The sequence below is a fragment of the Sceloporus occidentalis genome, unplaced genomic scaffold (genome assembly GCF_023333645.1).
Source record: "Sceloporus occidentalis isolate IW3139 unplaced genomic scaffold, rSceOcc1.0.p SCAF_30, whole genome shotgun sequence".
Classification (NCBI taxonomy): Eukaryota; Metazoa; Chordata; class Lepidosauria; order Squamata; family Phrynosomatidae; genus Sceloporus; species Sceloporus occidentalis.
In genome coordinates, this window is record NW_028317010.1 from 8,400,865 (window position 1) to 8,472,953 (window position 72,089).

General features: G+C 38.9%; 2 protein-coding genes across 2 annotated transcripts; one reads left to right on the top strand and one right to left on the bottom strand.

Moving 5' to 3' along the window:
* Positions 1 to 1,307: 1,307 nt before the first annotated feature.
* LOC149299013 (CDGSH iron-sulfur domain-containing protein 1-like) lies at positions 1,308 to 4,436 on the bottom strand. Its single transcript, XM_089486825.1, has 3 exons — positions 4,409 to 4,436; positions 2,712 to 2,914; positions 1,308 to 1,397 (listed from the first exon to the last, which is right to left on the bottom strand). The coding sequence occupies exons 1-3, from the start codon at positions 4,434 to 4,436 to the stop codon at positions 1,308 to 1,310; spliced, it is 321 nt and encodes a 106-aa protein (XP_089342951.1).
* Positions 4,437 to 14,241: 9,805 nt separating this feature from the next.
* On the top strand, positions 14,242 to 33,892 carry LOC149299014 (inositol polyphosphate multikinase-like). The gene is made up of 6 exons (XM_089486826.1): positions 14,242 to 14,425; positions 17,188 to 17,273; positions 18,213 to 18,309; positions 19,332 to 19,504; positions 27,985 to 28,066; positions 33,267 to 33,892. The coding sequence occupies exons 1-6, from the start codon at positions 14,242 to 14,244 to the stop codon at positions 33,890 to 33,892; spliced, it is 1,248 nt and encodes a 415-aa protein (XP_089342952.1).
* The last annotated feature ends 38,197 nt before the right edge of the window (positions 33,893 to 72,089 follow it).

The window sequence follows — 72,089 nt, forward strand, 5'->3', positions numbered from 1 at the left end:
CGGGAATGGATTTACAACAACCTAGGACCGTGGTAACACTCCTGTACAAGACAAGAGTCCAACTATTTCTTTTATATTTTAAAATCCAACAGTCTAATCAGCACAGAGTATTTTTCTTCTCTTTTATATACATGGTTGACGATTAACCCATAAGATCTGTGAAGGAACAGTACCCTCATCAAACATTTTAAAGGGAAAGTACCCTATTCATACAAATTTATTTTCACTTGGCGCTCAACACTTTTGTGGGCTACCGGCCTCTTAATTACAACTGGTAAAAAATGTATCGTGTTAAGTGGCACAACAAAATCTACTTATTTGTATACATATAGTTTGCATGTATTCACCCGTTTCTCTCAAATACTTAACACAAACTGGCTTTTTGACTAATGCTTTCACATATTCAGAATACCTTTATTCACGTTTTTCATGGGAAATGATTAATGTTTGTATAAATTGAAGTGAACGCCACATAGGATTTTTTATTTATTGCCTATGCATCTGGTTTACATTCCAATGTCCCCATAGGTAGTTCACAATCACACACATGTATGTACCTATGAAAAACACAATACAATATACACAGTGGTATGTAATTCATACAGTGCAAATGAGGCATCAAACACTCCATCAGAGAACGGTTTAGAACCTTCGGTCACAAAATGATTTCAACACTTACACATTTATGGGCAGTGGGCTTTCATATCAGTAGAATTCACTATAATGTTTATTAAAGTGGATCTGTCAGCTCAAGAGTACTTTGTTTCATACAGGGCTCAGAAAACATTACGTGTTATAACCTTTTTAATTATAAAAAAAAGTGATCTGGTGTGAAGCACCATCACCACCAATGGAATGGCTCAATCAACAGGACCAATCTAATGGTGGCTATGGTGATGAATCCACTTTCGGAGCTTCACACCGAGGCCAGTTTTTTTTTTTTTTAAAAGACCGGCCCCATTGAATCACCTGTGAGTCATTTTGTACAATCTAGTAAGCTGTTCAAGACATCCAACTCTTTAACAAGGCACAGAAAGCACAAATGTTGCCTCAAAATGAACACATTCTGTTTTATACATGTGTTTATACCGTGTTAACCCAGTATATTGGTAGATTAAAAAAAGGTTTACAAGCCAGGGAGAATATTCTGAATTAAAGATAAACAATGAACAATACAGTAGTATAACAATGTTAAAACACGTATTGTAAGGAGGTGACTTTTCCACTTTAAAGCTGAACTCATTCTATATATGATCGTAAACTAACACTATCATTTAGATGACATGTGTTGGTCTTTGGATCTAAATTTAGGATTCCTTTTTCTTTATGATCAAAGGACCCACGTTGTCACCGGTTTCCTCATTGTGTTTAGTGTGGGACCCATCACATAATGGAAACTGTTGGTTGGAGAAAAATAAAAAGTAGTGTTAGTTTTTTGCAGTTACATTTAAAAAACAAAAATCCACACACCCATGCATGTTCACCAGGTGCCAATATGGACTATATCAGGAAGATCTATGACCCTACAGCACAAAAACAATGAATGGGTTAGAGTCCCTGGCACATTACTGGTAACCATGGAGGGAATTGTTTGGGACTACAGACGCCTTAGGTCAGACCTATTGCAGCTCCCAGCCAAAATACACTACTGGAATAGGTGCGAGTCCCAACGCACATTTCACTACCTGTATGCAGGGCTCAGTCGTAGCCATGCATACAAAGTTTGGGCGTCCATGCCAGCAAACTTTCACTGAAAGAAAGGTTGAAATGCAGCACTCAGTAGTGAGATGGTGCACAAGCCAGGGTACCACCAAGTCCTTCAATAAATCCAAAATAAAGAAGCAAAGGCTCAGCACTCAAATGATAAGGTGAGTTTATTTCACGCAGGCTTTCAGTGTGAAGTATTGCACATTAGCGTTCTCTACGGCTTTATGATGTTTAAATTGAGTTGGGGGACAACCCATCAGCCTCAACATGAATATTGTTTCACCCCATTATATATTAGAAGGAGTAGTTACTAATGTAAGAGATTTAGGGCATTTCCTAAATTTTGTTTTCAATTTACTTCTCCTTTTGTTTGCCAACAGGAGCGTAGATTTTATTATAATTATTGTACTCCAAGGCCAATTTGCAGAGAAATTTTAGGTCTCCTCAACCATGCCCCCTGCGCTGGCAACCCAACCACCCTATGCATTTGCAGTTGGGATGACCTGGTCTAAAAGGTCTAAATACCCTCAAAAGATGAACCTTCCAAAGATAGGATGACAGCAGAGATGTTAACAACACAGACAGTGTTAAGATGGAAGTGGAAGAGAGACCGAAGGGCGTACAAGTTGAAGAACCGAATATCTTTGCCTTCAGTTATGACAATATAAAATATTGCACATTTTTAAAAACATATCACAGCTGTGATTACCCTTGTCTTCTGCACATTCATTTACATTCATTTCATCCTTCCCCAACAGGTACTGAGATTTAGAAATAGCAGTTGAAGTTGTTTTCTTAGAAAATGTGGTAGTTGAAACATATTAGGAGAAACCTAGAGGTTCATTAATCTGGGCTCGTTCTTCATCTGATTACCAAGTTTCTCCACTTACACACTGAAGATCATAGATTTTCAATCAATTTGAAAAGGGAAATTACAAGAGGGAATTAACTGCATCATAATGAAACTACATAAACAGTTATTTTAATGCGCTACAAATACTTGCCTTCTTCGATCTCCAGCAACGGCAATAAACAGCTTTGTCTCCCAAGTCTTCCATATCAAACGCATGAACCACCTTGGGATTGTCCTTTTGGATGTCAATGTTTATCATGGACTTGCAGCATTTATCTTTGCAGCAGAGCGTTTTATAAGCTAAATATCCTAGAGCAGTAGCGCCAGCAGCTAAAGCGGCTGTAGCAGCCCACTCTGCAAAAGAAAATTAAAACATTGAGTTAAAAAAAAAATCTTGTATGACACATGGTCAAGCATAAACCATCAGGTATGTTCAACCAACATACATCTTCCTCCTAACCATTCAATAACAAGGGTTATGCCACCAAACGTATATCAAAGCCATTTTAAGGAGTTCAATTACTTGACCAAGGACTTAAAGGACCGTCATTGCCATCAGGCAGTTTCTTAGGAAGACCCAACTCTAGGAGAACTTTACAACAGATGGATAAGAGAAGGTGCTCAAAATACAACAAGTTGTTACATTATCTTCCATTAATTTCTCCACCTAATGTATCGGTTTGTCTTAGTCTGTCAATTCTCGTCTTGTCATACCCCTTGAATATATATATTGTATTAAGCGCTGCATAAATTGTTGGCGCTATACAAATAAAAGATAATTTAAAATGTGTATTATTTATATATTTTGGGGGGACTTTTTTGGGCAAATGAGGAAATTATAGATAATAAATAATAATAATATATAGCTTCTCCTGGAGAAAAAAAAAAAAAAAAATGGAAAAAAAGAGGAAAAAAGGAAAAAAAAACACCTGCGTAAGCATAAACAGGTTTAAAGAACCACTCCCAAAGTTATATACCTATATATAATAGGGGTGTGTGACTAGGAATGTAACTATATTTACACAATAAGTTTCTCCAAACTAAGAAATCGCAAGAATATCCTACAATATATACTTAAGGATTTTGATCTGCTGCAATGTTTCCCAAACAACTGAAATTCTAATAAACTGAAAAAAAATGTCTCCCAGAATATGAAATGTTTGTTGATACTAATGTATCATTGTAGGACAAGTGTGTATTTTAACAATAGAATACTAATACATATTATATCTTATCATTTAGGATCATGTCGAGTCTGATAAATACAAACCAGCATGTGTATTGTATACATACAAATTAACCGTGCGCTTAACAGCGGGGTGCTAGAGTGACCGTGCGCTTAACAGCGGGGTGCTAGAGTGACCGTGCGCTTAACAGCGGGGTGCTAGAGTGACCGTGCGCTTAACAGCGGGGTGCTAGAGTGACCGTGCGCTTAACAGCGGGGTGCTAGAGTGACCGTGCGCTTAACAGCGTGGTGCTAGAGTGACCGTGCGCTTAACAGCGGGGAAATTGGCCAACAATGTACTTAATACCAGCATACTATAGTAATAGTGTACATAATATCGGCACACCATAGTAATATGTAGTACACTGAAGAGCATACTTAACAATTGGGTACACCTATGGTATTTCTACACCCAACTTCACGGGTGTTTCTGCCCATTAATGCACCCTGCAGAATCGCAGCCCCCAACCTGCATGGAGATCTCCATGGAAGGCATGGAAGGAAGGACTCACTGCAGTATCATGAATCAGCAGCAGGCATTATGAGAAATCTACACGCCAGAGAAGCCCCCACATTCCTGCGCTTAGGGCGTTACGCCAGCAGGGGCCGCGCTGGGCACTCACCTCGCACCCCGGAACTAGAGCCCAACATCACGGCAGCTCTGTCCCGTCCCGAAGCTGGAAGTCTCAAGGGCACTGAGCACGGTGATCACGTGCCCTGCGCGCAGCTCTACCTGTCACAAGTGGGGAGTAAGCGGAGGTATGATTATGACATAAACCAAGCGCTGTGATTGGACGGAGCATACTGGCATCACCAGAGGAGAAACAGCCGCGGACATTATTGTTAAGGGCAGATGTGTAGTGAGGTCGCCCTGAAGTTTTTACTCTCTTTTTTGTACATTAGCTCGTTGTGCATATTTCCTCTCGTGCAAGTAACGAAAATTAAGCGAGATTGTTTCATTTTTTTTTACTTCTTTTCTTCACTTTCGTAAAATTATTTTGGGTATGTCATTTGCAAATAGTAGAATTAGCAATACAGTAATTTATTGCCCCTGATATTTATTATTATTATTATTATTATCTATTAGACTGTAAGCTTTTGGGAGCAGTACTCTTCATTCCTATTTTAAGTACAATGTTCACTATTGAATGCCTCCCCATTAAAACGTCTACTGTGTTCTATAAAATCATTATACATACTAGTTAGGCTCTAGCAAACTCTGGGGCCCACCTAGGCCCATAATACCCCCGCTATGGATCCCCCACACGAAAGAAGGGCAGGCCCATCAGTGTACATCAGTGGCAATGAATATGTTAACCCCTTAACCCCTTCCCATACCTGGGAACTCTCCAGGTTTTGCCTCAAAGAATGAAGACAGTTCTGAAAACAAAAGAGGGTTCAACCCAGTTCTAGCAAGATGTACCTAATAAAGTGGCCAGTGAGTGTAGACATTTATCAGACCCTGAACAAAGTGTTTTGTCATACGAAAAACAAGTTCATCACAACTTTGAAAACTGCTTTGGCAAGCCGTAATAATGTAATGCTTTGGCCATATTGGACAAGTGAAGGTGGTCAAACACCTTTTCAGCAATAAGGGAAATTAAAGCACATTTTTAGCATGATTAGCTATAGGTATGTGATGCCTGAATTTAGTAGTAATGTCTGGTTCATGGCAACCTTCTAGAAAGCTCACCTGATCAGAACAGACTAGCATAACAATACTTTATTCAAACTACGGTACCTGCTAACACCTTACCATAGAGCTGTTCAAGAGCAACTTGTGTCTTAAGTTGCTGCTAGTATTGGGATGTTTTCCTGACTTGGGTAGTGTTGTGATATACACTCACTGGCCACTTTATTAGGTACTCCTTGCTAGTACTGGTTTGGACCACCTTTTGCCTTCAGAACTGCCTTCATTCTTCGTGGTATACTTTCTACAAGGTGCTGGAAAAATGGACATATGGACATGATGGCATCACACAGTTGCTGCAGATTTGTCAACTGCACATCCATGATGCGAATCTCCCGTTCCACCAAATCCCAAAGGTGCTCTATTGGATTGAGATCTGGTGACCATGGAGGGCATTGGAGTTCAGTGAACTCATTGTCATGTTTAAGAAACCAGTTTGAGATGATGTGAGCTTTGTGACACGGTGCATTAAACTGCTGGAAGTAGCCACCATAAGATGGATACACTGTGGTCATAAAGGGATGGACATGGTCAGAAACAATACTCAGGTAGGCTGTCGTGTTTAAACAATGCTCAATTGGTACATAGGGGCCCAAAGTGTGCCAAGAAAATGTCCCCCACACCACCACCAGCCTGAACCGTTGATACAAAGCAGGGTAGATCTGTGCTTTCATGTTGTTTACGCCAAAGTCTGACCTTGCCATCTGAATGTCGCAGCTGGAATGGAGACTCATCAGACCAGGCAATGTTCCTCCAGTTTTTAATTGTCCAATTTTGGGGAGCCTGTGCGAATTGTAGCCCCAGTTTCCTGTTCTTAGCTGACAGGAGTGGCACCTGGTGTGGTCTTCTGCTGCTGTAGCCCATCTGCCTCAAGGTTCAACGTGCTGTGCGTTCAGAGATGGTATTCGGCATACCTTGGTTGTAACGAGTGGTTATTTGAGTTACTGTTGTCTTTCTGCCATCACAAACCAGTCTGCCCATTCTCCCCTGACCTCTGACATCAACAAGGCATTTTTGTCCAGACAACTGCTGTTTACTGGGTATTTTTCGGACCATTCTCTATAAACCCTAGAGATGGTTGTGCATGAAAATCAGTTTCTGAAATACTCAGACCAGCCCGTGTGACATAAACAACCATGTTCAAAGTCACCTAAATCCCCATTCTGATGCAGCAGAAAAGAACCACTCGGCCCATCCAGTCTTTAATCTTGCTGTAAATGGGTCTCCTCCATAAAAATATAATTTAATGCCTTAAGAAGGTGTGGAAATAATTTATAGCACATGATTTAGAAACTGTTAGGCCAGGATACCTGTTCAGTGTGCAAATATCTGATCTCCCACTTTCCCCACTAAGCGATTATAAGAGAAGAGCTGTAGATCAAAAAGCTTTCTGCCCAGTGCCGATAGGAGAGAGGGCATTTTCACACTGGCTATCCTATTTCTCAGCTTCCTAACAAAGAACTACTTTGATGCCTTTTGCATAAAACATTTACTTTCATTTACTTAAACGCAAAGCAGTGCCTGCTATAAACAATTTTTGTTGATTGATTCTAAATTGCTTAGCCGTACTAGATTATAGAGCGGCTTCATGTAGCCTTTCAGATTTTTGCATTTTGGCTAGTAAGGAAATGTAATTTGCCATTTTTTTTCAGGTTACACAGCCTCAATGGTCTTTCCTCTTTAGTCATGACAAAAGTTGGAAGTGGATCCCCATTTGATGCGTGATCTGACCACACAAAGTTACCTATTGTAAAGGTTAAGATTATGAACCAAAATATAATTGATTCTGGTGTTACGCAAGCCACAAATTGCCACAAAAAATAATAATAATAAAAAAATATATATATATATATGTAAGCACAGACCAATACCGTAACTTAACATGTGAAGTTCAGCTACGAAAGGCGAGACACAACTTTAGCAAGCATTCAATGTTCTGCCAGTTAACCGCACATGCCAAAACAGAAATGAAAGAACATTCTATGTAAGTAACAACATAGTGGAAATGCTTATTGGTAACCTGAATGTTTTGGCTTCCATTCATAAAATAGCACAACATTTCAAATGACCAGTCAAGGACACTTTTGTTTTGTGGGTATGGTTAGAGATGTGGTTAAGGGTGGAGGTTTAGTACATTTTTTACATTCCATTATGGCCTATTGATGTCCACCAAATATTCTGAGCTCCTAGAAAAGAGGGACATTAGGAGAGTAAAAAAAGGAGCATTTGGGTCTCAAAGAGGACTTGTCTCTTCTAATGAGGGATATTTGAAAAATTTCAAAATTAGTCTTTTCAGAAACCAAAGATTTTTTAAACCAAAATATCATCTACAACACATAGGTGTTATTTTCGAAGCCCTCTAGTGTTAAGTGAATAAAACAGACATTTTATTTATATAAAGAAAAGAACAAAGAACTGAAAGAACAACTAACTGTTTCAGAAGAGGTTAGTTGTTTGAAGAAAAGACATTAATTGTTGGGGCATATGTGTACCATAAAATATGAACAATACTAGATTCATTTAAGTTATAGTGTTGCTAAATTGTCACAGTGTCCATTGACTGTATTTATCATCATGTTATTATTTAAATATTTAGTAATTAGAAGGTTACATTTGATAAATAACAATTCTGTCGCAATATTGTAAAAGTGAGGTTATTGTCATAGCACCCAATGAAATGCTGGTTGATACAGTGATAAGACCTCTTTTACTTTGTACTATAGTGGCTCTTTATAAATAATCCCATTAGGTATATAACTACCCACTATTTTGTGATCCCATGCCCAGACTAGCCATCTGGCACACCAGGCACATGTCCGGTGTGCCGCTGGCCGACATAGCTCCATATCTGCCGCCCTAGTGGTCACATGCCTGGTCATACATGACCTAAACATGTAACGTGCGTCCTCTCATATCCAGCTGTTAGCTACACTTACATTGTCAGACGGCAAATGGTCTTCACGTGCCAAGGCCGCCTTGTGATTGCCAGTCAAGCCCTGGGGGCACTACCAACCCTACCTAGCTTAATTGCGTGAGCATAAGACCTAATGTGCGTCCTCTCAAATCCAGCTGCTGGCCACACTTGTATCATTGGCAGCTGCTAGCCTTAAAGTGCTAGGACCATCTCGTCGTCCGTAGTCCTGCCCTGACTCTGTTTATTGCAAGACGAGCTTGATTAACAAGCATCCCTTTCCTTCCCTGGGTCAGGGTTACTCAGCTGTTTGATAATGACCAACCTTTTTCCCAATAGCCACGGTTACTCACCTGATTGCTATTAGCCAACTCCTTTCCGACTCAGTCCAGGCTATGTAAGCAGCGAGGCTCATAACCTCCTTGCGCTTGTGTTGTTTCCAGATACCAAGTGCATTTCCTGCTATTCAATATATTCCTGGGTATGACCTGGCTTGGCTGACTTCCCTTCTGGCTTTGATTCTGACTTCGCTGATCTCCTTACGCCTGACCCCGGCTGTCTGATTACCCTGTCTGGTTACTGACCCTGGCTAGTTTCTTGGATTATGGTTTTGGATCAAAATATATATTTTTCTTAATAAAGGTGTTACAATGATTAAAGTAATATAAGATAAATGATAAAAGAAAACTACAATATTTTAGGTTAGTGCCCCATTAAAGTAAGAGCTAGCCTGTTGAGTTATTCTAAATAGGAAGGTAATCTTGCTTAATGGTCCTACAAAACATCATCGATAGATTCTTTACTCAAGAGTTTACCTTCCCCTACGATTATTTAAAGTTGCGTGGAAAAAATAACCTTAAGAGGAAGCAAAGCTTGATTTGTTCAAATTAATTTCTAAGATTGAATCCATTAACATTTCATTAATAACATACTTTGTGTTTAATTTAAAAAAATGGTATACCAATGAAACGTTCAAAAAGCTGGAAGCTATGTTAAGATGGGAAGGGAGAAAATAAGGGGAAAACTATAATATTTATATTAAATTGTTAAACATTGCTAATATTACAATGTATGCCTACTGACAACATCCATTATATTGTGAGCTCTAGATGACTGTATGAAGATATACAACCATGAAATTATAGCGCCTCCGGCGAGTAAAGGTTTATGCAAGCAAACAATAACATTTATATTAAATGGTAATTATGAAATGGCATCTAAATGATCTGCCACAACAATGTTCAACCTCTTTTGCTTCTTCGTATTACTGAGCTATTATGGCTTGCGGAACAAGTTTGTAAGCTCCAAAAGAATAATAGGTTGAGCAGAATTAAATATGTATTAAAGCTGTAAAACATGCCTTCCAGACAAGGCTATTAAGTATTGTGCAGTAGAATAATGTCATAGAGTTGTGCTTGCTATAGCAGCCAAATACAAATAACGGGGCTGAACAAGGTACACATACATATTTTCACTTTTATTAAAATTATTATTATGAATGTTATTTAAATATATACTACTGAAAGATTGTATTTAAAGCCCAGTTTAGTAAATATTGTTAAATCCTTCTTGACACCAAAGGCAATCAGATTTACCCTGGATCAGCATTACCAATGCTAAACGTATAAATGATAACAGTAAATGCCTGTGTTAACTAAAAGTCACCAAAAACACATCTTTGTGTGCGGTATTCATGTTGAACCTTGGGCATCCTTACACAAGCTCAGTTTGTGAAGTTTGTCTACATAGCCACATATGATAGCTACATGCTCACGTTCAATGTTGTGGTGTTGCTTTTGCAAATTCATTGGGGACTTTTGCAAATTCATGGGGAATTCTCTGAGGATAGCCTAGTAAAAACATGGTTGATCTGTACAATAACACATACAAATCACAACATAGCTTCTAGCTAGTTTAAATTATGTCGATATATGCATCACTGTTACTGATCTTAGAGAATTCCACGTGCATTACATCATATAGAACACCACATTCCCCGTGTTCCCATCTCACAAAGACAATCAATAATCCAATCGTCACATATAAGTGAGAACCATGAATAAGATGATTTTAAAAGGATTGTAAAATTACACAGGTTTGGAAATATTATATGTTAATAAAGATATTCAGTAACGTATTCAGATATTCTGTGGATGTTGCCTGTTTTATCAGTTGGCAGTGTGCGTGGATGAAGGTGTGTATTTGAGTAAGTGTCAGCTTCCTGTTCATAAGTAATTCTTATCAATAATATTTCTTCGAGTGAATCTTTTCTTCATGATATAAAGTCAGCCCCCCCACCCCCACCCGGCACAACGGAATTTGATAGTGCTATATAAAACAATAAATAATAATAATAATATCCAGCAGTCAGCCACACTTATGTCATCAGGCAGCCATTGGCCTTAAAGTGCCAAGCAGGGCCGCACCGCCATCGCCATGTTGTCCCTGAACTTCTGTATTTATTTTTACATATTTTAATCATGATAAAATGTAACTCTTTAAAATAAAAAAATAGAATAATACTATTCCACAACTGACAAAATACAAAACTCCTCAAATAGGAACTTTAAATGTGAAGATGGGGTGACTGTGTAATGCAGTTGGCCAGTGGCCCACCGGGCTTTGGTTCCGTGTGCCAAATGGCCAGTCAAGGCTTGTGGTAAGGTAGAGATGTGCTTGATTTGGCCATGTAAATACAATGAAATAAAATATCATCCCATCCTCTGACATTCACTGTATTGCGGTACAAATGTAGATATGTGAAAATAACAGATGGAAAAATTTGGAAAGGCGTGAACACTTGGCAGTGTGTGGGGGTGTTCAGCTATTGCAAATCCTGAAATACCAACAAGGAAAATTATTTTATTTTAGCAACACATCTGATAATACAAAATTATGGATGCAAATATGTTAGATGTTGGCGTTTTGAATCTCATATTATGCTGCTGTAGACAATAATGATCAGTGTGATTAGATGCTTAGGTAGCATCAGATTTCAGAGCCGGAAGTGTACTTAGTTATATTAACCCGGAGAGCTTTCTCTTCAGCGCCTCTTAACCTCCATATGACCTTACCTCCAAGATACAGCCTGAGGACTAGAACTTCTGGAGAGCTGTGTTGACTTGAATGTTTGTAATATCAGCCTCTCGCTAAAGAAGTATGTAAGATGAAATACACAATTCACTTGCAAACTCCCAGTTTAGTACATACACCCCTACAACATTACAGGAACATCGCCCTATATACATTTGCCACTTTCCCTACTGTTTACTATTTGCTGACACTTGATATACCGGTAGTTACTGCAAGTTAGCTTCAATGCAAGTGTCGCAGGTGGGGTCTAACAACCATGCACAGTGCGCACAGTGAGCCACACTAATCCCTTGAAACATCCAATCAGGGGTGCGGCTCTCGGATCATGGAGATCAAGTACGGAGCTGCAGGTTCTACTAAAATGTTTTTTTTTTCCTTTCAGGTTTAAGGAATGCATATTTAATTATTTACACAATATTACATTGTACTGTCCACTGCAGTTTCTGACCATATGACACAATTCACCATCAACTCTATTGGAAGCCTTCAATAAAGAAGTGGTGCTAAAAATAATGAGAAAAAAAAGAGCAAATATTGATAGAAAGGGAGTTTTAGAGATAGGGAGTGGAGCATGAGAAGAAATTAGTCATGCAAGGATGGCAAACAAAAACTGGACAGAGACGGCTTTGTATGGTATGGGTTTTACAAAAGGCAGCGATAATCCAATATTGATAAATAATTATTGGGTTGTTTTCCCCCTTTCCTTATTGTGGAGGCAGAGATCTCATTTGTCCCCTTCTAGACACGACGGCCCCGGAGTGGCCCGGGTCCCCTTAGGACTCACCTTTTACAAATGTACCTGACTGTAAAGGCGAATCTGTACCTAGAAAACGCTAAACATGAAAGGTTACACAACTCACATAACACCTCCCGACACTGATAGCATCAGACAAAGAAGGCATGCCACCTTTCCAGTATTTTTTCAACAGACAAACAAAAATACATATGTCGTTACACAGTAAATAAAGGTGCCGTTCCAGTTGGTATGTTAAGCAAAGAATGCTTAGAAAGTCGTTTTGTTCCAATATCTGAAGGTTTATTTACGTAAGAACAGCACAGAATTTTTTAGAAGCTTTCTCACTTTAAGTGGCAACAACTTGCGAGTGCCGCGTGACAATTAGGGATTGCCAGCAGAAATGATGAATGTAGCAACATCTAACATGCTCAGACAACCATTTCCTGGAATTATGTTTCTAAAGCTGCATTTAGTTACAAAAACGCTAAATTACACCTTTACTACAAAACAAGACATAAATCCATTGTGTTCAGGGCAATGGGGCTATGGATTAAGTGGTCCTGGCACTAGTGCATAAATTAGTTACTGGAACGGATCCAGGGGGCCAGGGCCACTAAGCTGACCAGTAAGCAACCATAACTCTTCTTTAACCCCTTCAGCCCCCTATAGACATACAAGCACGCCCTGAAAAAGCATCCAAGAAAGGCCTTTAGGACGTACATGTACGGGATGACTTTCTTGCTGGCTTCCTGCCTGAAACGCTGATCGTGTGATCAGGCATTCCCTTCCTGGAGACAGCTGTCTAGATACCCGATTAGAGACTTGCTTGGTGGGATCCAGGGAAGAGAATAAGAAATAATGTTCCCACAAGTGGAAAAAGTAAAAAAAATAAATAAAAAAAAATCACTAAAAATAATAAAACAAATAATAAAGTAATGTCATTGTGGCACAACTGGCATAATAAGTCTGGAGGCATCTCTATCGATATTGCAGCGAAAACTAACCCCAAACCTGTTAAGCCATAACTATTACAAATACTACCCTATAGGGTGCTATGCAACGGACGGACCGCACCCTCGAACATAAAAAAATATGGGGTATGTCTGTAATCATGTTGCTGAACATACATTTGGTTGTTTTTTCAACTGGGCTACCTAATGTGTGTAGATAAAATTTGAAGAAAACCTTTAATACATAATTTTTTATTTTTTTCCTTTTTTCAAATTTTTTTTTACATGAAACACGGAAAAGGGGAATCTTAATGAAACCCTCATATGGTAAAAAAAAAGCTCAAACCCCCCCCCCGGGACTAAAGAGGTTAATTTCACAAGCGTGAGGAAGCTGCTTGAGTAACGGTGTATGAAAAGATCTCCATTTCCCCATCGCTAAGCCAGAATAAGTGGCCTTTGCGTAACAAGAACCCGATGAAGTGATAAACCGTGACGAAAGAAACCTATCTTCCCCAGTCTAAGCCTGGATTTCCCGGCACTGACACTGCCAAGTGACCGTAACCACCGCTACCTGGGTACACTCTCAGGCACTCTGTGTACACAACAACGGCACCAAGCCCTACGTCTTGATTTGCATCATTAGCCCCTCCTACAAACACGTTACCTTCTAAGCACCTCCCGCCTTCCAGCTTCCTTCGGCTATACAGGCAGAGAGGCTACGTGATCCCTAGCCTTACGTCATCAGGGGCGTGGAGAGAAGTAGGCGTATTCGCAGCTGCCACTGAAGTAACGCGCTGACGCAGTAAGTCCAGAAGCCGTCAGCTCTCTGAGGTGACTGTGCGCACTCTCGGCTACTGTCTCTCCCCCCACAGCGAGGTGGAAGCGCGGCGTGGGACGGACTATGTCCTTCCACGCGAGGCTTGTGGGTGCGTCACTTATTCAAGCGATGGACACCTTGCTGTGAGGTGTAAAGGGAGGGGAAAGAGTGAAGGTAACGGCGAATCCACGCACCTGGGGCAGTGTGGAACGGTCCCCATCTCAGTCCCTACCCTCCCTGCACACCACACCGTTGCAGGATGGCTACTCAGCACCAGGTTACCACTGAAGCTATGGGCCCGGCTGACCTGGACCACCATCACTCCCTGGGGGGTGCGGAGGGCAAAGATCCTGAGCTGCTACTAACGAAGGGCAAGTTACTGAATGGCTGCGTCCCGCTATCCCATCAGGTGGCCGGCCATATGTATGGCAAGGATAAAGTTGGTGTGTATTGGCTCCCTTGGTCTGGGCTTCGTACCTGCTGTGTGGGCTACAAGTGACCCACTGACTAACACAACACTAATTAGTGCTATTAATAATCTGTGCCCCATACTGGGGAGGAATAGAGATTTCAGTGTTCATTTTGTCAGTAGCTTTAACAAAAAAAATGCATATATCGCCTTTAAAATGTTTGAATGTATTGCAGTCAGGCGACTTTCCACTGGTTTCCATGGTGATTGCTCCACTTCTAGAACTTTGCTCTACCATTGCTGTTTACGAATGTAGCTCATTTGCCCCATTTGTGAACCTAAATAAATCTTGTATAGAATCATGGCACTAAAATATGCCTTTTTTTATTTTTTTTTTCTTCATACTGATCTTTGTTTCTTGGGGTTTTTGTTTGTTTTCTTAAAAGGTGCTGATCTGCTTAATATTGATAATCTAACTTTTTTTTCCTGGTAGATGTGTCATTCGAAACCTAATACCTAGAACTAGTTTAATGCCCAAAATCTGTCCAGAGATAATTCGTTACTTAATGGTTTGGTTGTCATGTGACGCTGCAAGCACTGAGAGGCTGTTGCCGTATAAGCGGAAAAAGGCGCCATGTGTCTGATTTCAGAGGAAAGAATAGAATGACAGTACAAGTAATAATATGTCCGTGGAACAGAACCTTTCTGGTGTGGTGTTTTATCTCCGATTACATAATTATTTAATATGTATGACGAATTACGGAATGTCGGCAGATTTTTCTAGAGAAAAGTCAAAATAAAAGTGTAGCGTAATTGTTAAGAATCAGACCCCTCTGTACCGCTTCCTACGCACCGATATGCTGCGTGTAATTGCGAAATCCAAAACTACTGCTAAATTAATATTTTTTTGTTCAAGCGCCACATGTGGAACAGTTAGCAGAGAAGGTCCCTTGGTTCCCATGGCAACTGCTCCATATTTCAAACTTTGCTCTTAATTCTTCTTTACATAGCGGGGGCCTGTTGGTATTTGCATTGCTACCGTTGTGCTGTAGGGTGATCATTTCAGAGTACGTAGGCAGTTGGTTAAATAAAGCAAAGCGCGCGTGGCTAGTATATTAACGAGAACCGGGCATCGAGAAGGGTGCGTTTTTTTAATACATTGTGCTTGGCACCTCTCTAGCAGATCTATAGATTAAATGATGAGTTTTTCTGTTATTGCCTATGTTCTGCGATTACATTATGGCAACCTGGGCTGGGCTGTCAATCTCTATAGGGTTGGTAGAATTCTCTGCATGCGGGTAGTATTCTTTTATAGAACAGATAATTCTGGACCACGTGTGCCAGACCACTAACAATAACTAACAGGTTCGCTTTAAAATAACACTAAAATACACAGATATAAGAAGAAAAACTGTACCCAGCGCTATACCGCCCGGTGCCAGCCAAGAAAATGCTCATGCAGGGTTTGGCACCTAAAAAGTATAACTCTTCCTTGCCGTGGTGTTCTAACGTAATAATCATAAATGTGCTATAGGTTTATTTCATGGTAAACGTTTCATGTTCCATCGATTTATTTACCAAACAATTACGCTGTATTAGGCTCTCTCCCCCTAATGTATCGGTTTCTTGTCTTGTCATACCCCTTGAATATATGTATTGTTTTAAGCTCTGCGTAGATTGTTGGCGCTATATAAATATAATACAAAGTAACTTGTTTTACTTGACACTATTTGCGTGGTACTGTAACCTAGTGAGGCAGGGCATTTTTAACGCAGATTAAGGGTGGAAAGGCATACGTCTTCCTCTGTATGTCACAGCAGGGCTCGCGATGTTTTATTGAAATCATTTCGAGTGCCCTTTTTGTCATGGAGTAAGCTGGCACGACCCTGGTGATTAAAAGCGAAGCTTTCCTTTGGCGAGCCACTGGTGGGTTGTTAAGGTTTCATTTGGAATCTATAAAAGTAGGGATGCAATGAAAAATAATGTATAGTGTAGTGATGCACTGGGATAAGGGATTGCTGATTCTTTATCAAAACCAAGTAATAGCCCTTGGCTATATGGTGCTAAGGCAATATGCAGCTTTGTGTGTTCCCATAGTCTTTGGGGGCTTTGTAAATCAGTGTATGTGTGTGTGTGTATGTGTATATATATATATATATATATAATGTGTGTGTGTGTGTGCTTACTCTTTCTGATGTTTTGTTTTATTAGAATATGCACGTCACCGCTGTCCTCGTGATATTTTGTGCCGGTTGCGGCCCGTTGGAGAGCCTTGCTCCAAGAGGACTTTTATCTGTTCTCCAATAGATCGAGTGGAGGCAGTGTGTGCGAATGGGTTCTCGACTGGGTGAATAGGTGGCTTATAGTTGAACATAATGAGTTCCCAATTAAAAACATACATGTATGTAACCCACAATTGTTGGTAAGCTTGCCTTCTTGCAGATGTGTACAGCTTCATGAACTGTGTACATTCGTAACTACCAAGCAAGTTAGGATACTTGCTACAATGGCACGATTTTGAACTAGATTTTTATCTAAAACTGAATATTTGCCATCACTTTGTTGAACTTAATAAATAAATTAAAATCAGTTTAATGTGCTCTGTTCTGCATGACAGGTGCATTTTATAAAACAAAGAGTAATGGTCATATAAAGGTTATTAGCCTTTAAATAATACAAACTATAGAGATATCTGATGAAACGGATTGCTGTCCATATACTGCTTTTTGTATAAGGTGTTACATTTTAACACAAGCTTTATTTTAGTATCTATATGTCCTCTTTAATTTTTTTAAGGTATTTTGCAACATCCTGATGGGACGGTCCTAAAACAGCTACAACCACCGCCACGAGGACCAAGGGAGCTCGATTTTTATAACCTGGTAGGTTTTTTATTAACTACGGTTCCAATAATACCCTTTTACAGCACTATACAATAGGCAAACGGGATATAACAAGTAATGCATCACATAATGAAGGACCGAATCCGGTATCATACAGTCTAGTAGTGATAGATACCGCTCTAGATATTACTGGTGCAAGGCTGGCACATCATATGAGTTGTGATTTACATGCCAAGCAAACATGTATGTTACACTTGTCTGCCTGGTAAATGAATATCAGGCCCTTGTCTTTATTAAACGTTCCCAAGGAGTCCCTTTTCCAGAAGCACTGTTCAGATCTTTTGTTTGTGTCTTTGGCATCTGTCCTGTTTCAGATGTGTCCGCGCCAATGCTTTATACATGGTGTTGTAATGAAGTGTTTGGGGAAAAGTGCTCCCGAAGCCCTGTATTCACAGATATCTGGCCCTTTGAACAGACTTTTAGTCCGATCATTTAAGCTATCTATCTTGTATTAAGTTCCTCATCTGATGATGCAGCTTTTTATCTTGCTGGTTGAGAAAAGAGAGAACTTCAGGGTAATAAAGCTTTGGTGTGCTAGTTCTGGCACACTACTTGTTTTCCCTTATAAAAATAGCCTTTTATGCCAAATGATTACGCTGAGAGAGGAAGCACAGCAAATTGGTATTTTTTTAATGAATAAATCTGGTTATTTTAAAATCAGCAATTGTCTTCCCCTTTAGCTGGTCTCCCTTACCGGTGAACACACAACGCCCTGAACTTTGGAGTCTCAGAACTGTATCAGAAATGTAATGATTTGAGCAAAGTTCAACTTCCTGGGATGGTGTCGGCCAATTATTTGCTACAAATGACAATACCCATATTCCAAATCTTTCATGTTTTCTTTGTGTATTTATGATGGCTTATGAAGGATTTGTTGCAAGAAGTGAAATGTGATACTTACTGCTCATCTTTATTTAGGCTTTCTCAGAAAAGTGCGCTGACCATCATCTCATTGACCTGCAGAAATTTTTGCCAAAATATTTTGGCATCTGGTCACCGTCAGGCTCTTCCAATGGTACGTTGAGGGGTGCATGTTCTTCCTATAGCAAGAAAAAGAAACACAAAAACTTTAGGACATATCTTAATTGCACACTGAATCTCTATGTAAAAGTGCATCCCTTTACTAAAATAGTTACAATCTGAATTTTTTAGTTTTTTTACGAAATATTTTGTTTTGGGGGGAAGAAAATTGATTCAGCCCTACACTTGATGCAGCTGTTGTATTGTCTGTCTTGTGACATATTCCCTATATCTTGGGGCACTGTGTCTGTATGGTTTAATTGCTTTATGACATGAGTTTTTCATGTAGCTTCATTGACAACCATAATAAATATAACGCAATGCCAAAATGAGAACTGGGCAAATGTTGCAATGCAATATAAAAAAAAAATACTGTAATAAGCAGGTTCCCTGTACGTCTGTTCCTTGTTTCTCAGTCCAGCATTGAGCTGATCCTAGGCTATCAACAAACAAATCCCTGGCTCTTCTGTTTTTAAATAGAGCTTAAGCGGAATTCCCATTGGAAAAAATATTTATCTCCCAGAGCATAATAGTGCTGGATGCAGTAAAGTGGTCTAGTGTTGGAAAAACCTGAGTTGATTTCTTATGACAATGCCTCCTACATAGGCTTTTATTAGTCAAAGGGCTCATTGTTAAGCACCCAGCCTTTCTGTTGCTCACCATAGGCAGTATGATAAGGAGTTGGGGTGTTTGTCTAGTAGATCGGACTAAGATAAAAGTGCTAAAACACATACAAATCACTAATACACGACTGCCCTAAAACAGTATGCAAAAACTAAAATGGCTAAGAAACAAAGTTCAGAGTTCCCCTTTAATTATAGCTTGTTGTTAATTATATCATATCGGTGCAAACATGACACTTTTTATCCATTTGTGGAAAGTACGCTGTGCACGTTTGGTGATCTTGGTTTCCTTTTTGTCTTTACAACAAGCTATCTAATAAAGGTTTTAAAATTTAGACAGATCTACTCTATAGATATACATAAAAACCAATACATTTATATGTCTTTTTAACAGATCTGTATTTAAAACTGGAAGATATAACACACAGATTTATTAAACCATGTATTATGGATGTTAAAATTGGCCAGAAGAGCTACGATCCATATGCATCTGCTGAAAAGATCCAGCAGCAGATAAGCAAGTACCCACTGATGGAAGAGATCGGATTCCTGGTACTTGGCATGAGGGTAAGTGCTATAGCTTTGTAACTTTGCAAGTCTAACACATTTTTTTGTTTTGTCTGAACTATGCGTTTGTAATAAATAGAATGATTTATGGTTAGTTTGTGACCATAGATAGAATAGAGGGTTGCTGTCTGTCATTCTCGTATTTATTAGTGTATGAAAGAGTGCTAGGTGGTTTATCTAATCTTCTCCCCCAAACCCACAACAAACGGCACAGACCAAATGCAGGAAGGCTGGCTGAGTTTATGGCTCACCCAACGTCATGCAGAAACCCTTGCTTAAAAGTCATGAGCTGTAAGCGAGGTCACAATGCCCCTGTATAAGGGGGCTGTTCAGCCAACTGCCCTGCACCCAGCCTTCAGCCACAATCCGGGTTGCCTCATTAAGAACATCACACTGACGGTTTGCACTCCAGCATTTAGGAAGTTAACCTCACACGACTAAGGCAGAGGTTAGGGTCATTGCTGTGTGCAAGGTATTGTCTTTCTGTCTGCCTCCAGTTCTCCATACAGGCACTGTTACAGTTTATCTGCTGTCAGTAGAAACAAGGTTGTTTGAATACAGCCTTCTGCCCGGAAAAAAAAACCAAAAAATAAAACCACTCTTTAGACACAGTCAGGGAATTCAACTGGCTTACTTCTCAAAAAGTCAGACCATCAAATACAGGCCTCTTGGTGTAGATGTAAGGGGCCAAGTGTTCGATTAATGAGTTTCTCCTATGACTACACTCTTGACCAGGCCTAGGGCAGTGCCGCATATGTATATGATCACTTAGCCGGGGCTAGGTGAAACTTGGAACTTCTTGACCATTCATGAACTCCACATGGAGAGCCAACCCAAGCCTTTCCCTCACTTTGCATGAAAAATCATGGTTTAGTGAAATCACCTCTACCATGGTGATAAGTTTAAGGATATGGTTGCTCGTGCTCTGTTTTCCCATTTGTTCTGTATTCGTCAGTTTGTGTAAATGCTGTATACAGCTAAGATTATCTCTGTACCAGTCGGGTCATGTAAGAGGCCCTTCCCTCGTAGCCAGCAAGTTACTCAGCGGCTATCTGTGGTTACCATCTGTTTATGCAGACTGCACAGTGCTGTCTGACAACGTGTTGAATTGCAGGCTAGCCCTGCGCTGAATTGGGTTAAACGTTGGGATTACGAGACATTATCCCTTATACAAAGCTTTCACACCTACTGTTCTAAATCCTGATTTGGCAGTTGGAACAGAGTCAAACATAATAGGCCTGCAGGGAACTAATTTTTATTTTTTTTTGTTTTTGGGCAGAAAACGTAAGAGCCTTTGGATGAGTCGGTGCTTATATATTCTTTTTCTTGTTTTGTTGCAGGCTGTATGTAACTGTATGTATATAACCTTTATGTCTTCACTTATTCATTGATTATATTCTGTACTCAAAAGTTTAACTTTCATCCGAACCTTGTATACGCGCGGTACTTTTAAATAGTATAGTTTTGCGTGAGTGGTGGCAGGTGGTTTCCGTGAACTCCCAGTGCCGCTATCTTACAGGGAACTGTCCATGCAATGAAGGTCAACGACAGACATTCTCAGAAACGTATTTGTCAAAACGTATGCTGCAAGCGCTAGTCATCTGCCATTGTGTAAAGATCAGCGTTGCCGAGAAACGTAGGAATAAACACCATGTACACTGTAAGTCTCCTAGACATAAATGCTGTGGGGGAAAAAAAACAAAAACAAAAAAAAAAGTATATAGTACGGCAGATGTTTAACCATTATTAACACCAGTAACCTTTAGCCTTTCTTTATCTGCTACTCACAGAACTCTCTCTTCTTTTCCTCTCAAAGATTTATTACACATACGACACTGTGTCCTTTGTTCCACTAGTGTAAATGCAACCAAGGATTTTTTTATTTTGTTTTTGCTGCTTTTTAAAAGGGTGGATATTACGGTAATCAGTATACCTGCTTTGGAGGGGTGTCACTGATGGCACCTGCCTACCTTGCTAGAAAAAGCCAAACAGACTTCCACATCCTTTTTTTTTTTATTTATTTATTTATTTTTTTTTAAAGTGATTTTTGCCTAGACTTATTGTTATTAATTGTCCTTCAGCATGTCTGTAGGGAAAGGATAGCTTTTCTTCTTTCTGATCTTCAGATGATGAAAAATCTGTTGAATTTTGGAGAGGTGCAGGGTGAATCCTTTTTTTAATCCGAAGAAGTTGATAGGCTAGTTACAGCTGTGAGTTCTACCCTCAATTTGCAGGATAAACTAGAGGATGCTAAGATAGATCTATGTAAAACCGTGCTTTCTTGTGCGTGAAACATTGTCCAAGGTTATTTCAGAGCAATAGAAATATCCTGAGGAAAGACTATCCATGTGATAACGCTCTAAGGCTGGGGACACATGGGGGGGGTATGTTTTGAGCTTGGGAGGGGGCACTGGTGGATTCCTGGGGGAGACTCCCTGCCTGCCCAGTCCCCTCTTATGTCTGGTCTGCCAGGACTAGACTCTCATGAACTAGCCGGCAATAGGGGCTCTACAAGCCAGGAATGTGCCTGAACGGGACCTAGCCACAAATTTGTGGAACTGTACGGTGGCTAGGAACTGTGGCGATGCCCGCTGACTATTATTGAGGAAAGATATAGCGGTTCTTGTTGAGCATAATAGTGAAGCCAAGTATGGGCTTCCTCGTAAAAGGGTACCCTTGAGGTCGTAACAACTCCTTTTTGGGGCCCTAAGTTTCAAGTATCATCGAAACGTCGGCCTAGAGAGACAGACATGTGCCTTTCTTCCACTCCAGGGAATGATTTAGACCTTAAGCCCAAATATGATAGGTCAGAACTGTGACGGGACCGACCTGTACCCCAACTGGGTACGCCCGCCGAACGTTGCTTCCTTCGCCCCATGGCCACCGGGGCACCAGAGACTAACCCCTTCACTGTCTGTGGCTAGCCGAAACTGAGCTACACAGGGTGGCTATCGTCCTGAAAAGGACAATACGCGATCATAGCAGAGAACACAGCTCTTCAGGAACCTCGGCCGTACTGTAGTATACCGAAGTATAGCAATACAGCACCCTACCGCCCTAATAAGGGCAGCACCGAGGCTTACCTCAATAACAAGACAGGACTCGTAGTGAGGTAAAACAGGAACTCTCTTTATTTGGGAACACAGGGGCATTTAAACAGTACAAGGGATTGAGTTACGTCCAATAGACACACAAGGGAATTGCGTCCAATAGACACAAGGGAATTACATCCTGCCCTCCTTTGCATATGACTGAGCATTAGCCCTCAGCCCAGTAGGGGGTCTCTACTGTAGTCTGTGTAAGGAGGGAGGGGCAGGACATGTGGCACCTGGACAGGGTAGCAAACAAGGGGAACAAAAGCACACACCATAATCACAACATATACTGGGAAATGCAGGTATCACAAACAATAATTATTACAGACGGTACCGATTAACCCGGGGCCGTCACAAGAACATTCCACTTTATGATGTGGAAGGGCTACTTCTCTTTTTCTCCTGGCCTGGCAGGAACTCACATTGGATCCCCAGGACTTGCAGATTTCTGTTCTGGGTATGTTTCTCTCGGTTGATTATGGATTTGCAATTGGTCACTATCTTCCTTATCAATTCATGATGGAGTCCTTATAGTCTGCCTTGGAGATTCTGTCACTTGGGGACTCACTTGCCACCCTGAATTTGCAAGACTCCTACCTCAACATTCTCATCAGCAGTTCCAATGTTTGGTCCTCCCTTTTTCAAAGGTGATCCTACATCTTCAAATCACTTCACTTCCATTTAGCCTTGCTTCTGGTCCATAGACTTTCATGAATATTATGTCAGTAGAGATCACCTTGCTTCGCAACGTGGTCCTTTACCTAGATGACTTGCTTCTGGTGGCAGGAAAGCATGTTCTTAAAGATTCCAATTACCAATGTACTGAAATTGAGAGCTGATTTGGTTGATCAGTCTATTTTGCCAGAGACTGTCTTTCTGGACATAATCATAGTTACTTTACTATGCTCTACTTTCCTTTCATCAGACAAGATTCAGATTCAGTGTTTGATTAGTCTTCTACACTCCAGATCAGTGCCCATTCATCAGATTATGATCCTTCATTGCCTGCAAATTAACAGTTCCTTGAGCTCTGTACAGTGTGCTCCAGGGGCAAATGCAGAATTGGGTAGTCACCGCCACGGATGCATTTCTTACCGAGTGGGGTTAGAGTCTTTTATCCCGACTCGAGTTTTCCTGAAATTGACAGCTTGAATGTTGAGTAGAGATTACTAATTTGTTATTGTCTTTCTTTCAGTGTTGTTAAGACCTTTCTACAGAGCTGTAAGAAATTTATATTAAGGATGCCAAAGTTTTTTCTTCATGGCTTCAATGATTGTGTCCAGATTCGGGATTTTTTTTTCCCCTAGGAGAGATTTTCTAAAGGTGTCTCGCTTGTGTTTAAGGAGCATAGTCATCCTTGGGTCCAGCATTTCCTTCTAGTGACCTCCAGGGTTTCTTCTTGGAGGTTTCTGAGATTTCCTGCCTGTGGAAACCTTTACAAGACGTCTCCCTCGGTTTTTCTCCCCTAGAAGACGTTTTTTTGGGTCACCTTTACTTCAGCTACAGTAGTTGTCAAAAAGCCCCTGGCTCTTTGCATGTCCCAGCAATTTGAGGTTTCCTGAAGATGGTTTACCCCCGGACTTTAGACTCAAGCTAGTGTCCTAATTTCATCTGAATCGATATATTTATTTGCCCAAGGAAAACAAGTTCCCAGGTAAGGAACTCAAGCTTGGTGTTCAATACCTGCAGCTGTAACATGGGTTATTTCCCATAATGCTGGGCTTGTGTATTATAATATGTTCTGAGTGACAACAAAAGATTGATGATTCTCTCAGTTGAGGGGTGTGGTGGTGTTCGTTCTCCAGTGCCTTACTCTATCTAAGATCTTTTTGTTTTGCCCCTGGTTAGCAGTTCCTGACTTGTGAGCTCATACAGTTTGAAACTCTGGTAAACAAACTATTGAGCTCCTATATTCATTCTCTGTATCGACAAACACAAAGAGGTTTATTTACCAAAGGGAGAGCTGACTTCATTAAATGTTATTAAGGTCCAACCCCTGTGAGTTCCTGCTTCAGGAACAGCTTTGCGTTTCTTGCAGTGGCATATTCTGACTTTTAGGACGATTTCTGATCTCCCAGGTGCAACCTCCATGAGCTGCCTTAAAATGTGCTACAAGACTTAACTCCCAGAGCGTTGAGATGTGACGGTGGACGGTCGCCGTGGATGGCAAATGCTCCTCTGTGGCCTTGTTGAATCATTGCGATTTCTTCAGTTTCCTCGCCCATTACATTTTACATAGTACAGGGCCACCACAGTTGTTCACTCTTGCTGGAGGAACTTGCTAGTGTTGGCCCTTCATAATGAATAGTGAAGATATGGAGTTGAAATTATAGCTCCCCTTTTTAATAAAGCCCAAAGTGAGGTAGAAGTGCTGTCATGTTGAGAGGGTTATTCGGCCTTTTTGTATTCTTATCCTTAATATAAAATATATTAGTAAACAGATTAAATACATCAGAATAATTACGTCCGATAAACCTAAATGAAATACAGTTGAATAATTGATCTGTACCTTTTAATAATAAAGGTACAGATCATGGTTTAATGCCATAAACCATTATCTGTATAATCCTCGTATATACAACTTTGTACATGAGTGTCCCCTTTGGCTTCATTGCTTTGACATCTTGCATTAAACTGTAGAGCTGTAAAAACACTTGGTTATGTTTGGAAGAGCGATCTGCACGTAACCTAGATTCTGAGAATCCTATGTAATTTGTTCAGTGCGAAGCACCAGTGTTTAAACAGAACGGCAGCTGAGCCATAAGCCTAGATAAACATTATGGTATTAAGAGCAGCCTCAGACGTTTAATAAAGCTTCATGAAGCCATTTAGAGGCTCGGTGTGAAAATGTCATGCGTTTTCAAATGCTAAAACAAATCTGGAGATTTTAGATTTTTTTTTTTTATTATTTAAAAGAATGAATACTTGCATACTAGATATTCTCACAAACTTTCATTTATGTGTTAGTAGGGAAATATATTCCACGCTGATGACTTGTTTAAGGGAATGGTCGTGTGTATTTCTTGTATGTATATAATTTTATATAGTGCCTTCGTATTCTTTAGCCCGGTACAAATGTCCTTGGTGCTGTACGGTTTATTAGTATAAGAGGCATTAATAATGGCAGTCTTAAATCAGCCATACAGACGTTATGATTGGGTGTAATAGGTACACTTTCCTTAGGAAAGAGAGTCCCTATTCCTTAGAGTCTACGGTCTATTCTATGTAGATTTTATGTTTTCCTTATTTAACAACCTCCAGTCTATTTTCACTTAGTTTCCAACTGGCCTGTGGACATACAGTATCACATTCATAGTAATCGGGGGCGACCTGGCCCAAAAACTCTTTTTAAGAAGAACAAGGCAGGAACATGTCATGGTACCACGTGATGCCATGGTAAAAGTAAAGTAAATGGGTAAGGGAGAGAGTAGGAGTGAGGGCAAGCACGATAAGGAGGGAGTATGTGTGTGTATATAGATACCGTATTTGCTCGATTATAAGACAACCCCCCAAATCTGAATATTAATTTAGGAAAAAAGAATAATTTTAATAAAAGCTATGATTGAGAAAAATATTTTGGTTTTATTTCCTTCTATTTTCCAGCCTGCCCCCCAGAAATGCCTTATACCCCCTAAATGCCACTGTGCCCCATGATATGCATTTTAACCCTATATGCCACTGTGCCCCATGATATGCCTTTTGACCCCCTATGTGCCACTCTGCCTCCAGAAATGCCTTATACCCCTATATGCCACTCTGGCATTTAGAGGGTTAAAAGGCATATTATGGGGAAGAGTGGCATATAGGGACGTTTAAGGCATTCAGGAGGCAGAGTGGCGTATAGAGGGTTAAAAAGGCATTTCTGGAGGCAGAGTGGCATTAAGGGGGTTAAAGGGCATTTCACAGAGCACTCTGCCTCCAGAAATGCCTTATGCCCACCATTTAACTTACCGGAGCTTCTGACTTCCCTGTCATGTAGCCGGGGCAGCGTGTAGATTCCACCCACTTATGCTGCAGCCGGAAGGAGGCGTGGCTAGCAGCGGGGGTTGTCTGCGTCCATCGCGCAGACCTTCCCCGGCTGTCAGAGATCAGAGTTCCCCGCACCGGTGCGGGGAACTGATCTCTGACAGCCGATGGACGCAGACAACCCCAGCTGCTAGCCACACCTCCTTCCTGCTGCAGCGGAAGTTGTCTACGCGCTGCCCCAGCTACACACCGGGGACTCAGAAGTACCGGTAAGTGGGGCGGGGGGGGGGGGGGGTAAACAGGAGGATCCAGGTCCCCTGCAGCTGCGGGGGATCCGGATCTTAGTCGTCTCATAGTCAGACCTATTTGAGGTCTGCTTATAAGACGACCCCGATTATAAGACGAGGGGTATTTTTCAGAGCATTTATATAGTATATAGAGTGTGTGTATATATGTATATGTTTGTATGTTTGGTTTTTTTGCGTGTGTAAATGTGTCCCGGTGCAATGTGCTGATGGGGCCACTTGGCCTTACCTGCCCTCCCTTCACAGTAACTCATCTGTGGGGGTGGGACCGCAGGTACAGGTATATAAAATGACACTGCTTGTTTAGCATAATTAAAGAGGTCATTGTTGGTTAATGTAAGAAATGGCATTTGGTCACATGCGATCTTACAAATAAAATATTTAGATGATGTTTTGTCCCTGCGAGTCTTTTTTTTTTTTATTTTTTTTTTTAAAATCTCTCTTCCAGCACTGTTGTCACAAATGGCAATTTTTCAAGCTATTTGAAATAGATTTCCATTTTTATGCTGAACACTGTGCTATAGCGTTACTTTTAAGTCTTCATTTATTTTTTGTATGCAATGTTTTATGATTTATGTTCTTCTACACAATCTATTTTAATACTGTAATTTTAAAACTTCAGACTTTACCCCTGTTTTTTGGTTATACATTCCCTGTTCTGTCATAGGAGAGGAGGGTTAATTTAAACTAGTTTAGTTGCTGTGGGATAAAGTGTTATCAAATTTTCTTAATTAACCTTGTACACCTTTTTTTTTTTTTTTTTTTTTTGTTACTAAACGTGTATCTGGAAAACTAATATATGACTAGTCATATCTTAATTGCATTAAAATAAGTTGCATAATGCGTGCTCTTTTAAACTCAGTGGGCCATATTTGTACCTCCTCTAGAGGGCACGCTGGGCCAAAATACTTTATTAGATATTTGACTGAATCTTTAGTTGTTGTTGTTAGTATTAGTAACCAATTGCTTTGGGTACTTACTGATAAACCCATCGTATAACAATCTGACGTGCCTTCAAATAAGGCACTTTTTGGCAATATTTGTTTCAGACAATGTTGCAGTGTGTGTATATCTTGTTTTCTCCGTTTTCTAAAACTGTTTTTTGTTTTTGTAGGTTTATCATGCCCATTCCAACAGCTATGAAACGAAAAACCAGCACTATGGAAGAAGCTTAACAAAGGAAACCTTAAAACATGGTGAGCTGCATCTAACTTCCAATGAAAGTATTGTTACCTGACAAGTAATGTCGGAACAATACCTAGGTCTGCAGTTCATATATTTATAATAAGGAGCGTATTAACAATGGAGCCCCTGGTGGCAAGGCCCCTCCATTTGCTGTTTAATTGTATCTGTATAATTTATGTATGTGTCCGCGTTGCACAGCATGCATACAGTCCTACTTGTGTTGGGTCACGTGGGAGCCGTCTCCTTCTGCAGGTGGATTTGCATAGAGACAGACTGACTCCGTTATGTGCATCGGTGATGGCAGAGTCTGTTTCCTATCATGTTTTTTGCCACACGTTGCAGTCAGTAAGTCGGGGGGGCGGGGGGAGAAAATTAAGATGAGCATCATGGCTACTGTGTGAGGATCGGCAGTCTAGCTACAGTTAGAGAGATACTCTGTACTTGGAATCTGTGTTCATGCCACTTGCTGTGTGCGCACGTGTTTTTGTGGGGATATCTCTAGGAATTCATTAGCTTGGGTTTATTGTACATGTTTCTGTAAGTCTAATTAGGGATTAATCTAGCCTCGGTGCAGCATTAATCTAAATTTTATTAAAGACAGGAGGCGAGTATTTTGCATAACCTTCTTTACTGAATAACCTCCAGCAGCAAAGGAGTTAACAACCATCATAAAAAGAACCAATCAACACAGACAGGACCCTATATCAGTCCCAACATCCAGCAACTCCTCTTTCTTTGCGGTGACGCCGAACAGGAAGGGCAAGCCACCAAACAACCGGAGACAGGAACAGAACCTTCAGAACCGACAGGAAACCCGCCGGTAAACAGGACCATGGATCCGGAAACACTGAGTCGCAGAACGGCCTGCCGAAGTCTTCCCTCGGTAGGTGGAGGAACCTCTGCCTCTGAAGGAACCGCGGGAAAATGGGGTGCGGTCTTGAGACCGGTAGGTCGTGGAGGCGTGAGGAAACTGGGGTCTGGAGCCGAAGGCAACTCTGCTGGTGGCACGACCCCTCTGCCGACCAGCCCTGGAGGAAAAACGTTCTCCTTGACGGAATACCCGTTTCATGGAAGACCGAGCCTTGTTCAGCGAAGTGAAGACACTCACATGTTGACTGAGATTCTTCTAGGGCTGAAACAACGAATTGGTAAAATCGATAATAATCGATAACGGAAATCTGGTTGTCGACGATTTCCGTTATCGATTAATCGAGTGATCGATTCGTTGTTGGCTCCTTTTACTTACCTCCGCGAGCGTTCCCTGCTTCCGCTACACGCTCTGCACTGCGTGACGGATGTGACGCGTTCCGGAGGTAAGTATTCATGTCTGTGCAAATCGCTCTGTGCGAGTGGCTCCGTTCGCACAGAGCGGTTCGCTCTGTGCGAGTGGCTCCGTTCGCACAGAGCGATTCGCGGGGGTGGGGGTGGGGTTTCAGGGGATGCAGGGCAGAGTGGGGGTGGGGATGCAGGGCAGGGTGTGAGTGTGGGGGCAGGGCAGGAGACTGGGTGCAGGGCAGAGTGGGGGTGGGGGTGCAGGGCAGAGTGGGGGTGGGGGTGCAGGGCAGAGTGGGGGTGTGGATGCAGGGCAGGGTGTGAGTGTGGGGGCAGGGCAGAATGTGGGGGCAGGGCTGGGTGCAGGGCAGAGTTGGAGACTGGGTGCAGGGGCAAAGTGCTGGGTGCAAAGTGCCAGGGCTGGGTGCAAAGTTCTGGGTGCAAAGTGCCAGGGCTGGGTGCAAAGTGCTGGGTGCAAAGTGCCAGGGCTGGGTGCAAAGTGCCAGGGCTGGGTGCAAAGTGCCAGGGCTGGGGCAAAGTGCCAGGGTGCAAAGTGCCAGGGTGCAAAGTGCCGGGTGCAAAGTACCAGGGCTGGGGCAAAGTTTCTTGAACAGTAATAGTCTACCTCTTTTCAGAATGTTTGGGGTTATTTTGTTTCATAAATATTGTGTTTGGGTTTTTGTACTTTGAAAATATTGTTTTTTTATTACATCATAACAAAATAGGAATGTTAATGTAAATTTTAAGTTGTTTTTTAATATCCAGTTCATTAAATTATTTTAAATAAACTAAAAATTTGCATATTGTTTTTTTTATCCGATTAATCGAAAAAATAATCGGCCAACTAATCGATTATTAAAATAATCGTTAGTAGCAGCCCTAGATTCTTCATAAACTTTTCCCCGAAGAGAAGGCCATTGGCTTCGGGGCCCAGTTCCTTGGGAGCTAAGTCAGCGAGTTTCGCATCTAATTTGAAAAGAGCGGCTTTCCGCCGTTCCGCAGAGATGGCACAATTGACGTTCCCGATGAGGCAGAGAACGCTCTTTGGACCCATTCACGGACCAGGTGGGCATCTAGAGGAGTGCCCGCTGTCAAGGCCTCATCGGCCATCTGGAAGACTTGAGCCATTGGGCCGGTAGCGTCCAATAATTTATCCTGCGCCACCCGTAAGCCTTGCTCGATGCCCTTTCTGGGATCGTGTCCAGTGCCAGAGAGGAACGTAATAAACGACTGGTCGAACTCTGGGGTGTCCGACACCTTCTCAGGCAAAGTGGGTCTTGGGCATTCAGACCGTAGACGCTGGCGAACCTCCTTATCCAAGGGGCGTCTAAGCCAGAAACGCATGAATTCCACAATATGGGCGGACGGAGTCCACTCAGCCGAACGTGGATGACGTAGAGCCCGCGGGTCGAAGAGCGGGCAACCTAGCGCATCGGATACGTCAAAGGGTTGGTCCGGTCCCGAGGTGGAAGCCTTAGGGTGGTCAGGAGACGAATCCCGCCCAAAGTTAAGAAACAGAGAATCAAAACTGGAGGAACCAGCCTGGTATTCATCCAGAACTTCAAAATCATCCGCCGGGTCCCTGGTAGGAGAATCGGCAGGATCGGTAGCCGCAGACAAAGGAGCAACAGCAGGTTTCTTAAGCGGGGCTTTGCCCTTACCCAATGTCAAGGGGACCTCTCCCCTGGGGCGTTTGCGAGAGACCTCCTGGTCTGGAGAGTCTTCAGCGTCCGAGTCCTCGCCCCTCGGTAAAGATGACACAGCATGTGTCTGACAGGCTGATTGTGCCTCTGCTAAGGCAGTTGGTAGAGCCGCAGTCAGGGCTGAGCGAAGCCAGGCTTGAAGGGCCACCGGTAGTGGTGTCTCAATATCATCTGCCATGTTTCCAGGAGTGTTTTCTGGAAAACACAAAGAGAGGGAGGTGAGATAGAGCGGCAGTGATGTAACAAATAGTCAAGAGTGGGGTTCGCCCACAAAGCAGCCACACCATGTAATTGCTCAGGGGTTCACCCTGAGACGAAAGCAGAGGCAGCAAAAGGTGGAGAGGGAGTCCCTCAGGAACCACCAACCATGGGGCCCGGGTAGGGCCAATCAATGTAGAGGGGGCTACCCTCAATAAATATGCAGAGGGGGTTACCCTCAAATAAAGCAGGGATACACCCAGTGACTCAAGCAGGACTCATAGAGCAGTACTGGAGGTCAAGCAGCAAAGAAAGAGGGGGAGTTGCTGGATGTTGGGACTGATATAGGGTCCTGTCTGTGTTTGGTTCTTTTTATGATGGTTGTTAACTCCTTTGCTGCTGGAGGTTATTCAGTAAAGAAGGTTATGCAAAATATGAAGCCTCCTGTCTTGCTGTAAAATTGGTAGTTACAGTGCTGTGGAATATGATGGATTTATATAACACAATTAAACCTTAACGACCATTGATGTGCCAGGCACAACACGCAAATGGTCGGTTAACGACCAATGATGTACCTGGCCCGTTTTTAAGAGTTCAATCATCAATCACCTTCTAAGCTTCAATGGTGTTGCCGAAATGCCTTGATAGAGAGACCTTTACCGACACCAAACACTCAAGAGCACAGGCACAACCGCCACTTCGAGAGATTTTGCCACTCCCAAGATGGGGGCGCCAGGGAGCCAGGCTTTCTAATCACAGTGTGATTAGTAAGATAACTAAAAAAAAGAATTAAAAAACAAAAAAAAATATGGTAACACTTAAAAATAATTATGCAGTAATGTCACCATCAGGAGAACAATGGAGTGCCAGCAAAATGTTAAAAAAAATAAAAATAAAAAAAAGTTTATTATAAGCAAGTGCTAAAATTAGCTCTTCTCGAAAGTCCTGACATGGAAAGAGTGAAAACACTAGCATTTCAAATACCCAAGAGGTGTCTACGCAAAAATAGGGCATAGGCACAGACTGACCAAAATTGGGGGGGGGGGGGGGGGAGAAGCGCACTTCGCAAATGTGTCCTTTTACCCCACATGCATGGGTTCTGGGGCTATCACTGTACATAAAAGATGTTGCTGAACACATATTGGGGTGTTGTGTGACCGTGACACATACCAGGTGTTGTACCTGAAGTACACATTGTGTGATTAAAAAAAAACAAACCACAAAATAAATTACTAGCGCAAAGTTTGACAAACGGTGGCAGTAGAATTGGTGCATAGAAAGGGTTAAAATACCAGCATTTGAAATACCTTGGGGTGTCTAGTTCAAAAATGTATGAATTGATTGGGTAAGTTGCATTGGCCAGCTTTAAGGATGTTCCAAAAAGCACATGGGGGCAGAATGACCAGATTTGGAAAATAAAAAAGGCTTTGAAATAGCAAAACATTACTTGTACTTTATTGCCCACTATTTTGTAGGGAAAAAAAACTTTTCAAGTAGAAGTGAGATTTTTCATTTTTTTTTTTTCTTTTTTTTTTTTTTTTTTTTCTAGAGGAAATTAGATATGATCAAAAACATAGTATCTTAAGAAAGCCCTTCTTGTCTTGGAAAGAAAACAATCTGTAACTTGTGTGGCTACAAAGTGGGAGAGGAGGAAATTATAGCTAAACACGTGCACCGGAAAAGTGTTAAAACAGCCTGGTCCTTAAGGGGTTAATAACGTCTGTGTTTATGCATGTGCTTTGTCTTTGTGCATGTCTGTATATCCATCTATAATACAGAATATGTGAGAAAAGAGGCATAATCTCCAAGGGCTCTTCAATCCCATGGTGGGATGAGAGGTGGCTTGGAACAGTTCACCATAACTATCAGAGTTTGAGAGCAGACTCCTCTTTCTCAGCAATTTCGATATTTCTCGCTATTAAGTCGCTTGCTCCTTTGGGCATCTTATGTTATAGTTATTTTATTATGCACTTAGGTGGCAGCTGTCTGTTAAATGTATAATGTGTTTTATTTTAATTTTATTTTCACCCCTCCACAGGTATCTCAAAATTCTTTCATAACGGGACTTCGCTGAGGAAAGATATAGTGGCCCATTGCATTGAGAAGGTCCAGAGCATTTTGGAATGGTTTGAAAACCAGGAAAACTTTCATTTTTATGCAAGTTCGCTACTATTTGTATATGAGGGGTACTTTCCGCAAACCACTAAAAGATTAATCGATGGAACCATAGTGGACAAAAGAGTAGTTCTTGGCGGACAGTTTATGGATGGCGAGTTGCTAGAGTGCAACAACAATGTTCATGTGTTAAGCTCTATGGAAAATGGGAAGACAGAGGCGTCCGTTGAAAAAAACATGTCTAGGATGTATCTACTTCATAAGAACGTCTGTTCGAAGCGAAATTATAGCCAAATTTCTCCAGGGGTTGAAAGCATGGATCAGGGTGGCATAAGGAAAAGTAACAGTATTTCTCAAGAGCATAGGAATGGAAACCTTCTGTCCAAACTGGAAAGTGTATTTTGCCATGTTCCTGCGGAGACGAAAGAGCGTACGGATGTACGGATGATTGATTTTGCTCATGTTTTTCCAAGCGACAAAAAAGATACAGGCTATATTTATGGACTCAAGAATTTGATTGCTGTATTGCAGAGTATTTTAAATGACTGACTTAACTCCTGTGATTGTAGGGCCAATGACATGATAATCAAAACATACTGTCAGGAATATTTGCACTCGTTACTGTGGTAAACTGGATTTTTATTGTGATTCTGTATCATATTCTGACATATTGATAGAAAGGTGTATCCTTCTTTTATAATAATACTCAGGAAAATTGAAGTGGTATGTAGAATAACTGAAAATCAATGAAAGAATTGCTTTGCTTTACTAGTCGAATGAAGTGGTTACTATTGTGGTATAGCGAGGGATCGTTCAGATACCCCTTGGATTAAATCGAGCCAACCTTTTTTTGGGACCATACACATCAAAGGAACCAGTCATTTACCTGTTTATCGCTGACTTTCAGTTTTTATGGAAGAAAAATGTTCTGCCTTAAATATTGCTGCAAGATATGATTTTCTTGCGGATACAAGGAGGCACATGAGTTGCTGCTTAAAGGGGACTTAAATAATTTGATGTTGATCAAATTGATGTAAACACAATTTTAATACTGAGCCACACACTTTTTTTATTATTAATTCCTGAACATTTTGGTTGCTATTGATCTTGTTTACAAACCTTCTCGAAAGACAACTGGAAAATGCCAGAATAAAGGCATACGATCACACGGATACGTCTGTTTTAAGGATTTTTTTTTTTTTTTTTTTAAACTAGCAAGTTTGAAGGAGGAGAAGATCTGCATCTTCTAGGAAAGCCTATTCTAGGTTCATATGGAATAATCTGTTTATGATGTAATACTGTACAACGCATTTCAAATTGCCTCAAACAATTCATGCTGTCTAAATATAAAGACAAACATCAGATTAACAAAACATTTTAAATGCCTCTTCATCTTTTTCTTTGTAAATGAGTTAAATGGAATTCCAATGCGTAATGCATTTCAAACGCCCTCCAAAACATGCAAATTATTTTGTAGGAGGGTACTTAATGAAGGATATAATTAAATAGTAATTTATGATGCCATTGTGATGTGTGAAGATTAATATACATTGCACATACACACTTCTATTTTATTATTTTTTAATTTAAGTTATGTGAAGTTGTTTTATGGAGGCTGACCTCCACAATGTAAATGGGCCAGTTGGAAAGATCAGAGATCTTGTAACTGGTCCTTGAGCAGCAGCAAACCGGGGATCCTGTTTGTCCCGATAGTGATCTGACCCACTTAGTTCTTATTATACGGTCTTGTAGTAAGAAACTTCTTTCTCAAGTGCTAGGCTACATCCCTGCAATGGCTGAAATATATTTGATTTCCCCTTTAAGGCTCTATTACTCCAGTTCAGTTTTCATGAAGTGTAAGATGACTAAGAGTTTATTGGTGAAACACGGTATTTCAGAACGTTTGTATAACAAGCATTTTATTTCAAGTGATCATCGAGTTATTGAAAGAAAAAAATTGTCCTGTTTCATAAGTTCCTTATTTCAGTAGTGTCGGTTAAGTTTTTTACCATAGATGGCAATCATGGTTTCCTAGAAGAAATTACACAAAAATTATAAAAATGCAAATCCTTTGTTTCCTCCTCCCTTCATTTTTTTTTAAAATTCCTTTTAGGATATTTTTAACAACTAGTAAAGTAATACTCCAATAAATGCATGGCTCTTCCATCTATTGGGGGGTGTATATAATAAACATATGTACAATTAGAATATAACAGAGAACATAACATATGGTAGTGATAGTTTATAGCATGTTCCAAAATTAAGGCTAACAAGAAGCCATGTTGATTCCCACTACTGTTCAGCCTCTTTTTGCCTTTCCCCCTTATTTGTTTTAAGAATTTAATATAAATGATGTATGGTGGAATCTTTCCAGAGTTACTTGGAACAAGATGAGGTCCTTGTTTATCTGAAACACACACTAGACTTGTTTGCAAATGGAAGCATTCTTACCAAAAATATTAATGCCTTAAAAAGGCACGAGCGATTTTGCATATAATATCCAATCCATACAAATCAGCTACATAATTCACTATATTTAAATAAATCAAAACCATTATCTATGTTGGCAGAAATATATTTACTTTATATTAATGTGACATTATTTTCTTGCATAAATCAACAGCTGCAAGATTGAAGTAATTGAGTTGAAGAATATAATGTTATACCATGTAGAAATAATATGTACTTTTGTATTTCTGATATACACTAGTCAATTTTAAGGCAGATGGTACCACTTGCTTTATAACATTAACTTTAACTTTTTAGCCTTTTTTATGTACAGAATTTGGCCCTTGCGTTTCTGTAGAATTGTAAGTTCTTAAATCACAGTTGTGATGATTAATCATTTACTGTATAGAATTTCTTTAAAAATGTTTGCATAATTTGATATAAAATTGTGTGCACTCAGACACTTTAATTCTCTGGGACATGTGCTGGAAGTTGTATGAAAGATTAAAAAATAAATGTTCAGAAAACTACAGTACTGAAATGTGCTTGATAAAAAGAATGTATAATAAGTAGTGTAATGTTTTAATGTGATGAATAATTTTGTGATATATTAATCCTGGCTAATATTTGCCACCAGATGTATACAATAATACTATATAATCAGCTCATTGACAAATTATTTTTCAAAAGATTCTAATACACTAAATTTTGTAATGTGATATTTAGTTTTAAACATTGTATATTTGACATGCATTAATTGATATTAAAGTTGTTTTCTCAAAACGTTTCTGGGGAGTGTGGCCTATTTTTTTTCCCTCTCTCATAAATAAGAAAAAAAAGGCATTAAAAATATTGTGTGGCTGTCATTTTGAAAATGGAAGATTTGTGTAGAAGTACATTTGTGGAACCTACTCGTGCTGAAGGGTAAAAAAAATCTCACTCTGTATGTATAAACCAACTGAGCAATACAAAAAAAACCAAACGGCGAAAAGATAACATAGACCTTCATCACCTGGGGGTCCCAGGGCATGTCTGACTTTTACAAAACAGGATTTGAGAAAGCCTTACTGTATAAATGAATATATATACACATTAAAAATGTAAATGGAAACTATATAGCGCTGTGTCTACTCTCCCTAAAAGTGGGCACCCAGCCATGAGGTCTCCCAGGGCAAAGCTCAACATGCTCAATTAGGTAAAAAAGAACCCTAGAGTGACAGCTAAAGGCTTCAAGGAGTCACTGGAACTGGTTAATATCTCTGTTCATGAGTCTGCCGTATGCAAAACAATCAACAGGCATGTAGTCTGTTGCTGGGCACCACGGAGGAAGCCTTTGCTCTCCTATTTAAGCCAAAGAGCAGCATGACACTCCATAACATTACTGGGAAAATGTCTTGTGAACTGATGAAACCAAGGTGGTATTTTTTCAGGAATAATACACAGCACTACGTATGGCATAAAAGATGTGTTGGAGCATGAGTTAGGGCTACTTTGGTGCATTGGGGCCTGGGCAGTTTGCCATCATTGAGGGGACAATGATATCCCAAGTTTATCAAGGTTTCATACAGGATAATGTCAGGGGGGCTGCCAGATGAAGCTCAGTAGAAGTTGGGTGATGCAGCAGGACAATGACCCTAAATATCAATGTAAATCCACTACAGAATGGTTTCAAAACGGAAAATGGGATACGGCTGAACTTAAGCAGTTGTGTAAGGAGGAATGGTCTAAAATTCCTCCTTAACATTGTGCAGGTCTGATCTGCAGCTACCCGAAGCGATTGTTTAAGGTTATTGCTTCTTATGGAGGTTTGACAAGTTATTAAATCTAAGGGTTCACACTGTGAATGTTTAATGGTTAGGTTATCATTATTTTGTCTTATTACGTATATTTCTTCAATTTGAATTAATGGTTGAATATATTAAATTGAACTAACAAAGGATTAGCAACAACTGTTTAGCCGTTGCGTAGCAGAATGTATCATAAATGTATCATTTATTTTCCACAGGTTAAAATTTGAACTTTAAAATTAATCTTTGCATATCCAAGTTGTGCACAATAGATTGATAATGTGTGTCAAGTTGTTGGTAATACAGATGAAAAATAACCATAAAGTATAAGGATAGAGATCAACACTGATACAAGTATGTAAATAAATCATATGTCTTGTTTGTGGTATGCATGCAATGTATGAACCCAAAAACCTGAAGTGTCCTAAATGTATAAAGGACACCTAAAACGAGATATATTAGTTTTCAAAAGCTTCAAAGTTTAACAACTTCATGAAACATGCGGAAGAAAAGCTAAATTTTATTTTGTGCTGGTACAATACATAGAAATAAATTAGATTTTTCTCTTACCCTCAGGGTCTCCATAAGGTTACTGAAGGCCCTGAGGTTAGTAAATCCCCCACTGGCAAAATACTAAAATACTTGATTCGTCTTTCAGGAAGGTCAAAGATCAGTCATCTTCATAGATGATGGATCAAGCCTAAGCAACTGGAAATACGTTGATACTTCCTTCAGTCTTTACTTATCATGCTTCTGATTTCCAGTTATGTTTCAGTTATGAGAGATACCTTGTAAATGTTATCCCTTACGTTATCCTTTGGTGTTAACATAAATTAATTATTGTGTTTGTCTACTTTGTTTGTTTTATGTGATTCTTTTCTCCCTTGCCACTGAGATCCTCTCTGCCCTTTTTACAAGAATTTACTGAGTATTGAAACTGGAGGTTTTTGGTTAATAGTCTGAGTTTTAACGTATCTTTGCTTGAGCACAGCTGGACGAGTCAGCGTGAGTGATTTTCTGATTAAATTGTCATTTAAGCCTAATCAGGGATGTCCTTAAAATCTTCGGAGTAAAAGGTCCTTAAAGACGAGTTGGGAATCACTGTTCTGAAATAATTCTGCTTTAAGTTCTGTACACGCTGCACAAATACCTCAAGACAGTCCCCATTAAGCAAATGCAAAGTATTATTTGATTACCTGACTCTAAAAAAAGTAATTTATGCTACTGCAGTCAGTGAAGAATAACATAGATACATGGTACGAGAAGAAAGCATGTTGACTTAATTTCATAATTTACAGCCTCATACATTTATAATTTGCATTTTGTTCATTAGAATAGTCCCCCTTAGTGCTGATAACATGCTGACAAGAAGATTTAGTCTGGTCGGTGTATAAATCATATCAAACATTTATTGTTAATACTGTATGGTGCAATTTTGAAAATCTAAAAAATGAAAAAGTCATTATTTTCCCCTGATCATCATGGTACATAAGTTCCCAGGTCGGCTTATTATTATTATTGAGTTTGATATGTCGATTCAGTCAATAATTATTTTGGGGTCTATTTACTAAATAGAGAGTTTGCAGGCTGAAAGACAGCAACCTTGTCATATTTTTTTTTAATAATGCTGGTGGACATGACTTGATTAATATTACATTTGTCCCCATTCCAGCTTAAATAAAATACAAAATACACGGGCAAAAGGAGAACACCATGTACATTTAAAAGGGACCTCTCAGCTATCATATGAATTAAAGTGCATATGACGGCTGGAGCGTCCCTTTGGAAGCATATGATTTTAGGATTTTGTTGACTATAAAGGAAAGAATTACGGTATAAAATTATGCAAGTACGTTTGGGACAATAGATTAGATACCCGTAAAACAAGGAATAAAAATAATTGCTATTAAATTATAACTGTACATTTTTCATGCCTAAAATTTTCTTACTGTGTGGATATACTGAACCTTTTTTGAAGATTATTGTTTGTTTTTGTATGTTATATTTTTACAGTGAGATAATATATCTAGAAGTAGAGATAGTTGTATCATCCACTATCGCACTTCAAGTTGTGAGGTTAACTCTGCACCTGCAAGACTTTACTTACTTTACGTATTATGGAGTAACGATCAAGCTTACTGCACTACTTGAGATTATTCCAGACCCTCCATAACCGCAGAGCAGATTGCTGAGCTGCCATGGTTCACAGCTGGAGGTGACTGAAGACATCAACTGAAATTGCTAAAAAGCCTCTTCAAGTGCCAAATATTCTCTAGTCTGTATGTTATATAGACATCCCACAATGTAGGAAGCCGCATCAAACAAAGGAAATGTATGAGGGAAATTGTGCCTTTGCTTCATAGATCAAACCTTACGTTACACTAGCAGTATTCTATAATGGGAACTGTTAAAGCAGTGATGAGTAAGTCCTTGTTCTTTCTTACTGCCAAAATGTAATTTAAAGGGAAGCTCTAGCTTGTGTGGTTTAAAGCGACACTGACATGGCCAAACACTGCCACTGTTTTTGTACATAAATGCTGTAGCATAAAAGAGATTACCACTTGTATGGTGGGTCTTCGGGTCAGCAGGAGTACGCTACTGAAAATTAAGGATCGTCAGGAATACCACTTTTTTTGGCTCAACTATTTTCTAAATTTTTGTTCTCTAAACTGTTCATCTCCAGAGCTGGATAGTGTAGTCTAAGTGGGGTCTTTATCTAATCTATAAATTGACAGTATATCCTTTTTCCTTCCATTGATACCACCGCCACCTGCTTTTTCTGTTCCTTCATTACCTTGCATGCTCACCCTTTAACCATTGGAAACAATAACTTCCAGGTGCCCTCGTTATGATGCACTTGTTGGCAAAATACCATTAAAGGGTCACTCCCTGCACAAGTTCTTTCCTATGCACTACTCAAAAAAATATATTACTTACCTTAAGGAGAAGCTGCAGCACCCACCTCCTCCATGAGCTGATATTTTGTGTTTGGCAGCTAGAATAATTCTAACAGTGAAATCAATGTGACTTTCTGTGCACGTACACAGAGGTCTTGTTAGTCGATCACTTCGCCTGCACGGCTAAAAGGACAAATGCATATTGGGTAATTCTGCAGCCCCCCAGTGCATTTGTAAAGAGGACACCACAAAAATGTTAAAGGATCTATGAGTTATATGCATTATAAGTGTCCTTTTATAGCTATATTCTGTATTTTATCTTAAATGCATTATTTAATACTTCACAAGTTAAACTGTATGTATGAAGCCCTAGTCCATTCCTCTAGTTTCTTGTAACAAATCGTTCTGTCATCTATAATCGGGCATATTTTTCCTTGCAGACCACTAGTAGTAACACTGATAAATAAACTCAATAGAACAGATGCTAAGACTAACCCCAAAGGAGCTCCACTGGTAACCTTTCCTTCTTTTGAAGGGTCACCAGAAGAAGCCACGTTACGGGAGCACATAGTGAGCTCCACATGTGGAATACAGTATATCACTACTGCCATCTCCGCTCTGTGTCTGTGAGGCTATGATGTCAATGTTAAAGAGCGCTGATGCAGCTTTTATATATAGATCATTTTTTTTCTATCACTGTATTTCACTATGGGATAGGTAAAGGTAAATATTTCTAGGCTTCAATATTTTATTAAAAATTAGCTAAAGTGCAAACATAATTTCTAATTAGAGAGTAGGTATAGAGGAAGTTACTAGAAGTTGCTACTTGATTATATACCTACTTTGTGTCATGGTTTTTTGACACTGTTCCACTGTCCATGTAGATGCTTTTGTGAGCAGTGGGGATCATGGGTCAGTACGGATACTCTGATCTTCGCAGCCCAAGGAGCTGTAAAATCAGTGGAGGTCTGTGCTGGTGCAGAACCCTAATCCATGGCAGCTCCAATATGGTTGCCTTGTGACATTCTTGCATCTACCTTGGCTTCTGGTAAGGTGGGTAGATAGCCCCATAACTAGCCCTGTCCATTCCTGCCTCTGGCCCTGACCACTTCTGCCTCTGAGGTCACCTCTCCCTGCAAACACATGTGCCGCAATTTGGACACTGGACATGTTGGGGGATAGGTAATTATGTTAAAAAAAAATTGGTTTATATTAAATTGCTTGCTTCTGAAATGGTGTGTAGACTTTTACTAAGTTCCTCATCAAACTTTTGGACATAGTAAGGGCCAGGTCTGGACTGGTCATCTGGCACACTGGGCAAATATGCCTGGCCTCACGCTATATGAGTGTAAAAATGTAACAAGCACATCGGTCGAGGATATCTAGCTGTTATCTGCAGGTATGTCATCGGTATGTATATTCTGGACAAGATATTTTAAGAAAGGGTTAGGGAAATTCTTGAAATACTCTGAAAAAAATAAAGCAGTAGGGATAAAACAACATTCTTAGTTTAGAATGCAGAAGTAGCTGATTAAAAGTTGTTCGCAAGTTACATATGTTGCAGGGCCGTAGGAAGGGTGAGGCACAGGTGGGAGGGGGCGCACAGCCGCCCGATCAGAAGCTGCAGCCTCCAGGACTGGTTGGGGAGATCAAGGATCTCCCTAACCAGCTCAACAGGGCTGTGTGTGTGTATGTGTGTGGGCAGTGTGTGTGTGGGCAGTGTGTGTATGTGTGTGTAGGGGCAGAGTGTGTGTGTGTGTGTGGGCAGTGTGTATTGGCAGTGTGTGTATGGGCAGTGTAGGTATTTGTGTGTTTTTTAAGCTGGTGTGTGTGTAAAGGCAGGGAAGTGTGAGGGCAGAGTATGTGTATACACGTGTGTATGAACAGGCTTGGTAAGGGCAATTTATGTGTATATACGTGTTATGGGCGGGTGTGTGTAAGGGCAGTGTATGCGTATACGCATGTTAATGGGCAGGTGTGTGTAAAGGCAGCGTGTTTGTGTGTTTATGGACAGGTGTGTGAAGCAGTGTGTAAGGGCAGTGTATGTTTATATATGTGTGTGTTTGTAAGCTGGTGTGTGTGTGAGCAGTGTGTGTGTAAGGGCAGTGTAGGTATTTGTATGTTTGTAAGCTGGTGTGTGTATAGGTGTGTAAAGACAGTCATGTGTAAGGGCAGTGTATGTGTATATGTGTGTTTATGGGCAAATAGTTGGGGGGCACAATTTTCCATTCTTGCCTCGGGTGCAACAGGAGCTAGCTACAACTCTGATATTTTGGAAGAAAAAAGAAGCATAAATTGATCAAGATATCCAACTGCAGCAATTGCTTTCCACCAATAATTTCTTCTCCTCAGTTACTGTTAATGAAACACACGCTGGGCAGCATTCTGCAGTGGGTATGAATGGGAATGATAATCTTTTTTTTGCATATGGAGCGAATGAGGCGTAACATTAATTTAATACGATGAGAGGCTAACACCATTGAACTAATATCAGTAAATGTCCTTCTCTTTTCCAAGATGTTTCTTTTAGGCAACTACTACATAGCTCTCTTCTTCACCCCATACTCTTAAGGAGGTTAATTATTCCTTTATTTTTTCTTCTATGTGGCTACTAGCTAGTTAAACGGCTTTATTTATTTTATTTTATATGTATAGATTGGTGGCTAGCCAGTTATTCTAAACACATCATAACCCAGTGCTGAGAGATACCTCTAGATGTCACTGTGTAACCATATTGAGCACAGTGGATAGAATAACGTGAATAATGTGTTGTCCGAGGCTCTTGTTAAAACAACCTTGGATACTTTATAGAACATATCTCCTTATGATAATACATTTACCTTGTATGCCTTCTAGCACATTATATGCTTTTATTTCAGAATGTTTGACTGCGGATCAATTATTATTTTTGAGACCATGATTTTTATTCGTATTGTTTTTAAGATAGTTCTATCAAAGTTCTAAGACAAGATCAAGGACCGATTAAAGAGTCTTTACAGCAAGAAAATAGGCAGACTATGGGTTCTTATCAGCTGTCAATTTTTTTCATTTGAAACATGTACATTGCAACTGAAAGAGAATAGGGTCTCATTCATATGCCTTTGCTTACAATATTGTTTCACAGAGGACTCATTCTAAAGCGGTAACATTATTCCACACAAATTGAGTAACCAAATACAATTTGTTACACAATTACAGTTTTAGCATGTAGTATATCCACTATCCAGCAACTTGTTTTTAGCAACATGTGTACATTTCTTGGAAAAAAATGAATAAATGTGATGTTATGGGAAAAATATGTCTTTTCCGCTGATGATTTATGAGTGTACCACCTGGTTCATTTTATAACAAAGAGCTGAAAGAATCAACACAGACAGTGTTAGATAAAACTGATGAATGAAATAAATACTTCTGAGAAAATCCACTGTATTTTTTTTCCTCTTATTCTCAGAAAATTTTAAGCACTTTTGTAACTATGTCAATCACAAAATAATAACAGCAATAACATCTAGAATATTCAGCTAGTATTTAGAATTTGGAAGCATAATCCAGACCATTTAAAGGAACTACTACTGAGACATTGAAGTCCTCTAGCCACCTGGTTTCTTGCAGAGTATTACCATGATAAATGATCTGCAGGATTCCTTCACCCTGCCCGTTTTTGCTTGCGTGCCATTGACATGATGGTTCCTTGAAGAGAACACACCAACAACACTCAACACTCAATACTCAAATTAGTTTTATATATTGATTTATATAGCGCCATCATATTCTGCAATGCTGTACATGACATTTCTATTTTCCACCTAAGGCATACCCGATGTACTTTTTTATGCAAATGTCCCTCCATTACCCAGAATTCTTCAGTGAGCATTACTTAAGAATCCCATAGCCGGTGCTAGCATGAAGTTGTAACTCGTTTATGGAAAGACAGGGATAAGGGGAGAAAGTGGAGGAGATATAGGTATACAAAAATAGAAGATAAAAAAAATATATAACGATAAATGTGTATACATTTGTAAGAGTATCTAGATGACCGTCCACGTAGGAAGCGACATGAGCCCTGAACCCCAACAAGCCTAAGACTCCCACTTTCCTAATCCTTACGTATGTAGAAGAGAAAAAAAGAGCAAAACCAAAAGTATCAATTATTATTATATTAAAACTCAAGGTAATGCTATTCTGCTGGATATTGTTGGGAATAGGATTAGGCATAATTTGGAATTTGACAGTTTCCTTTTAAATCCATAATAGATTTAAAAACATCCAAAACCTTGTGGGGAATGTGGACAATGAGAAAATATGTAAAATACCCTGCAAGTGCATTAACATGGATTCTTCACAAACAATATAGCACACTTACCAGATGTAGAAGCTGTAACCCTGCTGCTGCAGTTGATGGGCTGGCAATTCTTTCCACTGATTGGCTGCTGAGCAGACCCTTGTCTGCAGCATTCTCTGAGCCAGCACTAGACCTGGCTGGGGGGAGAGTATATCACATGCAGGGATGTGTTTGGCTGAACACATCTCGGTCATGCAAAATTTCTTCGGTGGTGGGGTAAGAGCGGAATCCATTTGCAAGGGGGGCACCTAGAAAATGTAAAAGGACCACTCAGATATATGCATTAAAATGCATATGATGGCTGGAGTGTCCCTTTAAAAAAAAGCTTACTTGAGGTTGTTGCATCCACTCAAACCTAATTTATTTCCAGAAACAAAAAAGATACTGTGACGGAACCCTCCATCACTGGGACCACTGGAGAGGCCTAACTGCCAGCCTTCTCCCTATTGACTATGGGCCCTGGGGTTGTAAAGACTTTTGTGGCTACCCCCTGCAGTATATCATCTCATCACTTGCTGAGGGGATTATCTCCAGCAGACAGCCAGGATCTGCAACCAGGGAGTGACTGCCATTGTTTCAGTTTAATATTGTAGAAATCAGTCTCCCCCACCCCCATTGTATTGTAATCTTGTTACTGCCCCGTTGTCTCTTGGAGGCAGATTAAAGGGGGCGGTTTGTGTCCTAATATCTTATTTTATGTAAATGTATGTTTTGCTGGATATATCCAGCCCTGTGTATCCAAAATAAATCAGTCTTCGTTTGGTTTTACCCTACACTGAGTCTCGGCTAGTGACTGGGGAACCGGGGAAAGTGTGGTGTCCCAGGCTAAGGGAGCACAAGACAGCGGAGGTAGTCGGTCGGACTAGCCAGATCCGTGACAGATATATTATGATGTTATGTTATGCACACAAACCTCCCTTGATGGCAATACGATCTCACCGTAATGGAATAATCATATCCTATTTTAAATGCAAAAAAATGTGCAGTTTATTTAACAATCACAAAAAAAAAAAATTCAATACTTGTAATATTCTCCAAGCAGTCACTTTTAATGACACCATGAGCGAAAGCTATCACCACTCTAAAGAATCACTTTAAAATCAATTAAAAACAAATTGAAGTACCGTGCTGAGCTATTGAAGACAGTACAAAACATCAGTGAGCAAACTGGCCCATGTAGCGTTAATTGCTCTTACAAGTGTTTATTTCAATACACACACATCTGTATATTGATCTATACATTTTGCAGGACGTTTATTTTTATGCATTAGTCTATCCCATAGATCTGCACAAAATGATTTTTGGAACAATGTAAAACTGTTTTGGGTTTATTGTATACAATACAGTATTTCAAACCAAAAGAAACTTTTTTTTTCCATTTTGGACATTGTTACTACATACCATGTACAGTAAGATGAATGGTTATTTTATAATCAGGTGTGTATTTTCTCTCTCACAGACTCTGGAGCAATGCACTAATAGTGGAACCAGTAGGAGTTCAGCAGTTGGACAATTACCAAACAAAATTAACAGGTCACACATTTTTTTAGGTGCAAGAACTGTTGCGACTTCATCCAGGATGATTTTAAGCAGTCTATCCATCTAGCAGTTCTTCCGGTATGTTGTCTACTTGTTAACCCATTACCTCTAAAAATGGCGTACATGTCTTCTGCAGCCAATCAGAAATTGCCCCTCTGCACTTGCATAGAAATTAAAGTCTTTTTCTGTCTACTGCTACTAGGGAAGATCTGTTTTGTGAGATTATTCCTTACTACAAATTCTAGTCTGGCTTTGGTTTTAACACAGTTCTCTGACCCAACAACACCAAGTGGATGCTTCTGTTCATCCCTTCTATCCATCTGTGGTCAGGCTTGTCAATCTTGTCTACATTCAAGTCTGCCCCTCGTTTGTAGCATTTTTCTTCAGCTCTTTATGTTACTTAGATTTAGTAAGTTGTTAGGTTCTGTTTTCACTAGACTAGTTCTACTACTGCACCAGTTACTATTTGAAGCCAGCGTGCCCCTGTATAATACTCAGGTACATACCCATCATGGAAACACAGAGATGATGACATCTCCCATCATGTAAAGCTTTGTGTAATGTTCTATACCTAACTTAAAATACAGGAGACAGGGGTGACCTAGAGTTCCAAAAATGTTACACATAAAAAAAGTTTCACATAAACTAGGACAAATTCTGTTTTCAAAATTGTCTTAATATTTTTGACACAAAATCTATTTTTTTCATGACAGCTCTATTTTAGTAAAGGCAAGTTGAGGCAACATCAACAACCCATGCACCAGTTGTCCTTGTTGTTAACACACTTTGTATTAGTATGTTTGAAATACCTGTTCTACAATATTTGTTCCACTGCTAGGACCAATTTATTTTGGAGTGGGATTATCAAAATAGTCCAAAGCAGTCTATGTTCCCCGTGAAATTTTGTTTAATAAAAGAAAAAAACAATTCTGCATTGGTGTTTGAATCTCAATTAAACCCACATACATTGGAAATTTGTAGCCTAATTTCATGAACATAGCATCTATGAGATGTTACTGATTACAGGCTGTATATATTATATCTATATCCTGATAAATTTTAATGTCGCAGGTCTTTAAATTGTAAAATAAATCTACGCTAAATATATTCTGGAAAACTAACTCAAAAGGGCGAATACTGAACTCATTCCGTGGCAATGACCGGATTTGTGTAGCTTTAACCAATCAACAGAACTGTTGGAATAGAGAATCATAATATATAATGCCCTTTACAGTGAAACTCATTATCTTAAACAAGTTATTTTATTGATAAACCTAGTTTTTTTCTACATTGTAGACTTTTGATAACTTAACCTTAGAGTAAATTGCTATCTCCATAGGATCTCTCTCATCCATCAATGAAACTAAATAATATGTCCTTTACGACACTGCAGGAAATCAAACACAAGAAGCAGACATGAGTGCTCCTGACATTTAGGATTCCCTTGTTACCTATCTGATTAGTCAACCTTAGAAGCACTTGCATTTGAGAAACCCAGCAGTACATGCGGCACATACTAATTACAATCTTGATACAACCACTGATGTACTTTCTATCGATTGCTTAGCTGTAATGATTGAAGTGGTCGACTTCTCCACAAAGTCTCATATCACAACATCCTTCAGCCAGACGGTAAATCATTCTATCATCACATGCACATCACGATATTCCAAAAATAACAACTTCAAATCATAATGACCATAAATATTTATAACTGCGTACTTTTGGTGAAATATGTATGATGTTCCAATGTATTCCTACAAGAGCTATTTAAAAAAAAAAAAAAAAAAGCAAAAACATGAATTATTTTGACACACGTCCAAATAATTATTTACTCCAAGGTATTATTCAAATATCAACAGTGAGATGATAAACATAATGCATGATTCAGCAAGGTATTTTACTAAAATGCTAAATTTCATTAATTAGCATGAATTCATATTTTTATTCATTGATAGGGTTCTTTCCCCCCATTGCCATATGGGTTTTGAGACAATAGCATGCGTGTTTGGTGAACACTGATACTCTCTTAATAAAATTGACTATGACAGTCATATGATATTATAGTATCATATTAAGTTAATTATAAATATATTGGGAGCATAGCAAAATAAGCGTATTTGTGTAATCCTTGTGTAAAGAGCTTGCTAAATTATTTAGCTTGAATTGTTGGTAGCTACATACAGTAAAAACGCTCAGAATGGAAAGGAGAACATGGTTAGAATCTACAGATGTGATCCATGATTCCATTCTTTGTTTTGAAATAAGGATTATATGGCTTTGGAAGAGACAAGAAGTATTTGATTGCTTGGGTGGAAATGTTATATTGCTTGTTGAGAACCTTAATGGAAGTGTGATGAATTGTGGGGAAGTGTAAGAATTTTTAGTAATGAAATTTTATCACTGAGTGGAGATGTAAGAATGCTTAGAGAGAAGAAGTGTTAGATTGCTTGTTGATAATTTCAACAAGCTATTTTGTTGGGAAATGTGTTGTGTCGCTTGGCAAGGTGCACAGATTAGAGAATTGTATAAATGTCAATTAAAGGGGGAACTGTGTTACTTGGAGTAATGCTTTGTTACCTGAGCATGTCACAACAATTTGTGGATCCTAAGAAAGGGAGAGTGGTTGGCTAGAAGTATGTTAGGTAGACACTGTGACAGAATGACCTGTCATACAGGGCCCCAAGGTACTCAGAGATGGCTCCAGCCTGGTTGTCAAACAAAGATAGCACAGGTAGGAACTCCATTGTTTAAATTAATCCCATCAATAGGATTGCTGTCAGGGGATTAAAGGTTGGGTTGTCTATATGTACCTATATATCAATGTTAATTTATGTTAATGAAGTTCTGTGGATATATGAGTCTATGTTTTACAACAATAAAACGTTCATTCCTGCTGTACTCAATTCAAGGTAGTTGTGTCTACTTATTGGGTACACATAGAAGGGTTCCAAAGTGCGCATGCTGACTAGTGCTGGAAGTTATTCCAGGGACAAAAGGAGGACACATGTGGGTGATCTCTGGGAGTTACTACAGATCTCTTGGTGAACCCATTACAGACACTAAAGGGCAGAAGAGATGATCATGTCCAACCTCTGACCTAACCATGTATTATGAAGGACAAAGCTTTTCCTGCAAGGGGGTCTGAGCTAGACCTTTACAATGCTTAGCCAAATTAGGAAGGACTGTTTTAAGAAATCTCCTGCATTAATGATACATTATACAGGGCTAGCTCAGCTCTTCCTGGGGTTTGCTATTGGTGATGCACAGTGGTTTGCAGGTTAGGGCTAGTAAGATCGGGGTCAATTTCTTCCTGGGATTTGCTGATTTAAGTATTTTGGGGCGATACCTGAAACTTTTCTGAGGATTTAATTGCTATACTATATATAGAAATCAGGATTTATAGACCAAGAACAATTTTAGAAGGCATTTTTCCAATGTTTGGATCTTTTTTTCTGCACCAAACTCATCCAACCATGTCCTTAAGGACATTGCTTTGTGCACGGGGGTACAGTCATGTAGGAATAGTAAAGGGTCTTACCAAACTGTTCCCACAAAGTTTGAAGCATTGCATTGTCCATAAAGTCTTGGTGTGCTGAAGATTTTCCTTCACTGGGCCTAGCCCAAACCCTGATTACAATAAATAAGAGGTGTGTCCAAATACTTTTGTCCATATAATGGTGACAAAGCAAGGTCCATAAAGACATGGTTGGATGAGTTTGGTGAGGAAGAACTTGACCGGCCACACAGAGCCCTGACTTCAACCCCATCGAACACCTTTGGGATGAACTGGACTGGAGATTGCGAACCGGGCCTTCTTGTCCAACATCCTAACCTAACTAATGCTCTACTGGATGAATGGGCATTTTTTTTCCTTTTGGAAAGTAATTTTGTCTTAAATTTTATTATTTCTGGGATTACATACTGCGTGTACCATTATGATATATTCTAAAAGACAAACATAAAATCTGGAGTGGACGAGGACTGGACCTGTAGCTCTTGTCGTTCAGCCACCTATGACTGGCTGAGCTTTCTGAGTGTTGACTGAATTGCCGAAGGGTATATCTATTACTGCCTCATACTGTACATCCAAAAAGCTTAAATCACTGTCTTATTACCAATGTGCCAGAAGCACAATATCTCAAAGTGGAAAAGCTTTCCCAGTGAGCCAGGTGTAGCTATGGTAACAGGATTTTACAAGTCAGGGTCATTAGTATAACGACATAAAGAAACAGAGTAGCCGCCTCACCTTTTCAAGCTGAAATCCAAGATTTGGACAATGTACAATAGTGTCTACTGGTTTTCAGAGCTTTTTTTTTTCCTCCCCATTCTTTTTTTCCGTTCTCTAATGAGCCACACAAAAGCAAAATGTTACATGCTGAACATGTCTTTCGCTTTGTGCTGTGAAAACTTTGTGAGTCAGATGTATAATCTCTTTAACTCTTTGAATGCCAAATTAAAGCACAGTGCATCGCACTCCCCTTCTAGCATTCAAAACAGATTAATGAGAGACAGGTATTTGTTTGAATGTGACAGCTAGGCTGAATGTAGAGATACAATTGTTATCCAGCAGCCAAAAAGATACATTCTTTGTATCTTGCTTTTCAACATAGGCAGCAGTCTTCCTGTGCTTTAGGGAAAATTACAAATTAAATGTGTTGTTGTCAGGGCTGATCTACAGCATTTCATTGTTTTAAGAGAGAGTACCAGACTGAGAGCCAATAAACTAGCAAACCCTGACAGATAATTATAAACATTGTGATTGTTCTTTTGGGACTTGTTATTTTCTGTCATAGGCTAACAACAAAAAATGCTGATATTGGTGCCGTGGAGCACTGATTGTTTATTAGTTTTATTTTCCATTACTTAGTCAGTTGGGAGACATCTGACTTTTAATGGACAAGAACTGCCTTCTTTCTCAACCAACTACAGCTATGTTACTAAAGTTGTTGTTGTCCAACACTCTATACTGCAAATATATAGTCACTGCATTGATCAGCATACCTAGAAATTATCCAGGTATGACCCAGAGTCTCAAGGTCAAGCATTGCTTCTCTGGGTCTCTTGGTCAGTTTATTTTTTTCTCTGGGCAGGTAGTAGAGATTTCCTAAAAGCAGTCTAGGGCTAGCCATATCCTTACATGCTGCTAGCCAATCTCCTTCACAATGTCACCCCCAGAAATGAGAGAGCTGATCAGGGACCATTTGATGGGCAAAAGTTAAAAGAATGATCCCTTTAAATGGGAAGAAAATATATCCTAGAGTATAAAACACAGTGCTGAAAAAGGAAACGTTTTATGCAGACATTTGGAATATGTAATTTCTGTTCTAGTTAAAGAAGAAATGGAAAATATTTTCTCCTGGAACATAAAATATAGTGCTGTATATGATATTATAGGTTAGCATTGACAAAAAACTGTTTTTTTCCCCTTTTTTGATACAATACACTTAATCTGCAGACCTGGAGGCGGCCATTGTTTTCAGTCATGTGATATTTTTGGTGACACTTCCTGCTCAAGCACCACACTGAGCTGATTCTTTATGCTAATGAAGTCCTGGATGTACAATGAAATCCATTCCTCCACTGGCTTTCTTTCATCAGATTGTCAGGCTGAGTGATTGAGACTGAGGCATTCTATAATTTAACAAAAAAACAGCATAAGAAGGAGTCAGAGTGTTTGTCTATTAGATTAGATTGCACCATTAGAATGCATAAAATGACTAATAGGCAGCTGCCTGAAAGCATTATATTATGCAAAAAAATCTGATACTAGTAATACCATTTAAACACTGAAGTGCCTGACCTGTTTTAATATGTCGTAATTGCATTTGTTAGAGTTTTGGTTGTAATATCTTAGTGAATACAGTCTTTGTAGCAGCGGGGGCGGCAAAAGAGTTGTGCTATCAACTGTGAATTATATAGTCGGTTATAAATGGCTAACCCGCAAACAGAATTTGGGCAGAACAGTATTAAAAATATACTTTTTGTGAGCAAACATAATACGTGTAGGCTTTTGGATATTGAATTTAATTCAACAAAACAATACATGACATATTTAATATGAATCCAAGTTTTTGAACATAATACAGTCATTAAGTGGGAGAAAATGTGTGGAATAATTCATACTGAAAATATATTAGCATATTGTTCATATGCTAAAAGCATTAGCATATGAACAATGCTAAGATGATTTAAATAATAATATTTTGTAGCAAACATGCAGTTCTGTATTCAAATGAACAATTACCCCAAAAAGTGCCATTGTTATCCCTTATATTGTTATATATATTCACTGGCTTATATTTGTGGATTAGTTTATTTTGCTGTGGTTATTATAAACATGGATGGTTTAAAAGCACAGCACATTTTCCACTTTCCTTAATATGGAGTCACCAAGGTTCATGACCACCGTATGCATCCCTGTATAGTTGATCGCACGTGGTGGCAGCCAGGGGAGGGCTGGCAGCCTAAGGCCTGGGGGGCAAGTCTAGTCAAGTGGCCCATTGCGCCACCAAAGCGGCTGCGAGCGACATTGATAGCAGTCACTCCACCGGCGCCTAATGAAATTAAAGCGGCCGGCGTGCACGCACCGCGCCGCCCAATAGCCGTGCCTCAGCTCTTTATCCCACCCTTTTAAGACGTGGGACGAAGAGCTGAGGAATGGCCATTGGGTCTGACTGCTGCATGATGCAGGGGCGTACCGAGAGTATTTGGCACCTGTGACACATACTGTATGTGGCACCCCCCCCCACACACACAAACTTTAAAACTGCATAGTTTCTATGGTTAGGCAAACATTGACGGTGGTACAGCATAACTGTTATCATTATATACTTAGGGATTACGCGGTACCACTGTCAATGTGTGCCTATACATTGAGCCAGACACTGACAATACTGCAGTACAACCCCTATCACTATATACTAAGCCAAACATTGATGTGGTGTAGGCCTAACACTTCAGTGACTGGCTTAGTATATAGTAGGGATGCACCGAAATTAAAATTCTGGACCTAAACTGAAAATTCAGCATTAATTTGGCCAAAACCGAAAAAAAAACCGTTTAAAATACTTTATTAAAAGTAACACACCAAAATTAGACAAAAAAAAATCAATAACAATAGTAATATATATATATATACATATAATTAACAGTAATCACAATTCTATCAGGTTCTAGCATGGCTGATTTCTGTTTGCAACCATATATATCTATTAATACTGTTATTGAATTATAGGACGAAAAAAAATAAAAAATTGATAACAGCAATCACACTCTATCATGCCTAGACAGCCTCCCTATGCCATGCTATCCCCCCACACTTCCATGCAATCTGAAACCCTCATTCACAAACATTCATCATAAACTACAGCATAACACCCATCACTCTCACACACTTACTAATATTTTCCTACCTTTCCTCTGGCACTGTCACTTTTCCTCCTCCTCTTCATTCTTCCTCTTCTTCTTCCTCTTCTGTGTCCTGTCCTTCCGGTGTGCGGAAGACGGTGGGCGTGGCTTCAGTGTTGTGCGCCGGGATTTGACATCAAGTCCCGACACACAACCACAGTTGCCGCGCGCATCGTTTTCGGAGGCGTGTCGGCACCCCTCAGTGAGCGGCACTCCAGGCGGACCGCCCCCCACCAGGTACGCTACCGGCACGGCGGCCAGTCCCGGTGGCAGCCGCTTAGTTTTTAACTTTGCGGCTGCCATGAATGGTCGTCTGCCGGCCGCCCAGCCAGCCTGCCGGCCCGGATTCAGGGCGGCCTGGGGGGCAATTGCCCCCCTGCCCCCCGGCCCAGCCCGCCCCTGGTGGCAGCCTTGCTTTAATGTCTCCCATCTTCTTGTTGTTCATCTTCTTGTTCTTCCCTCTTCTCTTTTCTCTCTTCTTTCTGCCTCTGCATCTCTGCTCTGCATCTCCGCGTATATAATCTCCTGGACAAAACTTTCTCCAAATTGACAGAGCCTCCAGTGACGCCATCTCTCCCTCACTGGAGGATCTGAGGGGGGAAGGATGTCACTGGAAGATCTGCCATTTTGGCGGAAGTTAGCTGAGAGGTTATGTAGATGCAGATAAGAGAAGAGAAGAGAAGAGAGGAGAAAGGAGAAGAAGAAGATGCAGAACAAGAAGATGCAAGACATGGAAGTGGAGCTGCAAGACATGGAAGTGGATGTTCAGACAACTTGAGAGAGTGAATGAGAATGAGTGTGGGAGAGAGAGGCCCCTGCCGGCGACCAATAGAGTTGCTCGTATGGACCTTTAAAATCCCGGCACCAAAGCTGTTGCATACTGCGTACCGCGTTAACCCCGTATTAACCCCTTCTACAAAAAAAGGCAAAAAACAGCAAAAAAGGAAGAAAAACAACAAACACGAAGAATGTACATGAATATTCACCCAAACCGAACACAGGAAAGGGCAAATATCCATGAAATACAAAGATTACATGTGAATTACTATTTACTAGTAAACTTTTTTAGGTAATAAAACCTAGTTTGAGAAATATTGTGTTTGGGTTATTGTACATTTAAAGTATAGCTTTTATTATTATGTCAGTAAAATAGGAAGGTGATTAGAGAAATGCCATTGTAATAATGAGATACAATGATATATTAATGTGAATTTTAACACCCTGTTTGTTCATTAAATTATTTTAAATAAACAAAAAAATTTGCTTATTGTTTTTTTTATCCGATTAATCGATTAATCAGAAAAATAAACGGCCAACTAATCTATTAGGAAAATAATTGTTAGTTGCAGCCCTACATATATGTTTTAAAAATACAGAAAATAGTAACCTTCATCTAGAATTTTATTATGAATACAATACAATCTGCTATTGTAACTTACCTCATTTTACTTATTCTCATAATTATTTTACCAATTTAAATATATTATAAATTATTTTAACCAGACCCCCCCCCCCAGAAATATCAATGAGTATCCTAGCTGGGCATTGGTTTTTTTAAAATTTCCACAGCATGTTTATTATATCAGGTTGTAAAAAATTGAGTCTGAACAAACAAGAAGTAGTAAATTTATAAATATACCAAAAAAAAACCCAATTACTTTTATGACTGAGTTTTTATTTGTAATGGTTTAGGCATCGCACAGGAAGTAGAATTTTAATGAGGTCTACATGTGAAACAAATTGTGCCGAGTTTGTGGATATTGTGCGAATAGTATTATAGACCTCATCATTTCAAGTACCAGGGCTTGTTAAACCCAGCTAATTAAAATCATAGTCAACAAAGATGTCTCATATTACTCATTACAGTCGAACTGACAATGTACAAGCTATCCTTTATTCCTTGTAACCATGAATACTCCCTTGTCTATCACTACATAAAAATACAGCAAGAACAAAGGATCATCATTCATATTTATGATGTACAGAGAGTTTGTGCTCTGTATTATATATTACAGACATGACTGTCACAATTATTGATGAAGCATATTTTAATAATCCGAGGGTGGCCATGCATCCCAAAGGGAACATTCAAAATGATATGATTAAGTCCCAATTAAATGCAAAGAAAAAGGGTTCAGAAAACTAGCCATATATTTTTTGGTAGAAAATCCTCATATTTTTCAAGCAATATAGAATTTTTTTATTTTTATTAATACATTTGCCTGGATCATTCAAGAAGCAGTAGTTTCACTTGGTGTTGGGAGAGTAACTCCTACTTTGCCTTCCAAACTAGAGCTTACACAGATAGAGCTAATGTATGGAAAACCAAATTTGGAATTTATTGGCGGTAAGTATGCCAGTAAGTATATAGAATATATTTCCAGCACGGCAACTATAGAGGGGCCAAAGGGGCAAGTTGGACATCACATTAATGTAAAGGGACAACTTAGCTATCATATACATTAAAGTGCATGTAATGCAGGGCTGAACTGGAGATGGCATTTTATGCTCACATAGCTTGTGGCTGGGCATTTCCAACCAGTGGTCCCGCATTGCAGTCTACCCGGCATTTGCCTGTGTGTTCTTTTAAGTGTTATTGATAAACCTGTTGTATTCTTTAAAGGTGTAAGACATAATAAAAATAAGCAATTAGAAAAAAATGCAAAATTACATAAAGTGTAGGTAAGTTCTTCACACACAAAAAAATAATATTTAACTTAATATATAAATTTGAAAAGGTTAATCATTTATATCAACAGCCCCCAAGAGTTTCATAATATGCTTACTAAATGAATATCATATTCATATAGTATAATATTATAAATGAATCTTGGAATCTTGTCTGTTCTGCGTCAATTCACAGGATGATCGAAACCTCTGAGCACGCTGGTTAACAGATTTTTCAAGTAAAATAATGTAGTGAGTTTTAACAGTATTATTCAGCATTTCTGCAAGCTTGTTCATCGTCTGAACACAAAAGCTATCCATTTAATGGCAAGTCTTTTTAAAGGATAGTAATTATTTACTTTCTTTTTATATAACATTTCTCTAATACTCGTAAATGTGTATGTGCTTCCTACAACCTTTAAAATAACTGTTATTACCACTCTCCTTGAAGTCATAGGAAAATGTCCTGGGAAGCAAAATATGCATTTTCTCCTTCAATAAACACTTTGGTGAACTAACCTTATGGTTCTGAACAGCCGGCAGGAGAGTGTTTTTTAGGACTTCAAGTGACAACTGGAAAGAAAACAAAATAGCAGGCTTTATGATGAAAGTGCTTTTAGGATGAATTTCATTTCAATATTTGCCAAGTTTGTGTAATGATGTCAGTCACACACATTTCCTATATTTTCTGGAGGATATTTTAGGTACTGTTGCTTTCAAGCACATGCATGAAGAATCAATAAATTAATGGTGAGAAATTTCTAACAAAGCAATTGCAAAGTGTTCCAGATTAGTATCCCTAAGAATTAACCTCATGTCGTGCAATAAAATAAATGTTATTACTTTCAAATGTCCCTGTTTAGGAAGGATATGATCTCTGAGGGACCCACATCATTCCGCCCTTCCCTCGATGTCCCTCTTTTTTCAGAGTGGTTGGTGAGTGTGAGTGTATAACATTGTTATAGACCCCTTAAAGTCACAATAATATGTATAAAAATTACATAAAATTGAAATCATTCCATAAACGTCAAATTTGTTTAAGTTGTTAGATGTTGGAGTTCATCCATCCTTTTTCTCACGGCCTAAAATTAAGACTCTATGGCTTTGATATTGTGACTTTGATGGCCATTGCAGGATGGTGTTTAAAGGTACGTTTTGGAGGTACATTCATTTTCACTCGGTCAATCCTCCTGGCTTTCAAAGAGTGCCTTGGCTGGACCTTACCCCACAGCAGAGGGAAATGTGGGGGTCATAGACCCTACCTAATAGTTCTTTTGATTCCCCTCATTACACTGCATATTGGATGGAGTCAAGAGGACATGGGTAGACAACATACTCTGTAAAAGGCAAATTACAACTCCATGGGAAAAATTCTTTATATGATTTAATTTAAAAAAGGGTCTTTAGTGAATCATAATGAATATTTGCAAGTTGCAGTGCAGACTATGTAGGTTGGAAGTTGTTCTTATGCTACATGCCTAACATAAATAGTAGGTCTACAAAGTCACAAAAAATGGTAAATCTGGGACAAAACAAAAGTGTCCTTCTTTGCAGTGATGTATTTAAGGGGGACAAAACTGCTTAGTACGCATTGAGAATGTCTGAAATGCTCTATGAACTGCTTTATCTCTAAGCCAGCTAGCTGGAATTGCCCCCGAGCTGGCTGTTGCCAGCCCGTGTCTGCCTAGGTGATATTTCTCAGCAAATATTTAACTTCTGTATAAATAAAATAAACTAGAACAACCTACGTTGTTCCATTCTTACAGGCTTTATATGTTTCAAGCAAAGCCTTTTAGGTGGTACAAAGAGATGTCTTCACATGCTGCCCTCCAATAATAAATTAGGGATTTAAGCTGTTACTCTGGCACTGGCAGGGTTAATAAGATTATCGGCTGCTGTTACAATGTACGTTTTTCAGCACTCCATTCTGCAGGCTTTTCTCCTTGCCAGAACAAGGGTCTATTAACAGCTGTGTCAAACACCTTCCAATAATTTGCTGTGATTCTGCTAACCGCAAAAGGATCCATCCATCTACAACTTTTCGTAAAAAGTTTGAGACTCTATTTCCAGCAACAACCTTGACCTAAGTGAGTTCCTTTGGTACCCAATGGTGATTGAATGTCTGCCAGGTTTTAGCAAGAGTGAAAAACAAACAAACAAGTAATGCTATTATAGTTTAAACATTGCTTGCTGCGTTCCTCAATTTTCAAGCTTTGTACTTTTGACAAAAAAAGCACAATCTAAAATCTTTTTTTTTCGATGTGGATCAGAAACAGAAAATAGCAATTACATTTTTAAGGTGCAAATTATTTTTGTGCTCTACTGTATCTACACTAATGGAAAATAAAATTAAAAGCATGAATAGTTACAAAAAAATAACAAATGTAACCCGAAGCACTTATAGGTGGCATTTACAGACTAGAAGTAATTGTTTTTACCCCATCTACCCTAATCAGGGTAGATGGGGTAACATGGAACAAAACTACGATAATAAAACCAACATATTTATGTTATATATATATATATATATATATATATATATATATATATATATATATATGTATATATAAAACAACTATAACTATCAAAGTTCAAATTGCCAATTTGCATGATTCTGCCTCCATCACATGAAACCCCTACCTTTGTATTAATGCATACATATATTGTTTAGTATTCCTTTTTACTTTCTTGTATATTCTGTACTCCTGTATATCACTTATATGTTGCTTATATATTTAGATGGATGAATTAGTATATTGATTAATTAGTAAATAGTATATTGATTAATTAATGAATGATTTAGACAATCATTATTTCACTTATATTTAGCCCTGGACATATTTTCTTTTCTTTCGAAAAGTAATCCACAATAGATTTGCATGGATTGTAGAGAATAACTACTGTATGTTTCCATGTTACAATGTATCCCTTACATAACCTGTCTGTGTTACAGTTTACATCTATCTAGGCTAATGACATTCAAACTCAGGTTTTCACAGCTTTGGGGATACCATCACACTATATGACCGTTCTGTACATTGAGTGGCCAAAACTCCAATTTGGTGAGTCATATCTAATCCTAATTTAGCTAATTTTTGATCAACTAAATGTCCCCAGAATGCTTCTTATTTATATTATGGACCACAGCTTTTAAAGAGCCTTATCGCCCTGTTAATCTTCCAACTAAATGGATCATTGTTTGCGTTGGTATGGTGATAACACCAACTTGCTCCAACATTGTACTTTATAAATAACTCTTAATGTTTGCCCACGCTTTCCTTATCCATTTGTGCTGGACCTTGTGGTCATTTGAAATATGTAATTTAAATTTTAGCCAAAGAAGAAAGGGAAAATATTTTCTCCTGGAGCATAAAATATTGTACTGTATATGGTATTGTAGGTAAGCATTCACAAAAAAACATTTTTTTTCCTTTTTTTGCTACAATAGTCTTCCTTATTTTGCAGACCTAAAGGGTGCCATTGTTGTTAGTTATGGGATCTTCTGGGAAACATTTGCTGCTAAAAGCCACCAAACTGACTGTTTATGGTAATGCTAATAAAATCTGTTCTTGTGTATGCTTTATCTTTAGTTAAAATGTCCATTTGGCTGATTGATATTGTATTAATTACCACAAAGCTGTTTGATAAGGAATCAGTTTGTTGGGCTAAGATAACAGAGCTGAAGACATTATTATTATTTATTGTTTTATATAGCGCCATCATATTCCGTAGCACTGTACAATGAGTATTATATCATACAAATACAATCATATGAATAAATATGTATTTATTGCTAGGAATATAATAGTTGATGTTCCGCTTTAAGGGCATTTTCTGTTTTCACAACCAGGATTGCAAAGTAACCTCTCAATGAGGAAGTGCTGCAGGGACATACTTTGTAACTCAAACACACGCTAATCTTCCATGCAAATTTCAAGTGCGACTTGGCACTTGTTTTTTTGCAATGTGACGAGAATGCAATCTCTTTGAATCAAAATAAACCTTTGTTTATTTAATGCCTACAGGTTTTGCTGAGTGTGGCGAAGATTTCCTTTTGTTACCCTGAAATAAATCAAAAGGCAATTCTTTGGACTGATTTTCACGCAATGAGAAAAGAAAAAAAGAAAGAAAAACATGCCCGCAAGGAAGACCTACACCATCAACTCTTGGGGAGAAACGTGTACAGTATTTTTATTTGTCTCGTAAATGTGTCTTTGAACACCATCCTGTTTTGTATGTATGATCCTTACAACATGATCCTATTGTGTGGAAATGTATGCTGCAGGACATCTTGTTGAGTTAGCACACTGTACGCGACCCATGAAACACACTTAAATAGAAAAAGAGACATATTTTTTAAACCTAACAGGGTGTATGATTACAATAATGACCCCTGTGTCTGCCCTTCTTTTTTTTACAACAAATTACATGCTGAAACGGCTACTTTACTAGCCTTTGATAATAGTCATAAAAAAGCTGACCTGTTACAAGTGAATGAGGATTTTTTTTCCCCATTAGTATTGAATGCTGGTATAGAAACAGAAAATGCTCACTGTAGCATCAAGTGAAGGTTTAAAGGTCAAGATAAATAAATGCAGTATCTTACCGATCTGTGCTGTTTTTTAGTATGTATTTTGTAACTTGTTTCTCTTAGTTGTGTGTTATGATTTGTTATTAATTGGTAAAGTTGTGTGGGATGTGTTCCTCATTCAAAATGGCTGTCTTTTTTCTTCTAATTATTTTAGAAGAGCTTTCGTGAATTATGTTCTACAACTTTGTTAAGCGAGTCAGAGCCTGGCTTATAAAATTTTTGTAAATAGGGTAGTTTCAAAGAGAGCAGAGATTAGCAGAAAAGTCAATCGGTTTTAGACCAGCTATAGGGCACAGAGACCAAATACAATTGCAGACAGCATGCCACAACTTAACCTATAGACTGGTAAGTTAAAAATGGACAAGCTGATTCTTGGTGCCAATCTAGTCCTGAAGTCAACAATTGGTTCTAGAAATCTTACCACAGTTGAGATGAAGATTTCAAATTTGTTAAACTCTCCAAGGATAAAACATATTGAATCAAGAAAAAATGTCCCCTGATTAATTTAAAGACTGGCCTCATATTATCACAAATGACCATGTTAGCTAACCTGGAGTTGCACAAACTCCAGGTTAGCTAACATGGTCATTTGTGATAATATGAGGCCAGATTTTTTTTATAGATTATATCTAATAACATGATTATTTCTATGCCCTTTGTCCTCTATGAACTTTCCAATTACTCCTGTTTGGTAACGGCTTTCATTTTTTATATCAAAGGATCTGATGATCCTAAGCCCCTAGGCCAGGTGACCAGCAGCCTCTAGGTCTCCAACCATGAGTAACATACAGTATACCACTTGAGCTGTTTAAAGTAACATCTATAACTCATTGGTAAATACTAGTAAATGCTATTTGAGAATTAATATTCTTACTTTTATAAGCAAGACCCTCACGTTTTCTCACCATTTTCTTGTTGTTATTTATTCAGGAGTCATGTTGTTGCTTTTGGAAAAATTCCGATCTCGTCCACGAACTTGCATTTCCAGTGCTTACACAAAGTTTGTTTTTCTTTGGAATCAATTTGTAGCACATTACAATCTCCCAAGACACAAGTTAAATTTCAAAATGTATCGATTTTCAACTGATGTCACAGGCACTTACGAAAAAAAGAAGAAAAAATAAAGAAAGTTTTCTACATGTAACATTTCAATCTCAACAGGAAGGTTTGTATATCTTTGAGGCAAAATGATACATCCTTTACGACACTGCAGGAAATCAAACACGAAAAAGCAGATGTGAGTGCTCCTGACATTTAGGATTCCCCAGCTAACTATCTGATCAGTCAACCTTAGACACGCTTTCTTAAAAGCATAGAAAAAACACATTCCACATACTAATTATGATCTTGATGCAGCGGCAGATGCATTGTTTTGTATTGATTGCTTAGCCGTAATGATGGAAGTAGGCAGAGAAGTCCCAGTTTACAAGTTCAGAACTTAAATAGTAATCATCTTGACTCTATTCACATGCAATCCACGGTATGCCAAAATAAACATTTCATTTTTCTTTGTCAGGCATACATAAAATGAACATAAATTCCCTTAGAAAAATATGTTGACATTATAGAAAAGAAGTCTGATTATTTCTCAGTGGAAAAATGGTCATAAATATTCCATTTATAGCTGGTTATTTTGTGAATTATTTATGGCGATGCACTTTAAGCCTGTAACAGAATGTATTTGAAAACGTAATACTTTTGACATTTTGCAATGAATAATTTCTTTCTTACAATCCTGTTCATATGCCTTAAACAGTTGTAAACTTTAGTTTTGTGCATCCAACATTTATTTTCTGAGATACTGTACAACACAATGTGCTTCAGGCTGTTAAAGTGCATTTTTATAGCTAGAAAAAGCTATATTATGCAAAGCATACCCAGAACTCTTCTCTTATAACTAGGGCTGCATGCACGGTATTAAGATCTAAGACATTTCGGGTCTTTCATCTAAATTGGTTTGTTACAAGGATTTCATAAGGTTATGAAACTGAACTATTTTTACAAAACCTGATTACTTAAAATAAATAATAAAAATAATCAATGATCAATTAATATTATGATGGTTACCCCAAAGCTCCATTGATAATAATATAATGGATGTTATTTGGGGTTAATCTTTACAGTCTATTGTGAATAGTATAAAGGACTTTAATAAGTAAATAAATGTGGTTACCAAATCCAACTAATCAGCTTGAAAAGATATTATGCTGGTAATTTGACTCAATGCCTTGGTAAGGTGGCCAAAAGGCTTGCAGCTGCAACCATATCCCAACCCCATTGACACCTGATTGCTCTGCACTCCTCATTTCCACTGGTTCAGGTTTCAAGGATGTTATATAAGATTAGTTAGGGTTTTTAATCTTTGGTCAGTAAAGCCTCTTACTGACCTACCCATTCCATGGCCACGTTTCACCCATTTCTGCCTACTTAAACCTTTAAGATCTAACTGGGACCAGCTACACTCCTAGAGAGGGAGAAGTCAACCATTGGGATTTTCCAGGTATGGTGACATGATGTCATATCAAAAGCCTTTTTACTGTTTTCAGCAAATTAGGGGAACAGGGAAACATATCTCCCGTGTTTCCTCACATTACATCATACTAACAGCTCTGACTACCAAGTTAAAGTCAGAGGCTAAAATGTTTCTGGAATTCTGATAGACGTCTGTGTTATAAATAGTGCATCATAAATAGTGAATCAAGCAGGCAACACTTGTGTATATGCATTTTGATACTTATGAAACATTTGAGGAGTAATAAACCAGTCCCTCTATACACATGTCTATTAAGACCAAAGCCAATAAAAAATGATTAAATACATTACAAAATATTATATAAACCCTACACAACTGTTTTACCTTAACCGTGTTTGAACCTTTTAAGAGTGGTAGATAGAGATTGCACAAGAAAATAACAGCTGATTTGGAAGGAGACTTTTTTATACATATCACTTATAATACATATGCCATCGATTAGATTAGCACTACTATTTTATTTATAACAAATTACACATTTACTTATTTAGCTTATACAGTGTAGAGGATAGAAACATGTCTGGTATTACAGTCCCATTAGGTCCAACAGCCCTATTCCCTGGTGGTCTACAAGGGAGCATCTCCATCCATTATATGATCACCCATTTCTATCCATTATCTGGACACTAAGTATAGTACCGTCTCACTCACTCACTCACTCACTCACTCACTCACTCACGCATTTTCAGTCTTTCATGGAGTAGAGCTATAAGAGGAATGTCTTGAGAATGAACAATGGAAGAGATGGGGATAGGAAGAATGTGGGATATATAGCCTCAAACACACTAAGGTCCTTCCATCTGATTCTGCCACTGTATCAACCCTGTTGTATACTCTGCGAGACTCAAACATCGTTTTCAAAATATAACTAATTTGTTGTAATTTTTTCAATTCAAATGCAGTGTTTTGTTGGCACTTACTAAATCAGAATTAAGCCAACCCCCTTTGCTCCAAAAATTATTAAACTGGACAATTGGATTATTTCTCTTTGCACAGTATCTATTCAGATGTTAGCCTAGTGATGGGATAAAATTATTTTTCCAATTTTCTTTAATATGAAACAAATTGGCACACATATTTTTAAAAAAAAATTTAGACACATGCCTTCAAAATTAATTAATAAAGGTAAATGTAAATGTAGTATACCTTTTGACCTCCTGTTGTATTTAATATGATAATGATGATTAAACTGAAATAATATAAACCATTAAGATGCATAAAATGCAGTCTTCCAGTGATGAGGCTATGCATAGTTATACAGAGGTCAGAAGGGAACATTATAATTGCATTACATGAATTCAATTTTTTTTTTATTTTTTATTTTACATTTAAGAACTTAAGCCTTTAGTTTACTCTGAGCAAGTATTATTCAGCTCATAGCAAAAGTGCACACATTCTATATAATGCCATTAATCTGAAATATGTTTAAACATGGATATTTTATACATTTTTTATATAGAAGAGCACCGTTGTTCGTTATCAGTAGCTTGTTATCTTGTTGTGTCAAAAGCTTTTACAGATTTTACCTTACTTCAGCTTTACTAATGCAATAAAATGTAGTAAAATTCCTGGTGTGCTACCCTGTTATATAAAGTATATATATATATATATATATATATATATATATATATATATATATAATACTATTTCAACTTAGATAGCAGTGATGGATAGGCTATTTTCTGATGGATATGTATTTTTACATTTAATTTTCTTGATTTTTCCACAGCTTTCCACTGTTATGTGTAAGCACTTTTGTACGTGATATGTAGTACAAGCTGTTTGAGACAGCTGCCCCCCTCCTCCTACTAGGTTTTAATGGTGATAGAAGTCTTTGAGTATTCCGACATATAGTATGTCTGCCGATGGTTTCTGTTGATTGCCCTATAATTGGATGTCATGGATTTTAGAAAATAAATCTACAGATTCCCTTGCAGAATGGTAACGCGTCCTAAATGTGACTTGTTTATTACAGTTTCTTTCAATAATAGGAAACATAGGGAATTAACTGTAGGTCCTCATAGTCTTCTTTTCCTGGCTACATTACTAATTTGTATTGGTATTGAAAAGTAAAGGCCTTGCCAGACAAAGTAATACAATCTCTGAGGACTACCTCAACAAATGATGCCAGTGTATTATTCAACTTATCTTTACCCATCAGGTCACAGCTTTAATCAAATATAACATATAACCAGATAACCAATTACGTTAGATAGTCTACCAGTAGCAGTAAGCATTCATAAATCTCCCATTAATGTTTTTGAGCCGTTCCAATAGTTAATAGCTCATTCTCCTTTTGTTACTCAATGTTTACCACTAAAGCTGAAGCAAAAAAAAAAAAATACTAGACTATATTTTCTCTGTCTGAGAACTAAACTAAACTAAAGAGTATTGTTTTTTTTTTTTAGCATGATTATATATATATATATATATATATATATATATACCATGACAGGCACAACTTCTGCTAATCCAGGGTGGAAAGGTTTAATCTACATATAAATGTATTTCATAAAAATGTTCTTGTAGATCATTGATTTTCTTCTATAAAAAAATAATCTTGCATTGAACCAAACCACTATATGCTCACATGGTGTAAGTAATAAGCAAGAAAAAGAACACGTAGTGTCCATTGTTGCAAGAGAGGTCAAAAATCTATTTGAACGTTTCAATAAAATGAAAATAACAGGAATTAAACTAAAGATATTTCTAAGAAAAGTTTCATGTTACTGACCTGTTGTCACAGACTATAGCTTACCTGACCTGCTTGTCAAACTATATACTGTAGGTTTTTAGAATTTTACAATTCTGCTATGAGTATCTAGTTCTCTTTGTATAATGTACACTTCAACCGGGGACTCTGAATAGCATGGGTGCATTGGGTGGGGGGCACAGCATGAGAGGTGAAGTCTGTGCCAGCTCAGTCTCTCTAACTTTTCTGCAGTCCGCATCCATGGTCCTGCCTTCATTCCTGGGGAGAGGAGGTCCCAATGGCTCCGCCCCTTTGCACAACTACTCCGAGAGGCCAGAATAATGAAGACGAATTCGAGAAAGAGTAGCGTTTCAGCACCTCTCTTTCTTTGCAAATCTGTCTGCATTATTCTGACCCCCTTGAGTACTTCCGCAAAAGGTCGAAGCCACAGAGACAGCCTCTCTCCTGTACCTCCAATCGTGGCAGAGGGTATGCCCGGAAGATCCACTTTGCAGACGTGCTACGGAAGCCCAGGTTCAATTGGCGTAGAAGGTAGGGATTGAGGGAAAGAGTGAGAGCATGTGAAAGAATGTAAGAGAGTGTGAGGTAGTGAGAAAGCATAAGTAAGAATGTGAGAGAGTGTGAGAGTGTGAGAGGCCCACTGCAGAACAACTTGGACCCCCCTGGTATAATGTATCTTTATGAACTCAAAATGTTTTCATCTATGAACCTGAGACGTGTATACACTAATATGACTAACACACACACATACAAACACATAAACTCGCTCATTCTCCCGTTCCTCCTCTTCTGCTTTACTATGCGCCACTAACTCAAGGTTCACCCCTTACCCTCTAACAACACACACTGACAAATACACTCATGCTTAAACCATACACTAACACCCGCCCACACCCACCCACACCCACAAGCTAACATTAAATACACACACTCTTTCTAACACCAAACACTAACATTTACATTCTAAAAAATGCTTACACATGCACTGTAGCATCATACAGCAACACACACACACTGACATCATACAGTAACACACTCATGCTAACATCATAAACTAACTACCCACTTACTCACATGCTAAGCACCATACACTAATACACATGCACACATTCTCACTCTAAGATGATACACTTACACACTTACTATAACACTGTACACTTTCCAACACTATACTATAATGCACATTCACTCTAACATTATACGAATACAAATACTTTCTTTCACTCTCTCTCGACTCCTCTCCCATCATCAGGGCAGCTCACACAGCTCTTGCTCCATTTCTTTCCCCCTCCTTCACCTCCATTCCCTCTTACCTTGCGTGGAATTCATTCTTTAGTGCAGCTTTTAAGCGCTCTATATACAGTAGTTGAGAGAACTATGTTTAAACTAGTTCTTCTCTAAATGTGTTAATCTCTGCAAAATTTGGTAATTTAAACATCAAAGTGAAAATATTCTTAATGGGAAATACAAGAATAACCGGACATTCAAATACAAAATGTATGATATGACGACTAAATAAAAAGAATGTGGGTTTGCATGGAAGGTGTGATCTGTGATAGATAATTATTGCGATGAGCAGACAGGGAAGCAGGATATGTGAATCATTTTCAATTTAACCTTCTCAGCAGGATGTGTATAGGGCAAGTACTTAATGGTATCTGGTTCATCAGTAACTATATTTAAAAATCTTAATGTTCTTCTATATAAAAATTATTCACAAAATCAATGATGTAAAATCTAATTAAGGCTGAGATGTGGCTGCCTATGAGGAGTTTTCATAAACCTACTAAAATCATTTTGCAGATTGTGGTCATAGAACAACCTTAAAAAAAAGTTAATTATAGTACAATCTAGATTAATTTTATAGTACAATCCAAATTAATTCAGCTATGTTTCTTCTGTTCAGGCAATTCTGCATTGGTTTTATTCGGAATCAGAGTGATTAAATAGTTTTACTACATTACTACTTCACTATGTTATTGGTAAAATATGAAGTATAAGTAATGCATATTTCAATAAAAATAGCAGACCAAATGTATGGTGTATACCAATAATAGGAAAAAAATAGACTTAGAATTTCTTGCTTGACCACAAAGCCATTCTAAAACAGTCAAACATTTATTTATTTTGTTTTATGAAGCCTTATGCTAGATTTTATACAAAAAATACATTTTAGGAAGAATGTCATGGGGAATCTGAATTTTGTTGGACCTTGCTAATGGTTTATTGACCTCAAATGAGATGCATGACCCTTTAAGCACATGTCTTTATTTTCCTTGGTGCTTTGGCTAGGATCAAACAAAGTTAAACATTCATTGTGAATTCCGGAGCACAGTTAACTATGAGTGAGTGTCAGGATCACAGGTAGGAACCCAGTTGCAGCTCTCAAACGAATCAGGCAGAAACACAGTAATGAAGGGGTCAGGCAGAAAGCGTGGTCAGGCAGGTCCGAAGGTCAATATACCAGGCAGCACAGGATCCGAAACGGTAGAATCAGGCCAAGGGTCAAGTAACAAGAAACACTTTGAATCACTGTAGAAGCGCAGTTAACTCCAGCAATAGCACAGAACAACTGAGCAATGATAGCTCAGTTGTTCAGGGTATTAAAGGGTGGAACTCCACCCTCTGACTGCTGCAATCAGTCTCTGCAGGTGTCCAGGGTTCGTTCTGCAAACCTGAATGCCTGTGGAGACCAAGAGCAACCTTGTCCGTCTCCCTGGCAACCACAGACGACAGGGAGGTGGCATGCTGAGTGTGGGGGCTGGTCTTCCTCCTGGTTCGAGACGATACGTTGGTTGCGGGGAACGGTCCCCTATCTGACATGTCTCTCCGGCGTCTTTGATCGCCGTGGAGATGCAGTAACGAGACCCAGGGTCGGCCCCTCGCTTGAGCCGTCTCCCCGGCATCTTTGGTTGCTGGGAGAATGGATGCGGAGCGTGGGGGCCGGCTCTCCTGCCGAAGGGGTGTATGGTGGACGGCCCGCCCCTGCCGTCATAGGGACGGGAACTCCACCAGCAGGCAGACAACCGCGAGGCGGCTGGGTGAGTTGTTCGATGCGTGACAGTGATCTTTAACAGAGGAGCTGTCATGAACAGTTCAAAATGGAAACATGACAACAACTTGCAGGTAAATGAATACATGTGTGGCCACTACTTTTTCAGTTTGGCACAACTTACCCATGAGTTATTTGACATTAAGGTGAGAATGGAATCTGTGAATAATATGAGTTGGATATTTTTGTTCAACCAATGTGAGTAACATAAGCAATGACTTTATCGGTTGTGTCAATTTTCTCTCATTAACATATTATAATTTTTTTCCATAGTTTTAAACTACATAAGACTTTTAGTAAACAAATAAAATGCATGTGGCACTAAGTGACAGGCTGTTACCCTGTATGTAGCAATGATATTGCCTTTTTTGTGTGAAAAATTAAATAAATGAAATAAGTAATGTAATTATGGAAGCTTATGCAGGCCGAATCGGTAGCAAATCAATACAGTACATTACATTACATCTTTGCTGCTTTTCACGCCCTCTGCTTAATGGACTGTACAAGCAACGTTAATAGCACTCACACTAGAATGCATTGCTCACATGGGAGAATGAATACTGCATTGAAGTTGGGGGACCATTCACACATTATAACACCAGTTTACATCTATATCAGTTCCTTTCGAAAAACCTTCATCTAAAGGTTATATCATCTGTACATCACCATAGAAACGGGCCAATGAAATGTAGAGATGAAATTTCCTGTAACTTTTAACATTATATTACATTTTTTTGTGAAAATTCACAATAGCATTAAAATTGACAGAAGAACAAGAAGAGGATTTTGTTGAGTTTACACTCTATTATGACAAGTGCATTTTCTAAAACATAGTGCTTTAACAGAGGCTTTATTTGCTATATATATATAGAGAGAGAGAGAACAATAGCAGATTATTTGCATTATATTGCTATATAACCAATGAAAGAGTTAAGATATTGAGGTTATACCATGTTTCTAAAGGATGGGGATGAATGACATAATCCCTGTGCACCATGTGAGATGATCTTCTAGAATCTATATATTCAATTCAAGCTATATATATATATATATATATATATATATATATATATATAAAAATACAGATTCAAGTGACCTGACACAATTTTTGAACAAATTGGAAATAACACTCAAACCATGTAGTGAAGCACTGTCATAAAGGGAGCTTGGTCCATAAAAGACATAAAATTATAATGTAAACAGAAACGCATTACACACATCAAACTGGTTTTTTTGACACTCCTGAACCTGAACTGGGCTAGAACACATTTTTCTTTATCAAGCTAATTTTTGTGTGTATTAATGGATGTGCAGAAGAGTCAACGCGGTGCATAGTGTCGCCCAGAACAAAAGCTTAAATCCAGCCTTGATTTAGTATATGGAAGCAAATTGATTGCTTAGGGGCAAGAAATTAGTATTTTTTTTTAACTCAAAACAATCAAAGGTAACGCCATCAGACAATGTTAAAAATAATGTACATTGCAGGTACAATTGTATAAATGTGCATTGTGCCAAAGAAAAGGTACAAAATAGGAGCTCACAGCCTGTCAGAGGAATTGTAGAACATGCACTTAGAATTGGAATTTATGCAAAAAGCAGAAACCCAGTCTCGGGATGAGAAGCTTGGCAGCTCAGATAAATTAAACAAGGTCTCCTGTGCAGCTTGGCAGCATGGATAGATTGAATATACTTTAATTAGGAAATGTGTCCTTACGATTTCGTTAGACAGTCAAAATCCATTATATTGCTCCATGTTAGCATTTCCTATTCTATCTACCCAGCCCTTTCAACATCGTCTCTGCGTACTGCTTTACAGGTTTTCACAAGCTTGAAAAACAGTAGTATCAATCACTCCTCCTGTATCATAAAAGAGTAGAAGCTTGCATACACACAATTATATATTGTATTCTATATAACATACTACATATAATACAGTATAGTACAACGTTTATGCTAAAAGCTGCTATTTTGCTAATTATTATATTTATTTTGACTCAGGAATGTTGCACTTAACCAGGGCATACAATGTTAACACTAGTTTGAGCATTCCAGAGCTACATTCTGGGCCTCATATTTCTTGTGTATTGAATAGGATTGTAATTCTGCCCCTAGGGAATTAACTTGGAGATTAATTTATCTGAAAGTTGTTTGCGAGGACATACAACTTTAAATGTGGTGAGGTTCTGGTGGGGATATGTTGGGGAGTTCATTTTGCATGTCCTCCTTTTACTATCAAAGTCCCCTGCTCTCAGAATGTCAATAAGTTATAAATAATATTAAAAAGAAAAAAGTGTCCCTGGGACCCCTTATTAAGTGTGGGTCTTCTCTCTGGTGGGAAGTAAGAAAATAAACCTAGGTGGGCATATTGTTCAAATACAAACCCCCGTCCCATAAGTACCAGTAAACTTGACACCTACTTTTTCTCTACAAGGGGAACCCAATGTTGTGTCATACTCCATAAACATTACACCACCCTCTATATTTCCTTGCCATCTTGAAGTCTTCTTTCATGATATCTGGCAGGATAGTGTTACAGGTATTTACCAGATGATGGAACATAATGTGGTGTTTTAGTGGTGGAAGAGATAATTTTACTCCACAGGAATGTAGCGTGAAAGAGCAAAGAAGAATCTAAGTTAAGTTGAGTCAAGGTCAGGTATACCAGAGCATGACTCGAGATGTCAGTACACAGAGATAAGGCAGGAATGACGATCAAAGCCAAGCCGAGCTTTAGTATAGCGTTTAGGATCAAATGGCGATAGTACAA

Bases quoted from the DNA above. Each gene is read 5' to 3' on its own strand.
- LOC149299013 (XM_089486825.1), bottom strand. From the start codon at position 4,436: ATGTTGGGCTCTAGTTCCGGGGTGCGAG. The intron at 2,915-4,408 runs GTGAGTGCCCAG...TTTCTTTTGCAG, and splicing joins CTCTAGTTCCGGGGTGCGAG to AGTGGGCTGCTACAGCCGCT. The intron at 1,398-2,711 runs GCAAGTATTTGT...TCCAACCAACAG, and splicing joins GTTGCTGGAGATCGAAGAAG to TTTCCATTATGTGATGGGTC.
- LOC149299014 (XM_089486826.1), top strand. From the start codon at position 14,242: ATGGCTACTCAGCACCAGGTTACCACTGAAGCTATGGGCCCGGCTGAC. The intron at 14,426-17,187 runs GTGTGTATTGGC...AATTTTTTTAAG, and splicing joins GTATGGCAAGGATAAAGTTG to GTATTTTGCAACATCCTGAT. The intron at 18,310-19,331 runs GTACGTTGAGGG...TCTTTTTAACAG, and splicing joins ACCGTCAGGCTCTTCCAATG to ATCTGTATTTAAAACTGGAA.